Raw genomic sequence first — 70,213 nt, forward strand, 5'->3', positions numbered from 1 at the left:
CAAAAAACGCATGAAAACGCATGCGTTTTTTTTTAGTCCAAAAAAATCCCTCAAAAATACTACAAGTTGCATTTTTGAAAATGGACGCATGCAGTAAAAAACGCGACCAAACGCGTACAAAAAAAATGCACGCGTTTTCAATGTTAAATATAGGGGAAAAAAAGCATGCGTTTTTTGTGTGCAAAAAACACTGCAGACAGACGCAAGTGTGAAACCACCCTTACTGTGGGTCTATTACCTTATACTAAAAGACGTTTAGTTTGGGGAGAGACAGGGTACATATTCTAATCTTGGCTCTTATTAACTCAACCACACAAAATGTCTTCAGTGCCACCATGGTGAATCTTATTTGTGCTGTCAGGTTGTGATCCCAAAAGCATCTATTGCACCCATCTGCACACAGTCAAGTTATATTCAGCAGAACCACACCGAATAAAGGAAGACAAAGACCTAGCCACAGCTCTGATGTAGATGGAGTGGGTGGCTCTTAGAAGAGCCTTTGGGTTGTGGGTGCAGAGCACGGACCAGATCACTTGGCGCTGGTGTACTTGGTGACGGCCTTAGTGCCCTCAGACACAGCGTGCTTAGCCAGCTCTCCAGGCAGCAGCAGGCGCACAGCGGTCTGGATCTCCCGGGAGGTGATGGTGGAGCGCTTGTTGTAGTGAGCCAGGCGGGAGGCTTCCCCTGCAATGCGCTCAAAGATGTCATTGACAAAGGAGTTCATGATGCCCATGGCCTTGGAGGAGATGCCGGTGTCAGGGTGGACCTGCTTCAGCACCTTGTACACATAGATGGCATAGCTCTCCTTCCTGGTCTTCCTCCGCTTCTTACCATCCTTCTTCTGAGTCTTGGTCACAGCTTTCTTGGAGCCCTTCTTGGCTGCTGGTGCAGACTTGGCAGGATCAGGCATGATGAGAGCAGAATGTTCTCTTCACTGGAAAAGAAAATAATGATCCTGCTCCTCCCAGAGCGGCCGTATTTATACACCGGCTATGGACATGAGCAATGCTGTAAGATCGCTGTTCTATTGGGTGAGAGTCATGTGACCAATGTTCATATAATTATCTCCGCCCACTGCAGCTCATTGGTGTTTCCACAAGTCTTGTTTCCATTGGTGACTTCAGATTCAGCCAATGGCAGGAGAGTAGGCGGGGCAGCAGCAGGTTATAAAAGGCGCAGCCTGCAGCACTCACACAATAGAGTTCTCTATCTGCTGATAACTGTGAGCTCAGTGATGTCTGGACGTGGCAAACAAGGAGGGAAGGCCCGTGCTAAAGCCAAGACTCGCTCATCCCGGGCAGGACTGCAGTTCCCGGTTGGTCGTGTGCACAGACTCCTCCGCAAGGGTAACTATGCTGAGAGGGTGGGCGCTGGTGCTCCGGTCTATCTGGCCGCTGTGCTGGAGTATCTGACCGCGGAGATCCTGGAATTAGCCGGCAATGCCGCCCGGGACAACAAGAAGACCCGTATCATCCCCCGACACCTGCAGCTGGCCGTGCGCAATGACGAGGAGCTGAACAGGCTGCTTGGTGGGGTGACCATCGCCCAGGGGGGCGTCCTGCCCAACATCCAGGCCGTGCTGCTGCCCAAGAAGACCGAGAGCAGCAAGAAGAGCAAGTGAGCGACACTGACCCCGTATCACCCACACAACCCAAAGGCTCTTCTAAGAGCCACCCACACCGTCACCACAAGAGCTGACACCGCTGATCTGTTATATTGTAGAGATTCTGTATTACATCAGAGTATACAAGAGCTGTAGTTGCACCCGGCAGTGGGTATAATCCTGTCACTACTTGGTTGGTACAGTGGGACTGATGGTTTATAACCTGCTGTGACTGGCACTTACTGGTCCGGTATCAGGCCTTATACCATCCTCTCCCACAACCTCCATGTCATGTAATGCGAGGTGCTGAGTAATAAACCCACAGTAAGGAGACCACGCATTCATATTTATGACCTGTGATGGGCACTGTGCATTAGATGAGTATTGTGGGCAGATGCTGCTTCTGGTGATGGCATTAGTGCACTGCAGTATGACCCTATGTTCCTGCACCGTCCTCACATCCCATGTGGCTGCACAGTATGGTGTATATGGGGGAGATATCCAAATACATACATATCCCATATTGTGCTGTATTCTACCATGTAATGCTATGTACCTCTGTCTAGGGCCCATATGCCAAGATAGACTGAATTCCTGTATATGATGCTGTCTATGACCAAATAGTGCAATATACCCTACATAAAAAATATTTATTTTTATATAGCGCTAACATATTCCGCAGCACTTTAGTTTGCACACATTATCATCGCTGTTCCCATTAGGGCTCACAATCTAAATTCCCTACCAGTATGTCTTTGGAATGTGGGAGGAAACCGGAGAACCCGGAGGAAACCAACACAAAAACGGGAGAACCTACAAACTCCTTGCAGATGTTGTCCTTGGTTTGATTTGAACCCAGGACTCCAGCCCTGCAAGGCTGCACTAACCACTGAGACAATGTGCTGCCCTTCACATAAGCTGCTGTGTACCACCATATGGTGCAATATACCCTCCATATCCTGCTATGTACCCCCATAGAGCGCCGTGTACCTGTAAATAATTACGTAGATGCAACAGCATATAAGATGGGGACACAGCGGTAACGTAAGCATCAAAAATTTGATGAACCCAAGATTAAGTGGAGTCCAAGGCACAATATAAAGAATTAAAGGAAACGGTGGAAGGACACTGTATACAATACATCAAAACAGGAATACAGAGTAACACAATTCTAAACACACATTATTGTTCTATTATTTAAAATTATCAAAAATATTGTCAGTGATGTCTTGGTCTTACCTAACATCTTAACCTGTGGTGCGTCACTATCTGGCCCATCACTATTACTAGTAGAGGCCTATGATACCACGCTAATCGGCAGTAAATCACTTATCGAGTCACTTTGCACAAACGCCACTCTAGCCGCCTTCGTCCCCTGAAGCACGTCCCCGTTTGCCTGTATACCATATGTCTACTCTGGAAGTCACAGCTCAAACAAGCATAGCTCTTTAATGACCTGGTCGTCTGGCTCTGCTCCCTCAGTTTGGATCTCTTGCTTCCGATTCTGGTTGCTTCACTCTTCACTTGATTTGGCTCCCGTTCAGGTATAGGTGCAGGTGCCGACTCCTCCCCTTCACTGTACTCCTGGGCCTTTTATAATTATGAACTGCACCACTTCTGTCAGGTGACCTGGTGTCTCTTCCAATCTCTTCCCCTCAGGAATCAGGTACTTCGTTATGCAGTTCCTGCTGATGTAATACTTTTCACTTTTTCTTGTCCAACAATCTTTGGTCAGTAGATGACGGTGGATATACATTAACCCCTTAAGGACTGAGCCACTTTGTACATTAATGACCTAGCCTCTTTTTCCAAATCTGACCGGTGTCACTTTATGTAGAAATAACTCTGAAAATCTTTAATCTATCCCAGTGATTCTGTTTTTTTCGTGACATATTGTACTTCATGGTAGTTGTAAATCTTGGTATTATGATATTATTTGCGGTTTATTTATGAAAATATTGAAACTTTTTGAAAACATTTGAATATTTCACATTTTTCAAACTTTGAATTTGAGGTCACCTTCAGTAGCTGTTACAGACACGTGTCACATCTTGTTCAATTTCCACATTACAGTCAATATCTCTAGTATCCTTTTCTACACAATCATTCTTGTATTTTTCTGACACAAACTTGTGAAATACATCAATTAACTGTAAAATATTGTTCAATTTCTCTTATATTTTAATAAAGGACAGCAGCTTAGAATCTAACTTTAGATTTTCCATTTCACATTCTGCATTTAATATGAGACATAAAACTTCTAAGTTAGACTCATCTAAAGACATAAATCTCAGTCTATTTTTCTTAGGAAAATAAGTAATTACATTATTTTTTCTTACTTTGAAATATCTCAACTCGTAGTTCCTTTGTTAGACTACTATTGTTTCTGGTCATCACACGCCTATCTTCAGCATTGGCACTTGTAAATCCATATGGCTCCTTAGTCCTCATCAGAAAATTCTACATTTACCAAACAACGCAGAAACTTGATGCCTTATTAATAGTGTTGAGCGATACCGTCCGATACCCGATACCAATACAAGTCAATGGGACACCAAGTATCGGAAGGTATCCTGATGGTTCCCAGGGTCTGAAGGAGAGGAAACTCTCCTTCAGGCCCTGGGATCCATATTAATGTGTAAAATAAAGAATTAAAATAAAAAATATTGATATACTTACCTCTCAGCAGGCCCCTGGACATCACCGCTGGTAACCGGCAGCCTTCTTTGCTTAAAATGAGCGCGTTTAGGGCCTTTCATGACGTCACGGCTTCTGATTGGTCGCATGCCGCTCATGTGACCGCCACGCGACCAATCACAAGCCGTGACGTCATTCTCCGGTCCTAAATTCCTAGAATGAGGAGTTTAGGGCCTGAGAATGACGTCGCGGCTTGTGATTGTTCGCGTGGCGGTCACATGAGCGGAACGCGACCAATCAGAAGCCGTGACGTCATGGACGGCCCTAAACGCGCTCATTTTAAGCAAAGAAGGCTGCCGGTTACCAGCGGTGATGTCCAGGGGCCTTCGGAGAGGTGAGTATATCAATATTTTTTATTTTAATTCTTTATTTTACACATTAATATGGATCCGATACCGATTCCCGATACCACAAAAGTATAGGAACTCGGCATCGGAATTCCGATACCGCAAGTATCGGCCGATACCCGATACTTGCGGTATCGGAATGCTCAACACTACTTATTAATCTTGAGTCATTTCTCCCTCTTGAAGCTTCGAAGATGGGTTTCATAAGGCTCGCCATTGTTAAATATACTTATTTTGTACATTTATTTATTCAGCACTCTTTACCAGATGCGATACTCCAAAGAAAATGTCACAATGTTTCTTATACAAAAATGTAGTGGTTTATTGGATTGTCCACCAAAAGGAGTCATTGCAGCAAAACATAAAATAGGTGAAGTAGTTACAAGAGATTGTCCATTTGTCCATATGGCGTTACCATCGACCCTGAGCTAAATGAACAGAAATAACACGTGAAATGTCAGCTACACCTTACAGGAGGCATTGTACCCAGTACAAAATTGAAAGTAAAAATGAATACCCATGAAAATGGAGTCTGTCCATTTTATACAGATTCCACCAAAATGGACACCGACTGCACAGCCCTAATAATAATATAAATAATCATTTTATATAGCACTTCTCAATTCAATGGGGTCATATATGGAGCACCCACTAGGACCGTGGGGTACTCGGACTGGGTCTGGCGGTACATAAAGGGGTGGTCACAGAAGCAGTGACCCAGTCCGTAGCCCTGGGCATCCAATTAAAGCGGATGATGTGTAGTGGGAAATAAAGTCTATGTGGAAATGTTCGTGCTGCCACCTGTGGTACTCAGCCAGGGATGGCCGATGCTGCGTAAAGGGGACCACTGGGGCTGATGGTGTTGCAGCAAAGTTGGTAAAGCTCCCCACAGGTAGAGCTTAGTCCCCAGGGCTACCGGTACAGTTGAAAGGGATGATTAACGGTGGGGTGCAGTAAATGATTTGAGGACAAAAGGGTTGCAGTTTCCTTTACCTTTTAGTGGTGAATTGCAGGTGCAGTCTGGGTCACTGGTAACAGGTGTTGATGGGGTCCGGCCAGCCTGAAATTAACTTGGGATCCACCTAGCCAGGTGGGTTCAGAGGCCTTCCTTTTGCGCTGTATTTTCTGTCCCTTACTGCCTGAAGTTCTGCACAAGTTCATCTCAGTGTCTGTTACTTCTAAGGCCTCTTTCACACTTACGTCTTTGAGCTCCCATCGAAATCCGTTGATTCTTGAAAAAACAGGATCCAGCAAATTTTTCTGCTGGATCCTGTTTTTTCTCATAGACTTATATTAGCGACAGATTGAGGAGGATTTTTTTTCTTTTCGGGGGATGATTTTTACCTGCAGCGTCGTGGGACAGCCATGGGGTCCAATGTGGCCCCTACTTATGCTAACATCTACATGGATGTCCTAGAGGGTGAGCATGTGTACAGTTCCACCTACTGGTGCCATGTTAGGGGCTGGTGGCATTACATTGACGACATCTTCCTTTTATGGGATGGTAGCAGGGTGGAGTTGGATGCTTTCCATCAATTTCTGAATGTAATTTTTCCTGAACTTTGGTTCACCATGGATTGCTCGCAGGAGAGGATGCAATTTTTGGATACATCTGTATATAAGAAAGATGGGTCCTATATACCAGGGGTCCCCAACTCCAGTCCTCAAGGCCCACCAACAGGTCATGTTTTCAGGATTTCCTTAGTCTTGCCCAGGTAATAATTGCATCACCTGTGCAATGCAAAGGAAATCCTGAAAACATGACCTGTTGGTGGGCCTTGAGGACTGGAGTTGGGGACCCCTGCTATATACGGACCTCTTTGTTACGAGCACAGACAGGAATAATCTGATGCACTTCTCCAGCGAGCATCCAAGGAAAATGGTAGAGTCCTTACCCTGGAGTCAGATGTTGAGGTTAAAAAGGGTGGTCTCATGCGAGACCCAGGTTGACAAATGTTTGGATGAGATGTGCAAAACGTTTTTGGCTAGGGTTTTTGGCTACCCTAGAGCTGATTTGGTAGAGTTTAAGAGGAGGGCTTTGTAAACTTGTAGGGATGATCTTTTGGTACCTAAAACACCAGTTGTGTCTAGCAAAAGGATACTGTTTGTTACATCCTTCAACAGCATGAGCAGTAGGGTCTCTGGGATCATCAGGAGACACTGGTCATTGCTGGAGAAGAGTCATGCAAATATTGAAGAGTTCAAATCACCACCACTCTTTTCCTATAGAAGAAACAGAAATTTGAAGGATGTATTGGTTCCCTCGGCCATCAGCAGCTCTAAAAGAAGTATACAGACGACATTCAGCCGGCCAAGCCTTGGTAACTTTCCCTGTCTTGGTCGTGCTTGTTGTAATAACATGCTAAAAGGTGGGCATTTTTTTCACCCTAATACAGGTAGGATGTATGATATCTCTAAACGTTATACATGCTCTAGCAGTTAGGTGGTGTACATCTTGAGCTGTCCATGTGGTCTCTTCTATGTGGGAGAGACCACAATGGAGGTGAAGGCAAGAATTAGCAAGCATAAAAGCACAATCAGGACAGGGATGGTGGACCTCCCGATACCGAAACATTTTAAGGAGCTGAGACACTCTGTAAACCTGTTACGGTTCAGAGTCATTGATGATGTGCCGGTCCTAAGACGGGGAGGGGGTAGAGTTGCTCTCTTGAACGAAAAAGAACTGAAATGGATTTTTGAATTGGATACCCTGAGGCCTAGGGGTATGAATGTGGACTATAATCAGGGTTGCCTACTATAAGGAATTGATGGGCTGAAGGCTTTGGGATTCCTCACTGATTAGAATATGCACCTCCCATGTTGTGTCATCCTGTGTTTGGATAAATGATTCTGAGTGGAAGGAGCTTGCCTTGTCTGGATAGGTGCGGTGCCCAATGACTTCTGGATGCTGGGGCATGCGCAGATGGAAGGAGGACTGCTAATGTTTACACACGTTCTCTATGGGGACATGTGTCTGCAGTCATCATGTTCATGTGTTTGTATATTAGCGATCGGGGTTGATGTATTTTCTGGCGATGTGTTAGTGGGCAGTTTGGGGAAATATGGGGCTATTTTTAACTGTTGAATGTCTGTATATGTATGGAGGCATACTGTGTTCAGTTTTCATTGGTGCATGTGTACAGAAAGTGTGGGGAGGGGTTTGCACTATATAGTTTGGGTTGAAACACTCCTGTACTGTGCTTGAAAAAGATCTGTTGGATCGAAACGTTGCCACAGGAGGCAGAATAAAATGTGTTTTTTTTTTTTTCACCAACATTTGAGGCGCTGTCTTCTCTACTACTTGGTATGGACTTTCTTCCGGGATGAACTCCCTGGTTGTGACGTGCGTCTTAAATAGTGTCCTGTAGGACCCTGGCTACATGAGGTGCAGTTTAACTTATAATTTTTGATCGGTGCAGATTACTTTTGTCCTGCCCAACTGCCAATGTATAACTGCAGAATACGCTTTAACCCTCCGTCACATACAATATTCGGACTAACGAGTTCACATACAATGTGCCTGTCAGGCGCCTGCTGGAAAAATACCTATAATATCTAATGTTTGCAATTTCAGTGCTCTAAAAGTGATCAGTGACCTTCATATGGATGTAATAAAAAGAGACTACACATAATCAGTTGCAAAAAAAAACATTTACTTAACATAAAACTAATAACTATGAAATACAAACTTTTCAAAACTCCCGCCAAATAGTCCCCAGTTCGACTCTCTCAAAAAAATGTACAAAGAAAATTTTTGAACACAAACTTAATTTTAAGGTACCTTAAGTACTATTAAAAACATATTCAATCAGAAGTAGATGCTGAGGTTTCCCCAGAAAAGTCACACTTGCAGAGCAAATAGCAAGAATTACACACCATTTTTGCATGTGTCAGGCAAATTGCTTTATGACATTTGAGACATTCATAATTTGAAAGCCTTCTGGTTCCACTTTCCGTTTGGCAGGTGGTGCAGATGGTGACTTTTCACCATCATCTTCTGGGCGGAACCTTTTGAGCTGAACTTGAAGGCGAGAGGGGATACCGATTGTTTTCACGCTTCTGCTGCGTAGCTCTCCAAGTACTAGTTCATGGGCCAATTTTTTCAGATTCAATCGTCTACGGAGTGGTTCAAGCTTGTTTTCAAGATAAATTACTTGTGAATTTATACCACCCAAATTCAACATAGCAAAAAATATGACCATTGGCCAGCGTTTGATGTTTCTGCTGACGTTGAAAGTGGAGCACATCTGATCTGCTGTATCCACACCCCCTTTGGTGGCATTGTAAAATGTAATTATCTCCGTTTTTTTTTCTGCCCCAGTCCCAGGATCGATGGCAGCATCATCATGAAGTGTTGATAGAAGAAGTACGATTTTTTTGGCATGTGGTACATAGGAAACTAAAGCCTTTCCATTATGGAATGCAAACATACTGCTGTACTGTTGTCTCTCTTTCACACTTACAAACTGTGGCGGCAATTCCCTTTTGTTTTTTCTTACAGTTCCCACATATGACAGCTTCTGAATTTTCAGATAATCAATCAGATCACAACTTGTAAACCACTTTCCTTTCCTAAATCCTCATTCAGTGTGAGGTCTCTATCATCTAACAGCATGTTTGTTACTTCCTCAACATCAAGTTGTTTGGATAAATTGTACATTTTCCTCTCCATTTCAGCAGATAATCTGAAGCAAGAGAAGGAATGTGTTAGGGAACTACTGTATATGCCTGAGCAGCACACTTTCTTTTATAAAATCTCCCTTATTTCTATGAAATATCCTCACATTTTGTGCTATACATTCATAAAACAAGCTAAATAAACTATTGTGATGAATAAAAACATAAAATACCAACCTTACTGAATGTGACGTATTCACATACAATGAGCCTGAGAGATCTGTGCAGCCAGCTATATCCTCTCCCCTGAAGCTCTGAAATCCAACTGTGATATCAGGTTTCACAGACCTTCAAGAGACAGGAGACTACCTGGAGGGAGGGGGTTTCCTCACAATCTGGTGAGGAAGGAGAAATGAAAGTAAAAGAGAAGCGCCTGTCAGATCAGTTGTATGTGACGGAGGGTTAAAAGTATTGCACAGATGACCCAGCATACGTGCTATCCCTAGCCTTATCTGAATATATAAGAAGTCTCCGCGGGGGGTCTAGCACCAATTGGTCTCATTGAATAATTAAGCAATTTGCACAAGACCAGAGCAGGCATTACTACCCAAGATAAACAACCCCATGTTAAACAGTGAGACCATAAAAAACACCAATGAAAGAGATAGCAAAGAAAAAAGAAACAATTGATCAATACCAAAGAAAAATCTTGCACAATAGGATGGTGATGTTCACACATAGAACATAAAACACAAGTTGAAGGATGGATAAATAAATATGAGAAGAGAAGAAAGATGAGTATTCTTCTCATGCCATGTATAACTGTTTATACACTTTGTATAAAGATAATTTTCTCCCGCTGCATTCGGCTGCGTGCAGGTGCTGGACAGAATCATAACGCTGTTAACCTGCAGATTAACAGTGTTATTCAGTGGTGACAGGTTCCCTTCAAGGACTGGAGCAGTGTGAGAATGTTAGCTGAGAGGCCACAGAGGAGGATGAGGGCATGCAGTATTATGATTATTTATTATTATAGCGCCATTTATTCCATGGCGCTTTACATGTGAGGAGGGGTATACATGATAAAAAAACAAGTACAGTAATCTTAAACAATACAAATCTCAACAGGCAAAGAAGTGAGGAGCAGGAGCAGGAAGTCCTGTTTTTATGGGGGCTGCCTTATTCTACAGTATCTGCCTATAGGGGAGGGAGTGCTGCCTTATATACAGGATCTGCCTATAGGGGGGGAGTGCTGCCTTATATACAGGATCTGGCTATAGGGGGGGGGGAGTGCTGCCTTATATACAGGATCTGGCTATAGGGGAGGGAGTGCTGCCTCATATACAGGATCAACCTATAGGGGAGGGAGTGCTGCCTCATATACAGGATCTGCCTATAGGGGGGAGTTCTGCCTCATATACAGGATCTGCCTATAGGGGGGGAGTGCTGCCTTATATACAGGATCTGCCTATAGGGGGGGAGTGCTGCCTTATATACAGGATCTGCCTATAGGGGGGGAGTGCTGCCTTATATACAGGATCTGGCTATAGGGGAGGGAGTGCTGCCTCATATACAGGATCAACCTATAGGGGAGGGAGTGCTGCCTCATATACAGGATCTGCCTATAGGGGGGAGTTCTGCCTCATATACAGGATCTGCCTATAGGGGGGGAGTGCTGCCTTATATACAGGATCTGCTTATAGGGGGGGAGTGCTGCCTTATATACAGGATCTGCCTATAGGGGGGAGTTCTGCCTCATATACAGGATCTGCCTATAGGGGAGGGAGTGCTGCCTTATATACAGGATCTGCCTATAGGGGGGGAGTGCTGCCTTATATACAGGATCTGCCTATAGGGGGGGAGTGCTGCCTTATATACAGGATCTGGCTATAGGGGAGGGAGTGCTGCCTCATATACAGGATCAACCTATAGGGGAGGGAGTGCTGCCTCATATACAGGATCTGCCTATAGGGGGGAGTTCTGCCTCATATACAGGATCTGCCTATAGGGGAGGGAGTGCTGCCTTATATACAGGATCTGCTTATAGGGGGGAGTGCTGCCTTATTCTATAGTATCTGCCTATGGGGGGAGTGCTGCCTTATATACAGGATCTGCCTAAAGGGGGAGTGATGCCTTATTCTACAGGATCTGCCTATGGGGGGGTGCTGCCCTATACTACAGGGTCTGCCTATGAGGGGTACTGCCTTGTGCTATATTGAGGACTATCTGGCATATTATACTATTTGGTGGTTATCTATGGGGCCATCATACAGTGTGGGGATTACAGTGTTGGAGTCATCAAACAGTTTGAAGGCTACTAAGGGGTCAGTATACTGTGTGGGTAGTACTATACAGTTAGGGGGCATTATACTGTGTATAGGGGAGCTGTACGGGGACTCGGGACATTATTAAATGTAAAGTGGGCACTTATTGTAATAGGGGAACTCAGGTTACTGTGACTATCAAAGGGGCACACAGAGGGCATTATTACTTTCTAGAGGGCAAAATGTGGGATCTGTTTTCTGCGGCACTTGCACCCAGCATTACTATATTATAGAGGGGTGCTTTAGAATTTAGAGGGTACAGAGAACCACAGAGTAGGTGCAGTAATAGGGTCACATACGGCAGCAGAGGCTCAGTATCGGGGTATCAGGTGCAGTAATAGGGACACATACGGCAGCAGCGGCTCAGTATCGGGGTATCAGGTGCAGTAATAGGGACACATACGGCAGCAGCGGCTCAGTATTGGGGTATCAGGTGCAGTAATAGGGACACATACGGCAGCAGAGGCTCAGTATTGGGGTATCAGGTGTAGTAAAAGGGTCACATACGGCAGCAGCGGCTCAGTATTGGGGTATCAGGGGCAGTAATAGGGACACATACGGCAGCAGCGGCTCAGTATTGGGGAATGAGGTGCAGTAATAGGGACACATACGGCAGCAGCGGCTCAGTATTGGGGTATCAGGTGTAGTAATAGGGACACATACGGCAGCAGCGGCTCAGTATTGGGGTATCAGGTGTAGTAATAGGGACACATACGGCAACAGCGGCTCAGTATTGGGGTATCAGGTGTAGTAATAGGGACACATACGGCAGCAGCGGCTCAGTATTGGGGTATCAGGTGTAGTAATAGGGGCACATACGGCAGCAGCGGCTCAGTATTGGGGTATCAGGTGCAGTAATAGGGACACATACGGCAGCAGAGGCTCAGTATTGGGGTATCAGGTGTAGTAAAAGGGTCACATACGGCAGCAGCGGCTCAGTATTGGGGTATCAGGGGCAGTAATAGGGACACATACGGCAGTAGCGGCTCAGTATTGGGGTATCAGGTGCAGTAATAGGGACACATACGGCAGCAGCGGCTCAGTATTGGGGTATCAGGTGCAGTAATAGGGACACATACGGCAGCAGCGGCTCAGTATTGGGGTATCAGGTGTAGTAATAGGGACACATACGGCAACAGCGGCTCAGTATTGGGGTATCAGGTGTAGTAATAGGGACACATACGGCAGCAGCGGCTCAGTATTGGGGTATCAGGTGTAGTAATAGGGGCACATACGGCAGCAGCGGCTCAGTATTGGGGTATCAGGGGCAGTAATAGGGACATATACGGCAGCAGCGGCTCAGTATTGGGGTATCAGCAGGATGAGGGGTTTGTGCAGGTTGGGAATAGATGGTGATGGCTGGAATGTGAGAAGTGAAACGTGTCTTTGTTGTTTTCTCTGCAGACGAGCTGTAGCTCGAAGAAGTTGTCATGTCGGTCTGGGCCAGATGGAAAAGATGGGAAAAGTGACGATTCCATCATAAAGAACGTCAATGGTAAGTCATCTAATATATAATTGCCTAGAATACTACTTCCTGCAATTTGTGCCAACTTCCGTGGCTTTGTCCGGAGCTAATGTCCGGAGCTAATGTCCAGAGCTAATGTCCGGAGCTAATGTGCGGAGCTAATGTCCGGAGCTAATGTCCGGAGCTAATGTCCGGAGATAAGTGACGTCAACAGTGTCCAGTGTCTGATTGGTTGCCGCCTGCTGCGAGCGACCAATCAGAAACGTGCCGTACTGTGACACACTCCGCCCGCCATTTTGGTGTGATTTTTGAATTTTTACCTCACAGCAAGTTTCTACTGCGTGGAGGCGGGCCCAGTGACGTTGCTCTTCAAGCTCCTGCCGAATTTCGTCAAAAAAATGATAATACCATTTACCAAAACTATATATATTTAGTTGGGAAGTGGTTCAGTGACATTTTCACACCAATTTTGAACTTTTGTTTGGTGTTTTCTCCATATACTGCCTATTATTCACTGACTGTTATACTGAGAGACTGCCGTTTATTAACCTCTTCTTTGCCACATTGGGTATATTGCTCTATTATTTGCCACATAAGGACATTGTCCATTATTGCCCAGCAATTTCTCTGCAATATAAACTGCCTATTTATTAATATCTGCATTCCTGCAAAGAACTATTGCCTATTATTAACTGGCTATTTTCCTACTACCTGACACTGCCTCTTATTAACCTGTTGTTTGCCACCACCACACTTAAAGCTGTTTAGCTTAGCCAACATGAGCTCTAATAGTAAGGATACTAATGACACAGAGCCCAAAGCTGCTGATGGCGCACGTAAGATTAGGTCTGATATAAAGTATACTAATAATGCAGAGCAAAAAGACAAGTTGTCGTCTGATGTCTTTCATCCCTCCCCTCATAAGCATGTTCATGGATCCTGTGTAACTGTACCTTAAATAACAAGAATTGTCAAGAGCTGGTGAGTGCAGCCATTTTTTGTTCTTTCTTACTATTATTTATTAATTGTATTATTCTTACATTTGAATAAATAAAGTATATATGGATTCTAGACTCCCGATTCTTTAGAATCGGGCTGCCATCTAGTTATTTATAACTGTGCAGTGATCTCTTATATGCTCTGTAGGGCTGGTATCTACCACTGACCATATGGCGGTAATATCCATGTTGGTCGTTATATAGAGATTATCTTCAGTAACAGCGCGGTCATCTGCTGAGGTTCTCCTCCACTATTAGGTGGCGTCATCAAGTAGTAATCAAGGTTACCTGGTTAGGGGCCCACTCAGAAGCTTCGCCCCCTGGACCTAAACCCTAGCTACGCCTCTGGATAGGGGTCGAGGTGAAGAGGTGGTGTACGAGTGGGAGACACCGGTTTCTTCATAGTCATAGCCCCGATTGGGACTCCTGCACCCACCCAGTGACCTATGTCCTCCGCTTCTACCATTCTAAGGTTTGAGAAAGACCCTGTGGGTCGAAACGTTACCTACCTTGAAACACTGCGGTGCTACCTTTAAGTTTGGTGTTTGTAAATAAAGAAAACCACAATTTTTTTGAGACAAAAATCCAACCTCCGATAATCTTTATTGAGTGCGACTGTTGTTGTATGAACATAATCTGGAGCAACCCTCCATGTTCAGTCTGCACCACCCATAGCGAGAGTGCACGTCTTGTTCTACTATAACAGTCTGTTAGATATGACAAGATCCAAGATAAGGCCAAGTCTGTGATGCCAAGAGATGAGAGTGCAGCACCCCAGGTAACCGGTTGCTGCAGTGATGCTGTCGTCCCTTCGGGGAGGGTGATGTCTCGCTTGGAGGCAAGGGGGATTCTCTCTATCAGGTAAGGCAGTCATATTCAACACATCTGAATCTAGGCCAGGAGGGGGAGCTCAGGACCCGGATTCAGTGGAGCTTCCCTAGACTTGAAGTGTCCTGGTCTGGAGGAGGAGTCAGTCAATCTGGAGGAGAGAGTGAGAGAAGGAAGTCTGGAACTGAGAGCAGACGTAGAGGCCTAGCAGCCACGAGGGAGCTGTAGCAGGGCCGGCTCCAGGTTTTTGTGGGCCCCGGGCAAAAGAGTCTCAGTGGGCCCACATACCACGATTCATGATGCACAGATACGGAGGAGAAATATAGTTATACTACACAGGGCCTAGCCTTCCCCCTCATCCTTCACATAGGCAGATCTACACACAAAATACGCAGACATGCACACACACACACACACACACACACACACACACACACACACACACACACACACACACACACACACACTACGCAGACATGTACACATACAATACGTAAACATACATATACATACAGTAGGCAGACATGCACAAACATACAATAAGCAGACATGCACACACATACAGTACGCAGTCATGCGCACACACACAGTACGCAGACATGCGCACACACACAGTCTGCGTTATACAGTATGGAGCATCACATGGGGCTATTATACACTATCGAGCATTATGTGTGGCCATTATACAGTATAGAGCATCATGTGTGGCCAGCGTCAGACTGGAGCACCTTGGGCCCACCAGAGAAAATCATTCTTGGGGCCCACTATGTAGCTACATAGAAATAGATACAAGACCACCAATTGTGCTGTAAAAAGCGCTAATATCAGGGTATAATATAAGGTAGTACACGTCTTAATTACGTAGCAAGGGTTGGGGTAGCCTCCTCGCAGAATATAATTTAGCCCCCTCATAAAATATAACGCAGTCCCCTCTAATAGAATATAATGTAGCACCCTCATAGGGTATAATGCAGCCCACCTCATATAGTATAATGCAGCCACCACAGAATATAATGTAGTCAACTGAGAGAATGCAGCCCCACCACAGAATATAATGCAGCCCCCCATAGAGTATACTGTAGCCCCCTCACATAGTATGATGTAGCCCCCATAATATAATGTAGTCCCCTTAGAATAATGCAGTGCCCCCACAGAATATAATGTAGCCCCCTCATAAAGTATAATGGAGCCCCTCTCCACCCCATCATTGTCCTCATCACCACCTCCATCATTGCCTTCTCCCCCACCACCCTTATCATTCTCCCCCACCACCTCCATCACTGCCCATTCCACCACCTGCATCATTGCCTCCTCCCCCACCATCATTGTCCATTTCATCACCTCCATCATTGCCTCCCCCACCACCATCCTTGCCCATTGCCTAAATCATTGCCTCCCCCCACCACCATCATTGCCCATTTCATCACCTCCATCACTGCCTCCCACCACCACCATTGACCATCACCTCCATCATTGCCTCTCCCCTACCACCATCATTGCCCATCACCTCCATCATTGCCTTCCCACCATCATAGCCTATCACCTCCATCATTGCCTCCCATACCATCATTACCTATCACCTACATCATTGCCTCCCCCACCATCATTGCCTCCCCTCACCCTCATTTCCCATCACCTCCATCATTGTCTCCCCCACCATCACTACCCCTTACCTCCATCATTGCCTCCCCTCACCTCCATCATTGCCTCCCCACCACCACCATCATTGCCCATCACCTCCATCATTGCCTCTCCCACCATCATTGCCTCCCCTCACCCTCATTGACCATCACCTCCATCATTGCCTCTCCCACCATCATTGCCTCCCCTCACCCTCATTGACCATCACCTCCATCATTCCCTCCCTCACCATGATTGCCCATCACCTCCATCATTCCCTCCCTCACCATGATTGCCCCTCACCGCCATCATTGCCTCCCCACTACCACCATCATTGCCTATCATCTCCATCATTGTCTTCCCCCCACCATCATTACCCATCACCTCCATAATTGTCTCCCCCAACCACCATCATTGCCCATCACCTCCATCATTGTCTCCCCCCACCAATATCATTGTCCTTCACCACACACACACAGCTCACCGCAGCTCATCACACACACACACAGGCAGGCACACACGCAGCACAGCTCACCTCCCCGCATCAGCAGCTCATTCCAGCAGCCTCTTCCTCGCTAGATTCCTGGAAGCTTTCTGACTGAGACAGCAGCACGCTAGATGATGACGTCATCCAGATGGGCTGTCTCAGACAGGAAGCAGGGCGCCTGGAGGTGAGCTGCTCTGTGAGTCTGTGCCTGCGTGTGTATGTGTGCGGTGCTGTGTGTGTGTGTGTGTGTGTGTGGGGGGGGGGTTGCGGTACTTTGTGAGTGTGTGTGGTGCGGCTTTACAATCGGGTAGTGTTAGCTGCACCCTGCGGCTAACGCTGCCCGCTATTAAAGACAAATGGTATTCACGCCTCTTCCACGCCCATAGGGGCATGGGGAAGCGTGAATATTCATTTGGCTTTAGCAGCGGGGACAAGATCCTGTCTCCAGCTACTGCTACTGGCACAGGGCGGGCCGCCTTGACTCAAGGGCCCTATAGCCACAGGCAAGGGGCCCCTGGAGCAGTGGGGGCCCTAGGCAGCTGCTGGCCAGTATGCCAGCAGGTGTCAGTGTCTGGGCACACCGGAGAATCCTCCGGTTCTCCGGTGGGCCAGTCTGAGCCTGCACACAGTACGCAAACATGCACACACACACACAGTACGCAGACATGCACACACATACAGTACACAGACATGCACACACACAGTACACAGACATGCACACACACATACGTAGACATGCACACACACAGTACGCAGACATGCACACACACAGTACGCAGACATACACAGTACGCAGACATGCACACACATACAGTAGGCAGACATGCACACACATACAGTACGCAGACATGCACACACACACAGTACGCAGACATGCACAAACATACAATAAGCAGACATGCACACACATACAGTACGCAAACATGCACACACACAGTACGCAAACATGCACACAGTACGCAGACATGCACACACACACAGTACGCAGACATGCACACACACAGTACGCAGACATGCACACACACACACACAGTACGCAGACTTGCACACACACAGTACGCAGGCATGCACACACATACAGTACGCAGACATGCACAAACACACAGTATGCAGACATGCACAAACACACAGTATGCAGACATGCGCGCACACACACAGTACGCAGACATGCACACACACACAGTACGCAGACATGCACACACACAGTACACAGACATACACACACACAGTACGCAGACATGCATATATACAGTCATACACACAGATATGCACATCATACATGCATACACAGACAGACACAAGCCTAACTCACCTCCCCCTGGCTTGTCGCTCATCAGGCTGCTCTGGCATGTGGCTATGGAGGGCACGTTGTTTGATGGCAGTCAGACATGGCTGCACACAGTGCACTCTGCAGCTGTGTCTGCTACTAAATGATGCGGTCAGGCCGGCACTGTGCCTTTAAGTGTGCTTGTGTGTCTGCCCGGCTGCATCATTACTACAGCTGCAGAGTGCACTGTGCGCGACCATGTTTGTTTAAGTGATGGCTGAGCTCAAGTAGTGCCGATTCTCCGAAGCTGCTGGGGGAGCAGCCAGGGCTCCCTGGTGTCCCGGCCACCAGTGGGCCCCCGGCAGTTGCCCGGGTACCCGGGTGCTGACGCCGGCCCTGAGCTGCAGCCTCTGGAAAGAGAGATAACTTGAAGTCCTTGACTCCCTTTGACGAAGGCACATCGCCAAAATGCGCATTGGGGCTGTGGCATCACCATTTGGATGTTGGTAAGCTTTATTTGATGTAACTTTATAACCTACTGCATGTATCATCTTAGGTATTATTATTATTATTATTTATTTATATAGCACCATTAATTCCATGGTGCTGTACATGAGAAGGGGGTTACATACAAGTTACAAATATCACATACAGTAAACAAACAATGACGGACTGATACAGAGGGGCGAGGACCCTGCCCTTGCGGGCTTACATTCTACAGGATTATGGGGAAGGAGACAGTAGGTTGAGGGTTGCAGGAGCTCCGGTGTTGGTGAGGCGGTAGCTCCGGTGTTGGTGAGGCGGTAGCTCCGGTGTTGGTGAGGCGGTAGCTTCGATAGTGATGAGGCAGCAGCGGTGTCAGTGCAGGCTGTAGGCTTTCCTGAAGAGATGAGTTTTCAGGTTCCGTCTGAAGGATCCGACTGTGGGTGATAGTCGGACATGTATATACTCAGGTATATACTGAGGGTTTATGGATTTTAGCATCAGGGGCCTCCTGTGGTTTAAATGACAGCACTATTGCATGTATGCAGCCTGTAATTCACTTTTAAACCCTGTAGTTTATAATCCATACATATACTATGTTACTTATGTACTGGGGACCAAGGGATCCGAGCAGGGCTGCCACTAGAAATTTTGGGGCCCCATATTGGCAAAATTTTCGGGGCCCCCTTGAGACTCCGCCCAGGCTCCACCCCAGCCCCGCCTCCAGGCTCCACCCCTCGAACTCTCCACAGTCCCACCGCTCTCTCTTGGAAAATCTCCACTTCTCACTTATCACACATTGACAGTTCCCATCACCAGATCACACATATAGCCGGCAGCTTTTGTTTTGGCCAAAAGATTTTTTAAGCCGCCACCAGAACACGGTTGACACTTTTGGCCGGGCCCTACTGTACTGTAACCTACTAAATATTTGTTAAAATATGCAATACAATTTAGGTATATTTTTATTTATTTTTCAATTTTTAAAATTACCTATAATACTACATACAAGGAACAAATACCACAGCACTATGACCAGATGACATATTACCACCACAGTGACCGAATAATATCAAATACAAGGAACAAATACGCATATTACCACCACATAGTGACTGAATACTACACTACTGATCAGTAATAAAAAAAAAAAAAACACAATACTATCACCATCAGTGCCATTATACACAGGAGATCTGTAATTAGTAAGCAGTGTCTGTGTACAGGTAATACAGTGATCACCGGTGACATTATACACAGGAGCTCTGTATATAGTATACAGTGTATAGTGTCAGTGTATAGTTAACACTGACTCACCAGTGACGTCTCTAGGTGAAGTCCTTCATCTTTCATCCAGCACAGACCGCCATTATTTCTTCCAGCCAGGACTCGTCTCTGCAGGAAATAACACAGTTATCTCGAGTTCCACTTGCAGAACACATTACTTAATTTTCACATCCTCTACATTACACCACATGAAGAAGGCAACATAGTATCACTCTGCACAGTAACAGGACCTCCCCCCATTTAAAACAGTATACTCAAAAAATAAAATAAATACATCACTGCAATAATAATATCCCTTAATTAGCCCCTATGGTAATATTCGCCATCCTAGCCCCCGTGTATCTCATTGCAGGCTCCAGCCATATGTTCTCCCATCCTGCCCTCATGAGTATCCATTCTGCCCCATATGATCTCCCCATCCTGCCCCATCTGTCTCCATCGTATCCATCCTGCCCCATCTGTCTCCATTCTGCCCCATCTGTTTCCAATCCTGCCCCATATGTATCCCGCACTCTGCCCCATCTCTGTCCAGCACTCTGCCCCATCTCTTCCCAGCACTCTGCCCCATCTCTGTCCAGCACTCTGCCCCATCTCTGTCCAGCACTCTGCCCCATCTCTGTCCAGCACTCTGCCCCATCTCTGTCCAGCACTCTGCCCCATCTCTTCCCAGCACTCTGCCCCATCTCTGTCCAGCACTCTGCCCCATCTCTGTCCAGCACTCTGCCCCATCTAAGCCCAGCACTCTGCCCCATCTCTGCCCAGCACTCTGCCCCATCTCTGCCCAGCACTCTGCCCCATCTCTGTCCAGCACTCTGCCCCATCTCTGTCCAGCATATCTGCCCCATCTGTGTCCAGCATATCTGCCCCATCTGTTTCCAATCCTGCCCCATCTCTGTTCAGCACTCTGCCCCATCTCTGCCCAGCACTCTGCCCCATCTCTGTCCAGCACTCTGCCCCATCTCTGCCCAGCACTCTGCCCCATCTCTGCCCAGCACTCTGCCCCATCTCTGCCCAGCACGCTGCCCCATCTCTGTCCAGCACTCTGCCCCATCTCTGTCCAGCACTCTGCCCCATCTCTGTCCAGCACTCTGCCCCATCTCTGTCCAGCACTCTGCCCCATCTCTGTCCAGCACTCTGCCCCATCTCTGCCCAGCACTCTGCCCCATCTCTTCCCAGCACTCTGCCCCATCTCTGTCCAGCACTCTACCCCATCTCTTTCCAGCACTCTACCCCATCTCTGTCCAGCACTCTGCCCCATCTCTTCCCAGCACTCTGCCCCATCTCTTTCCAGCATTCTGCCCCATCTCTGTCCAGCACTCTGCCCAGCACTCTGCCCCATCTCTGTCCAGCACTCTGCCCCATCTCTGTCCAGCACTCTGCCCAGCACTCTGCCCCATCTCTGTCCAGCACTCTGCCCCATCTCTGTCCAGCACTCTGCCCCATCTCTGTCCAGCACTCTGCCCCATCTCTGCCCAGCACTCTGCCCCATCTCTGCCCAGCACTCTGCCCCATCTCTGCCCAGCACTCTGCCCCATCTCTGTCCAGCACTCTGCCCCATCTATGTCCAGCATATCTGCCCCATCTGTTTCCAATCCTGCCCCATCGCTGTCCAGCACTCTGCCCCATCTCTGTCCAGCACTCTGCCCCATCTCTGCCCAGCACTCTGCCCCATCTCTGCCCAGCACTCTGCCCCATCTCTGTCCAGCACTCTGCCCCATCTCTGTCCAGCACTCTGCCCCATCTCTGCCCAGCACTCTGCCCCATCTCTGCTTAGCACTCTGCCCCATCTCTGTCCAGCACTCTGCCCCATCTCTGTCCAGCACTCTGCCCCATCTCTTTCCAGCACTCTGCCCCATCTCTGTTCAGCACTCTGCCCCATCTCTGTTCAGCACTCTGCCCCATCTCTGTCCAGCACTCTGCCCCATCTCTGCCCAGCACTCTGCCCCATCTCTGTCCAGCACTCTGCCCCATCTCTGCCCAGCACTCTGCCCCATCTCTTCCCAGCACTCTGCCCCATCTCTGTCCAGCACTCTGCCCCATCACTGTCCAGCACTCTGAACCATCTCTGTCCAGCACTCTGCCCCATGTCTGTCCAGCACTCTGCCCCATCTCTGTCCAGCACTCTGCCCCATCTCTTCCCAGCACTCTGCCCCATCTCTGTCCAGCACTCTGCCCCATCTCTGTCCAGCACTCTGCCCCATCTCTGTCCAGCATTCTGCCCCATCTCTTCCCAGCACTCTGCCCTATCTCTGTCCAGCACTCTGCCCCATCTGTGTGCAGCACTCTGCCCCATCTGTGTCCAGCATATCTGCCCCATCTGTTTCCAATCCTGCCCCATCTCTGCCCAGCACTCTGCCCCATCTCTGTCCAGCACTCTGCCCCATCTGTTTCCAATCCTGCCCCATCTGTGTCCAGCACTCTGCCCCATCTGTGTCCAATCCTGCCCCATCTGTGTCCAGCACTCTGCCCCATCTGTTTCAATTCCTGCCCCATCTCTGTCCAGCACTCTGCCCCATCTCTGTCCAGCACTCTGTCCAGCACTCTGCCCCATCTGTCCAGTACTCTGCCCCATCTGTTTCCAATCCTGCCCCATCTCTGTCCAGCACTCTGCCCCATCTCTGTCCAGCACTCTGCCCCATCTCTGCCCAGCACTCTGCCCCATCTCTGCCCAGCACTCTGCCCCATCTCTGTCCAGCACTCTGCCCCATCTCTTCCCAGCACTCTGCCCCATCTCTGTCCAGCACTCTGCCCCATCTCTGTCCAGCACTCTGCCCCATCTCTGTCCAGCACTCTGCCCCATCTCTTCCCAGCACTCTGCCCCATCTCTGTCCAGCACTCTACCCCATCTCTGTCCAGCACTCTACCCCATCTCTGTCCAGCACTCTGCCCCATCTCTGTCCAGCACTCTGCCCCATCTTTTCCCAGCACTCTGCCCCATCTCTGTCCAGCACTCTGCCCCATCTCTGTCCAGCACTCTGCCCCATCTGTGTGCAGCACTCTGCCCCATCTGTGTCCAGCATATCTGCCCCATCTGTGTCCAGCATATCTGCCCCATCTGTTTCCAATCCTGCCCCATCTCTGCCCAGCACTCTGCCCCATCTCTGCCCAGCACGCTGCCCCATCTCTGCCCAGCACTCTGCCCCATCTCTGCCCAGCACTCTGCCCCATCTCTGTCCAGCACTCTGCCCCATCTCTGTCCAGCACTCTGCCCCATCTCTGTCCAGCACTCTGCCCCATCTCTGTCCAGCACTCTGCCCCATCTCTGCCCAGCACTCTGCCCCATCTCTGCCCAGCACTCTGCCCCATCTCTGTCCAGCACTCTGCCCCATCTATGTCCAGCATATCTGCCCCATCTGTTTCCAATCCTGCCCCATCGCTGTCCTGCACTCTGCCACATCTCTGCCCAGCACTCTGCCCCATCTCTGCCCAGCACTCTGCCCCATCTCTGCCCAGCACTCTGCCCCATCTCTGTCCAGCACTCTGCCCCATCTCTGTCCAGCACTCTGCCCCATCTCTGCCCAGCACTCTGCCCCATCTCTGCTTAGCACTCTGCCCCATCTCTGTCCAGCACTCTGCCCCATCTCTGTCCAGCACTCTGCCCCATCTCTGTCCAGCACTCTGCCCCATCTCTGTTCAGCACTCTGCCCCATCTCTGTCCAGCACTCTGCCCCATCTCTGCCCAGCACTCTGCCCCATCTCTGCCCAGCACTCTGCCCCATCTCTTCCCAGCACTCTGCCCCATCTCTGTCCAGCACTCTGCCCCATCACTGTCCAGCACTCTGCCCCATCTCTGTCCAGCACTCTGCCCCATGTCTGTCCAGCACTCTGCCCCATCTCTGTCCAGCACTCTGCCCCATCTCTTCCCAGCACTCTGCCCCATCTCTGCCCAGCACTCTGCCCCATCTCTGTCCAGCACTCTGCCCCATCTCTGTCCAGCACTCTGCCCCATCTCTTCCCAGCACTCTGCCCTATCTCTGTCCAGCACTCTGCCCCATCTGTGTGCAGCACTCTGCCCCATCTGTGTCCAGCATATCTGCCCCATCTGTGTCCAGCATATCTGCCCCATCTGTTTCCAATCCTGCCCCATCTCTGTCCAGCACTCTGCCCCATCTCTGTCCAGCACTCTGCCCCATCTCTGTCCAGCACTCTGCCCCATCTCTGCCCAGCACTCTGCCCCATCTCTGCCCATCACGCTGCCCCATCTCGGCCCCATCTCTGTCCAGCACTTTGCCCCATCTCTGTCCAGCACTCTGCCCCATCTCTGTCCAGCACTCTGCCCCATCTCTGCCCAGCACTCTGCCCCATCTCTGCCCAGCACTCTGCCCCATCTCTGCCCAGCACTCTGCCCCATCTCTGCCCAGCACTCTGCCCCATCTCTGTCCAGCACTCTGCCCCATCTCTGTCCAGCACTCTGCCCCATCTCTGTCCAGCACTCTGCCCCATCTCTGTCCAGCACTCTGCCCCATCTCTGCCCAGCACTCTGCCCCATCTCTGTCCAGCACTCTGCCCCATCTCTGTCCAGCACTCTGCCCCATCTCTGCCCAGCACTCTGCCCCATCTCTGCCCAGCACTCTGCCCCATCTCTGCCCAGCACCCTGCCCCATCTCTGCCCAATCTCTGTCCAGCACTCTGCCCCATCTCTGTCCAGCACTCTGCCCCATCTCTGTCCAGCACTCTGCCCCATCTCTGTCCAGCACTCTGCCCCATCTCTGTCCAGCACTCTGCCCCATCTCTGCCCAGCACTCTGCCCCATCTCTGCCCATCACGCTGCCCCATCTCTGCCCCATCTCTGTCCAGCACTCTGCCCCATCTCTGTCCAGCACTCTGCCCCATCTCTGTCCAGCACTCTGCCCCATCTCTGCCCAGCACTCTGCCCCATCTCTGTCCAGCACTCTGCCCCATCTCTGTCCAGCACTCTGCCCCATCTCTGTCCAGCACTCTGCCCCATCTGTGTGCAGCACTCTGCCCCATCTGTGTCCAGCATATCTGCCCCATCTGTGTCCAGCATATCTGCCCCATCTGTTTCCAATCCTGCCCCATCTCTGTCCAGCACTCTGCCCCATCTCTGTCCAGCACTCTGCCCCATCTCTGCCCAGCACTCTGCCCCATCTCTGCCCAGCACTCTGCCCCATCTCTGCCCAGCACTTTGCCCCATCTCTGTCCAGCACTCTGCCCCATCTCTGCCCAGCACTCTGTCCCATCTCTGCTTAGCACTCTGCCCCATCTCTGTCCAGCACTCTGCCCCATCTCTGTCCAGCACTCTGCCCCATCTCTGTCCAGCACTCTACCCCATCTCTGCCCAGCACTCTGCCCCATCTCTGCTTAGCACTCTGCCCCATCTCTGTCCAGCACTCTGCCCCATCTCTGTCCAGCACTCTGCCCCATCTCTGCCCAGCACTCTGCCCCATCTCTGCCCAGCACTCTGCCCCATCTCTGCCCAGCACTCTGCCCCATCTCTGTCCAGCATATCTGCCCCATCTGTGTCCAGCATATCTGCCCCATCTGTTTCCAATCCTGCCCCATCTCTGTTCAGCACTCTGCCCCATCTCTGCCCAGCACTCTGCCCCATCTCTGTCCAGCACTCTGCCCCATCTCTGCCCAGCACTCTGCCCCATCTCTGCCCAGCACGCTGCCCCATCTCTGCCCATCACTCTGCCCCATCTGTGTCCAGCATATCTGCCCCATCTCTGTCCAGCACTCTGCCCCATCTCTGCCCAGCACTCTGCCCCATCTCTTCCCAGCACTCTGCCCCATCTCTGTCCAGCACTCTACCCCATCTCTGTCCAGCACTCTACCCCATCTCTGTCCAGCACTCTGCCCCATCTCTTCCCAGCACTCTGCCCCATCTCTTTCCAGCACTCTGCCCCATCTCTGTCCAGCACTCTGCCCAGCACTCTGCCCCATCTCTGTCCAGCACTCTGCCCCATCTCTGTCCAGCACTCTGCCCAGCACTCTGCCCCATCTCTGTCCAGCACTCTGCCCCATCTGTGTCCATCTTTTTGCCCCTGTGTCCAGTGTTCTTCCCTGGGCCCCCGGATCGCCGCTCTCAAGAAAAAAAAAAAAAAAAGAAGTTCTTCTTACCTGGCCGCGCTCCTGCGGCGGGCGAAGTCTCCACGCAGCTGCAGCGTGCATGCACTCGCCGGCGACTGACAATGATGTCAGACGCCGGCGACATGCACGCACGCTGCGGCTGACGTCAGCTGCCAGCCTCAGATTGGCTGGCAGCGCCGCGGCTGTTAACTGTTGACGTGCGGGCCCGCTCCTGCACGTCAATAGCTTTAAACAGCTGCAGCGTCGGCGCTAAGGGCCCGGTTAGCCTGCGGCTGCCGGTAAGGGCCCGATGAGCAGATAAGACGGGGCCCAATGCGGGCCCCCTCTGCTCACCGGGCCCCATACGCCAGTCACGGCCGTCATGCCCTGATGGCGGCCCTGGATCCGAGTATTGGGGATTTGCAATAGTATACTACTGTTTATGCATAGTCTGATATTACATTATACCCCGTAACCCATGATCCATGTACTGAGAAATTGACCTGCAGTTTGTTACTTTTGTGACCAATTTACCCAGCTATTTGTGATGCCTGTTTGTTTCTTTGGCTCACTTTCAGCACTGTTGGCTATTTTTAAATGTCTGTTTTTATACAATTTAATAGTTTGTTACTATTGTTCATGAATACGTGTTCTTTCTATAAGTTTCATAGATATCTTTCAGGTAGTCAGCATAAAATGTCAAATTTAAAAAACTGCCTTAACGTGGCTACCAGGTACACATGAATTTGCCAATTTTTGTGCTAAACTTTCTCAATTTTTCATATTTGTAGTGCAGTAATGCAATTCATTTTTCATGTTTATAAGTTTTGGCGCTATAGTTTGCCGCCTTTTTTGTTTGTGTGTTTATGAGTTGGTGACTCTAGGTTCAGCACCTGTTCACACTTAGTCTATGTTTGTATGTGACAGTCAGTTTTTTGAAATTTGTATTCATTAGCCTTCTGACTGAGCACTCCGCCTCCTAGCCACAGGTGTTTTTAATCCCAGCAGGACCACTACCCCTCCATAGAGATATAGATTTTAGTCTAACAGAGGATTCATGTTCCCATACAGATGAAGACTTTATTCTACGTGAGGAAAGGCATTGTTAGGTCCTAGTATACGAGAAATGCCTCATCGTGGCTACAAGTATTGGCCAATTTATGTGCTAAACTTTCTCAATTTTTCATATTTCTAGTGCAGTAATGCAATTTAATTTTCATTTTTCTTGTTTGCAAGTTTTGGCACTACAGTGTGCTGCCTTTTTCGTTTGAGTCAGCAGAAAACTGACTGCACAGTCCTCCTTTATGTAGTCCGTGAGTGGACCAGAAAGAGAACTGCAGCGATGACATGTTTTCACGGCAGGGATGTAAATTAATGTGCATCAGCTCCGCCCCTTCCTCTGCTGATTGGCTGAGTGCAGAAATGTTAGTTATTTTGAATTTCCCGCCCATTGTTTTGTTTTATTTTCCCGCTTCTACAGGGATGATGCTAAAAATAGTCAGAAACCAGATTCCTCTCCCCAGTGACCTCCTGCTCAGTAGTTACAATGTGAGAGCCAGACCTGGAGATCAATCTGACAATTATAGTGCTGTATTCTCTCCATCCATATAGTAGTGTATAACCTCCATATACTGCTGTATACCTGTAATGTACTACTGTATTCCTCCATGTAGTGCTATAAACCCCCATATTGTGCAGTCAGCAGAACAAAGGAAACTGGGCACTAGGACCCAGTGCTCAGTGAAGGGCAACCAATCTATACCTACCTGCACTTGCCCTGTTGTCACACTATTCCAGATGTAGAACGGATAAGGGAACATCTCACCATGACCCTCAGCATTCTCCCCCCATTTAACCATCATCCTCTTATCCCCACCCTCTATTGCAAGATGCATTGATCTGATCTCTTCCTTTTGCTAACACATAAAGGAGCAGGACACAGACCTAGCCACAGCTCTGATGTAGACGGGGTGGGTGGCTCTTAGAAGAGCCTTTGGGTTGTGGGTGCAGAGCACAGAGCAGATCACTTGGCGCTGGTGTACTTGGTGACGGCCTTGGTGCCCTCAGACACGGCGTGCTTGGCCAGCTCTCCGGGCAGCAGCAGGCGCACAGCGGTCTGGATCTCCCGGGAGGTGATGGTGGAGCGCTTGTTGTAGTGAGCCAGGCGGGAGGCTTCCCCTGCAATGCGCTCAAAGATGTCATTGACAAAGGAGTTCATGATGCCCATGGCCTTGGAGGAGATGCCGGTGTCAGGGTGGACCTGCTTCAGCACCTTGTACACATAGATGGCATAGCTCTCCTTCCTGGTCTTCCTCCGCTTCTTACCATCCTTCTTCTGAGTCTTGGTCACAGCTTTCTTGGAGCCCTTCTTGGCTGCTGGTGCAGACTTGGCAGGATCAGGCATGATGAGAGCAGAATGTTCTCTTCACTGGAAAAGAAAATAATGATCCTGTTCCTCCCAGAGCGGCCGTATTTATAGACCGGCCATGCAAATGAGCAATGCTGTCAGATCGCTGTTCAATTGGGTGAGAAAGTCATGTGACCAATGTAAACGTCATAATCTCCACCCTCTGCAGCCGATTGGTGTTTCCTCAAGTTTTGTTTCTATTGGTGACTTCAGATTCAGCCATTGGCAGGAGAGGAGGCGGAGCAGCAGTAGGTTATAAAAGGCGCAGGAGGCGGCACACTCACCACACAATATAGTTCTCTGTCTGCTGATAACTGTGAGTGCAGTGATGTCTGGACGCGGCAAACAAGGAGGGAAGGCCCGTGCTAAAGCCAAGACCCGCTCATCCCGGGCAGGACTGCAGTTCCCGGTTGGTCGTGTGCACAGACTTCTCCGCAAGGGTAACTATGCTGAGAGGGTGGGCGCCGGTGCTCCGGTCTATCTGGCTGCTGTGCTGGAGTATCTGACCGCTGAGATCCTGGAATTAGCCGGCAATGCCGCCCGGGACAACAAGAAGACCCGCATCATCCCCCGACACCTGCAGCTGGCCGTGCGCAATGATGAGGAGCTGAACAGGCTGCTGGGTGGGGTGACCATCGCCCAGGGGGGCGTCCTGCCCAACATCCAGGCCGTGCTGCTGCCCAAGAAGACCGAGAGCAGCAAGAAGAGCAAGTGAGCGACACTGACCCCGTATCATCCACACAACCCAAAGGCTCTTCTCAGAGCCACCCACACCGTCACCACAAGAGCTGACGCCGCTGATCTGATAATAATGTATATGATGGAAAATTCATCACTGTCCCCCAGCAGCACAGCACTAGGGGGTAGGAACAATCCAAATATATATTCTGTAGTGCGCTGTAAATTCCTGATGCAAAAAAGTTTGATTTCAAAATAAAGCTGTATCCCATCCATCCAGTACTGTATATCATCCATCCATGTACCTTGTTGTATACTCCTCAGTGTTGTGTACCCACAAAACTGATCTAGTGGTAGAAAAAGAACAGATCAGCTCACACCTGTATTAGCGCTGGAAACGAGCGATCCAAAGATCAGTGCTCCATCAGAGAACTGAGAAAAAAAAATTCTTTATTCAAAAGTGGATTAAAACATTTATTTAGCACATAATGTAAATTTCTGCTTATTTAGACTTAAGGTACCGTCACACTTAGCGACGCTGCAGCGATACCGACAACGATCTGGATCGCTGCAGCGTCGCTGTTTGGTCGCTGGAGAGATGTCACACAGACCGCTCTCCAGCGACCAATGATGCCGGTAACCAGGGTAAACATCGGGTAACTAAGCGCAGGGCCGCTCATGATTAAGGGTGCTTAGTCACCGGAAACGCGTTGACCTTGGTTTTAAAATATTTTTTTGTATGCTGATGTTTTGTCCTTTCACTATATTTTAAGTGAAATAAACTATGGATTTTTCACTATTTCGTTGAGCTGGATCTCCTTCTCTTTCCAACCCGATGTTTACCCTGGTTACCATCCTAAAAGTAAAAAAAAACAAACACTACATACAGTGGGGCAAAAAAGTATTTAGTCAGTCAGCAATAGTGCAAGTTCCACCACTTAAAAAGATGAGAGGCGTCTGTAATTTACATCATAGGTAGACCTCAACTATGGGAGACAAACTGAGAAAAAAAAATCCAGAAAATCACATTGTCTGTTTTTTTTATCATTTTATTTGCATATTATGGTGGAAAATAAGTATTTGGTCAGAAACAAACAATCAAGATTTCTGGCTCTCACAGACCTGTAACTTCTTCTTTAAGAGTCTCCTCTTTCCTCCACTCATTACCTGTAGTAATGGCACCTGTTTAAACTTGTTATCAGTATAAAAAGACCCCTGTGCACACCCTCAAACAGTCTGACTCCAAACTCCACTATGGTGAAGACCAAAGAGCTGTCAAAGGACACGAGAAACAAAATTGTAGCCCTGCACCAGGCTGGGAAGACTGAATCTGCAATAGCCAACCAGCTTGGAGTGAAGAAATCAACAGTGGGAGCAATAATTAGAAAATGGAAGACATACAAGACCACTGATAATCTCCCTCGATCTGGGGCTCCACGCAAAATCCCACCCCGTGGGGTCAGAATGATCACAAGAACGGTGAGCTAAAATCCCAGAACCACGCGGGGGGACCTAGTGAATGAACTGCAGAGAGCTGGGACCAATGTAACAAGGCCTACCATAAGTAACACACTACGCCACCATGGACTCAGATCCTGCAGTGCCAGACGTGTCCCACTGCTTAAGCCAGTACATGTCCGGGCCCGTCTGAAGTTTGCTAGAGAGCATTTGGATGATCCAGAGGAGTTTTGAGAGAATGTCCTATGGTCTGATGAAACCAAACTGGAACTGTTTGGTAGAAACACAACTTGTCGTGTTTGGAGGAAAAAGAATACTGAGTTGCATCCATCAAACACCATACCTACTGTAAAGCATGGTGGTGGAAACATCATGCTCTGGGGCTGTTTCTCTGCAAAGGGGCCAGGACGACTGATCCGGGTACATGAAAGAATGAATGGGGCCATGTATCATGAGATTTTGAGTGCAAACCTCCTACCATCAGCAAGGGCATTGAAGATGAAACGTGGCTGGGTCTTTCAACATGACAATGATCCAAAGCACACCGCCAGGGCAACGAAGGAGTGGCTTCGTAAGAAGCATTTCAAGGTCCTGGAGTGGCCTAGCCAGTCTCCAGATCTCAACCCTATAGAAAACCTTTGGAGGGAGTTGAAAGTCCGTGTTGCCAAGTGAAAAGCCAAAAACATCACTGCTCTAGAGGAGATCTGCATGGAGGAATGGGCCAACATACCAACAACAGTGTGTGGCAACCTTGTGAAGACTTACAGAAAACGTTTGACCTCTGTCATTGCCAACAAAGGATATATTACAAAGTATTGAGATGAAATTTTGTTTCTGACCAAATACTTATTTTCCACCATAATATGCAAATAAAATGATAAAAAAACAGACAATGTGATTTTCTGGATTTTTTTTTCTCAATTTGTCTCCCATAGTTGAGGTCTACCTATGATGTAAATTACAGACGCCTCTCATCTTTTTAAGTGGTGGAACTTGCACTATTGCTGACTGACTAAATACTTTTTTGCCCCACTGTACTTACCTACAGCCGTCTGTCCCCGGCGCTCCGCTTCTCTGCACTCCTCCTGCACTGACTGTGAGCACAGCGGCCGGAAAGCAGAGCGGTGACGTCACCGCTCTGCTTTCCGGCTGACCGACGCTCACAGCCAGTACAGGAGGAGTGCAGAGCACAGCGCTGGAGGACAGACAGCGGTAGGTAAGTATGTAGTGGTTGTTTTTTTTACTTTAACGATGGTAACCAGGGTAAACATCGGGTTACTACGCGCGGCCCTGCGCTTAGTTACCCGATGTTTACCCTGGTTACCAGTGAAGACATCGCTGAATCGGTGTCACACACGCCGATTCAGCGATGTCTGCGGGGAGTCCAGCGACCAAATAAAGTTCTGGACTTTCTTCCCCGACCAGCGACAGCACAGCAGGGGCCTGATCGCTGCTGCCTGTCACACTGGACGATATCGCTAGCGAGGACGCTGCAACGTCACGGATCGCTAGCGATATCGTCTAGTGTGACGGTACCTTAAAGTTTATATAGACAGGTAAACATTAGAATTTCAAGTATTCAGGGTGATCCTGACAAGCACAATGGATACGGCCTGAGGTCATAGATTACAGAACTTGTTCTTCCAGGTTGGGGGATGCTTGGAGAAAAGTCCATGTACATGGGTAATTCAGGGAACAAGATGGATGACAAAATGGTTTCCTTCGCAATTTTCATTAAAAGTTGAAACATGGTGCAGGAGAAAAGAATATACCTCAGATGGAGGACATAAAGCGACAACACAGGCTTCGTCAAATCTACGTCATAAGAGCACTACTAATGACAAAGGGGAGTTGAACAAATCATGTGATCATATATAGTAATCTGGTTTACAGATAGAAATACAAACAGAATGAAGGTAGTAAAAAAAAAACAAAAAAAAAAACAATAAAATAAAATAAAAGCAAAAAACAGCCCTAACAAACTAATATTGATACATATTTTTTTTTTACGCATATTCAAACCGTAACCTATCGCATGCATCTCGCTTTGTTACACATCACCATAGACAAACTTTGTCTTTTCAAGTATATGGCATTGAGAAAGTCTCCAGATCAGACAGAAGAGGGGAACTACAGGAATCGTTTATGCCCAAAAGAAGCCTGTTGGATGTGTCACTTAGTCACCTGTATTCCGAATGGACTGAATATGCGTAAAGAAATCTGATTGGTCGAGAACAAAACGCTTAGTGATTTCGAATTTCCTGCTTCTACCACAATGCAAAAAAAGCCGCAAACCTGATTCCTCTCTGCGGTGACATCCTGCTTGTAATAATTTCATTGAAAGTCAACCTGGAAATAAATCAATCATTGCGAGGTCTATAGTGCTATATGCTCTCCATCCACATTGTGATGTATACCCCCATACAGTGCTATGTAAAATTCTATATACTGCTGTATTCCCGGAATATACTACTGTATTCCTCCTTTCAGTGCTCATAAAGTGCTTTATACCCTCCATATTGTGCTTTGTTCATTTATCTCAGCGGCAATAAACAAGTGATCGGTTTCTCCGTTAATCACAATGTGAGATTCAGACCTAGAAATGGATGTCTTTGGGACCGCACTTTTTTTTTTTTTTTTTTGCAATTTCACCGCACTTTGAATTTTGTTTCTCGTTTTCCAGTAAACGATATGGGAAAACCAATGGTGTCGGTCACAATTACATCTCGTCCTGCAAAAAAACAAGCCCTCACATGGCCATATTGACGGAAAAAGAAAAAAGTTATAGCTTCCGTAAGAAGGGGGAACAATAAAACGTAAAACCCAAGGTCGCAACGGGCTTAAAGGAAGTGCGGGAGATCATCTCTGCAGGCTGCCGATTCGTCCACTTTGCTGGCTGGATCTGCTCTCTCTTGCCGACCCTGTCTCTGTGTGGTCCGGCTGCCCTTCCACTGACACGGACGGCGACGCTAGACTCAATCCTGGGGATTTCTATGCTGCTGCTCCAAATCTGCCTCCATATTGCTAAGAGGACAGGTGAGCTAGGTAGCCCTGAGCAGAGGTGCCAGCTTACCCTTATACTGGCTTCTATGCTCTCGAAGACCCCCGGGATTTCTGTGTCACATGGCTCCTGGTGTTGTCACCTTCTCACTCCCCCGGCAGGAAGCGTCACCCGCATCACCACACACACACCAACTAATGTATTTTTCCCACGGGGCGTTTAACTGTTGCCTTATTGGCCGTGTCACTGGCTCAGCATACCGCCGACCTCCCAAAACGCGGCACTTCCGGTTTCAGCCACGGGAATCCAGGACTGGGCAGGCACAGTGCATACACTCACCACCCCTGAGCTACGCCAGAGCCGTCCATCACCAGTCAGGGCGTCCACACACAAGTGAGAGCCCCCCTTCCACCTGCCCTGGTGCTTCCAGGAATCCTGCCCAAGCCGAGGTAGAGAAGGGAACCCTGCCTAAGCCAAGTGTCCAGGTCTGAGAAGGAACTTTCTTCTTCTTCACAGGTAAGGCTACTTTCACACTAGCGTTGTGCACTGCACGTCGTAATGCGTCGTTTAGGAGAAAAAACGCATCCTGCAAAATTGCTTGCAGGATGCGTTTTTTCTCCATTGACTAACATTAGCGACGGTTGCGCAGTGTTGTGGCGGACCGTCGGCAGCAAAAAACGTTACGTGTAACGTTTTTGCTGTGTTGTGTCTGCCATTTCCGACCACGCATGCGCGGCTGGAACTCCGCCCCCACCTCCCCGCAACTCACAATGGGGCAGCGGATGCGCTGGAAAAATGCATCCACTGCCCCCGTTGTGCGGCGCTTGCACAGTATGCGTCGGTACGTCGGGCCGACGCAGTGCGACGGCCCCGTACCGACGCTAGTGTGAAAGTAGCCTAAACCTGTACCAGGACAGGAAACTGATGTGAGGGACAGGAGACGCAATTTTTAGCCTGAAGGTTTCCTGTCCTTGGTGGGCAGAGCCCCTCTCTCTGGTGTGGTTGTGTTGCAGTATTGGACTCCTGCCATAAGAGGTCACTGTTCCCTCTTTAATAGACTTTATGGCCGATCTGGTATTTTTTTAGTTTGAGCAGAGACCTGACAATGAAATCCTGAAGCTCAGAGTGTGCTCTGTGAAGGAAACTGATCAGAGTAGTGCAGAAAAGAGTAACTGTCCCTGTGCCTCCTGTTATAGAAAGATTCAGTTAGGGGGACAACTACGGTTGGATGTAGAGTTGGATTCTGCTGTGATGTGGAAGGCCTTCTGTTTTCCTATCAGGCTAAAACTACTCTCCAGGTGACAAGTCCAGGACCCACTCCTCAGCCTCCCAGCTAAACGGCCAAATGGACGAGCAGCCAGCCTCATCAGGGTCCAGGTTATGGCTGGTAGGTCCTAACCTCAGGCCCCACCACAAGGATCCCGGTGGGAGCGTGCACGCAGAATTTAGAGAGAGTTTGGCGCCAAACATAGATTCTCAGACAGAGACATTGTTTGGTAGTAGGACTGAGTGAACCAGAGCTTGATACTCACCCTATTATTGGGAGCTTATGTACAGATAGCCTTAAGGTACCTTCACACTGAACAACTTTCCAACGAGAACGACAACGATCCGTGACGTTGCAGCGTCCTGGATAGCGATCTCATTGTGTTTGACACGCAGCAGCGATCAGGATCCCGCTATGACATCGCTGGTCGGAGCTGAAAGTCCAGAACTTTATTTGGTCGTTAGGTCGGCGTGATTCCTCCTTTTTTTGACAGCAAAAGCAACAATGCCTGCAATGTTTTTTCATGGAGCAACGACCAGCGAGAACGTTAAGTACGTCACTGGATCGCTCCTGCATCGTTCTGCTTTTGCTGTGTTTGACGTCTCCTAGCGACCTAAACAGCGACGCTGCAGCGATCGGCATTGTTGTCTATATCGCTGCAGCGTCGCTAATGTAACGGTACCTTAACAGAATTGTAATCTTAGAGAATTGTTATGTTTGTGAACCTCTGCGCTGCCGCCTGTTGCACTCATCTAATTACACCCTTGCTCCTGGGTAACTCTTGGTGCGTACAGCAGGATCTAAAATTGCCACTGTGTGTAAACAGCAACTAATTTTCAGCTGCGTTTTACACCACCAGCAAAGCCTATGAGATTTCAGAAATCTCATCCACACACATTGGTCTATTTTGTCATCAGTAATTTGTGCTTTTCACGTTTTTTTCGACATAGAGTGTGTCACTTCTTTCAGCGTTTTTCACCCCTGGACTTGAATGGGTAGTGAAAAAACGCACCAAAACAACAGATACCATGTTTTCCTGCGTTTTTTGTGCCAAAACCTGATTCTAAAGAATAGGACTTTTCTTTTTCATCACTAAACTTTATCAGCATGCACAAAAGACAAAGCTAGCATGCCAAAATCGCCACAAAAAAACGTGTCAAAAACATTTTTTTTCCTGCAGCTTCTTTTTTTTTTCGCCAAGAGATCAGATTTTGCTGCAGAAAGAAAAATGCTGAAAAAACGCCTAGTGTGAACTTTCCCTTAGAGCGCTGTGATCGGTCAATCTGTCATCGCAGTTATTCAAGATTCCTCCAGAAGCGGGGAAGGTGATCTGGCCCTATAACGGCTGCCTTACCTAAGCCCCAAGACTCCATCCCTGATAAGGGCAGTCCACATCTGCCACAACACAGGAGTGTTTCTTTTTGTTTGCCCATGTGTGCTACAGGTCTCCTGAAGAAACATTTGATGAAACGCGTTGGGACGCACAGGGAGTGTGCAGGGCCTCCATTGTAAGGGTCAGATGTGGACTGCCCATGTCAGGGCGAGAGTCTTGGGGCTTAGGTTAGGACAGCAGTTATAGGGTTTTATAGGGCCAGACTACCTTCACCGCCTCTCCAAGAGGAATCGCATTCTCCTTAGTGTGACACGTGGTACACAGTGCTATGTGGAGGGTGTATAGTACATGGTGGCATACAGCACAATATGGGGTGTGTATACATTTGGATATCTCCCCCATATACACCATACTGTGCCACCACAGGGTATGTGAGGACAGTGCAGTAACATAGGGTCATACTGCAGTGCACTAGTGCTGCCACCAGGAGCGGCATCTGCCCACAATACACGGTGCCCATCAAAGGTCACAAATATAAACGTGGTCACCTTACTGTGGGTTTATTACGCACACCTCGCACTGCAGGACATGAAGGTTGGAGGAGAGGAGGGTGTAAGACCTGATTCTGGACCAGTAAGTGCCAGTCACCGCAGGTTAAATCATCAGTCCCACTGTGCCAACCCAATAGTGACAGGATTATATCCACTGCCAGGTATAACTCTTGTAAACTCTGAGTTTCTGCCAAATAACAGATCTGTACATACAGAACATCACACCAGAGATCAGCGGCGTTAGCTCTTGTGGTGACGGTGTGGGTGGCTCTTAGAAGAGCCTTTGTGTTGTGTGGATGATACAGGATCAGTGACAACTAGTGTTGAGCGATACCGTCCGATACTTGAAAGTATCGGTATCGGATAGTATCGGCCGATACCCGAAAAATATCGGATATCGCCGATACCGATATCAATACAAGTCAATGGGACATCAAGTATCGGAAGGTATTCTCATGGTTCCCAGGGTCTGAAGGAGAGGAAACTCTCCTTCAGGCCCTGGGATCCATAGGGATGTGTAAAATAAAGAATTAAAATAAAAAATATTGATATGCTCAAATCTCCGGCGGCCCCTGGACTTCACGCTGCTAACCGGGAGGCTTCTTTGTTTAAAAAGCGCGCCTTTCGGACCTGTGAATGACGTCCCGGCTCCTGATTGGTCGCGTGCCGCCCATGTGACCGGCACGCGACCAATCAGAAGCCGCGACGTCATTCGCAGGTCCTCAATTCCTAGAATTAGCAGTTTTGTGAATGAGAATGACGTCGCGGCTTCTGATTGGTCGCGTGCCGGTCACATGGGCGGCACGCGACCAATCAGAAGCCGGGACGTCATTCACAGGTCCGAAAGGCGCGCTTTTTAAACAAAGAAGCCTCCCGGGTAGCAGCGTGAAGTCCAGGGGCCGCCGGAGAGGTGAGCATATCAATATTTTTTATTTTAATTCTTTATTTTACACATCCCTATTGATCCGATACCGATACCCGATATCACAAAAATATCGGATCTCGGTATCGGAATTCCGATACCGCAAGTATCGGCCGATACCCGATACTTGCGGTATCGGAATGCTCAACACTAGTGACAACAAAACGTATGGACAGAATATAAAGTACTATATGGGGGAATATTCATCAGGATATGGATGGTATACAGCGGTATTTTGTGGTTTACAGCAATATATGGGTGGAAGGTATGAGCATTGTTGTGGCAGCCCCTTCCAAAGAGCTAATTTCAGCTGAGATATTAACCATCTCCAGATCTGCCATTGATATAAAAATAAAATGAAATAAAATAAATACGATGCAACAGAGGGAAGAAAATACACACAGCCAGTGTCTGCCCGTGTACAATTCTTGTCTGGTTCTCAGAAGCCCAGTCACAAGTCTGTATTACAACTAGAGAGATAAGAAAGTGGGAATGGCTTCTTACATTACCTAAGAAAAGACTTTAGTTGGCAAATTATTTTCAAACCAGTTCTACCGATCTTACTATAGGTTCCGAGACAAAGGATTGTTTAATACAGACCCCTCTATATGAGACAACGCCGTGTGTTATTGCTTTTATGAATAACCCTTACAAAGCCAATACTAAAATACAGAATTCACAAAGGTATATATAGGTAGAATTGTCCAAAATAATAATCAAAGCAAAGTATATTTACCATAACAGCACTATATAAAGTGTGCCTGTACTTAGGAAATCCCATCACTATATGTTGGCATTATCTATCATCAGCATTCTGTGTAAAAAAAAAATACACTAGAGATCAGCGGCGTCAGCTCTTGTGATGACGGTGTGGGTGGCTCTTAGAAGAGCCTTTGGGTTGTGTGGATGATACGGGGTCAGTGTCGCTCACTTGCTCTTCTTGCTGCTCTCGGTCTTCTTGGGCAGCAGCACGGCCTGGATGTTGGGCAGGACGCCCCCCTGGGCGATGGTCACCCCACCCAGCAGCCTGTTCAGCTCCTCGTCATTGCGCACGGCCAGCTGCAGGTGTCGGGGGATGATGCGGGTCTTCTTGTTGTCCCGGGCGGCATTGCCGGCTAATTCCAGGATCTCAGCAGTCAGATACTCCAGCACAGCAGCCAGATAGACCGGAGCACCGGCGCCCACCCTCTCAGCATAGTTACCCTTGCGGAGAAGTCTGTGCACACGACCAACCGGGAACTGCAGTCCTGCCCGGGATGAGCGGGTCTTGGCTTTAGCACGGACCTTCCCTCCTTGTTTGCCGCGTCCAGACATCACTGAGCTCACAGTTATCAGCAGATAGAGAACTCTATTGTGTGGTGACGGTGCGGTCTTCTGCGCCTTTTATAACCTGCTGCTCCCCCGCCTCCTCTCCTGCCATTGGCTGAATCTGAAGTCACCAATGCAAACAAGACTTGTGGAAACACCAATGGGCTGCAGAGGGCGGGTATTATTGCATCTACTCTACTCACTTGACTTTCTCACCCAATAGAACAGCGATCTGACAGCATTGCTCATTTGCATGGCCGGTCTATAAATACGGCCGCTCTGGGAGGAGCAGGATCATTATTTTCTTTTTCCAGTGAAGAGAACATTCTGCTCTCATCATGCCTGATCCTGCCAAGTCTGCACCAGCAGCCAAGAAGGGCTCCAAGAAAGCTGTGACCAAGACTCAGAAGAAGGATGGAAAGAAGCGGAGAAAGACCAGGAAGGAGAGCTATGCCATCTATGTGTACAAGGTGCTGAAGCAGGTCCACCCTGACACCGGCATCTCCTCCAAGGCCATGGGCATCATGAACTCCTTTGTCAATGACATCTTTGAGCGCATTGCAGGGGAAGCCTCCCGCCTGGCTCACTACAACAAGCGCTCCACCATCACCTCCCGGGAGATCCAGACCGCTGTGCGCCTGCTGCTGCCCGGAGAGCTGGCCAAGCACGCTGTGTCCGAGGGCACCAAGGCTGTCACCAAGTACACCAGCGCCAAGTGATCTGCTCCGTGCTCTGCACCCACAACCCAAAGGCTCTTCTAAGAGCCACCCACCCCGTCTACATCAGAGCTGTGGCTGCTTTTGTTCTACTCTTTTCAATGGGGAACATGTGGCTGCACTGACCGGCATCTCATTAGTTCAGAGGCTCAGATGAGGGTTTGTTTCTATCCTTAGAGCACAAGTTGGGATGGAGATTAGAGGAAGGTGATATAAAGATGAGGAGAATGATGATGTTGATAGTGATCTATAGAGCGGATGTGGAATGCTGGGAATGGTCTGGCCATAAAGGGGCAGATGCCGGCCACCATTGATGCCCTATTGCACTTCAGTCTCTGAATCCTGTTCTCCCAGAGTGCGGAGTCCTAGTTCTCTGGTTACGTTGTTCTGCTGACAATAGGTGGAGATGGGCTGTTTTAAGGGCTTTCAGTGTCAGTGATGATTTCAGCAGTTTCTATTAAATCTCATTGGAGCTGTGTTCTCGCTGATATTCCTGATATTACACACCCTCTGCTCTGCAAACAGCTGAAGGCACATGGTCAATAAGCTCCTAAAGAATGATCTATTTGTAGGTCTGAATCTCACATTAATGGAGCAGTAGTGTTGTGACACAGGCACTGCTGCTACGTGAGCAGAGCGCAATACGGAGGGTATAAAGCACTTTGAGGGTTTATAGCACTACATGGAGGAATACAGTAGTATATAATAATTTACGTAGCGCCAACATATTGGACATGGACATTTCTCCAAGCATCCCCCAACCTTGAAGAACAAGTTCTGGACTCTGTATGACGGCAGGCCGTATCCATTGTGCTTGTCAGGATCACCCTGAATACTTACAATTAATTTGCATACTTGTCTATATAATCCTGTGTGAGTCTAAATAAGAAGAAATTAACATTATGCACAAAATAGAAAAAAGCTGAATCCTCACAATAGCCTTTATTTCCATATATACAGAGGCGCTGGGAGCTGCACACTCTATTCCAAATGAAAACAAAGACAAAATATCAGTTTTTAAGCTGAAAATGAAGAAGGAATAATCAGATGCTCAAAAAATACCAGTGTGTGCAATTTCATTTACAAACTTGAATATTTACAGCATAAACTGAAATTACAGGGTCTGTGCACACGTTGCAGATTTGCCTGTGGAATGTTCTGTGCAGATTCTTCTCTCTCTTGCCAGAAAACGCTGCATTTTTGCTGTGTTTTTTTATGCGTTTTTTTTTTCATGCGGATTTGTATTCGTTTTTGAAAGCTAAATACAGATCTATTATTGAACAAAAAAAAAATGTCATTTCTGGTCCAACCCACACTCCATTACACACACAGATAGACAAGATAGATAAATAGAAGGAATGAGATAGATCTACAGATAGATATATATGTCGATCTATCGATAGAAAAAAATTTGCTTTAGGCCGGGGTCACGATTTATGAGAAACTCGCACAAGTCTCGCACCTCAATACCCGGCACTGCCGCCGGCATTTGGACAGGAGCGTCCAGCTGCATAGAAATGCATGGAGCCACACAGTCCGGTCCAGAGTGTCAGCTGCAGTGTCGGGTATTGAGGCGAGAGACTCGTGCAAGTTTCTTGCAAGTGTGACCCCGGCCTTAAACACAATATCTGTTTAATTTGTTTAAAAAATTGGCGTGGGCTCCCGTGCAATTTTCAAGTCCAGAGTGGGAAAGCCAGCGGCTGGGGTCGGTGTTTATAGCCTAGGAAGCAGGTAATACCCATGGCCCCCTCCCAGGCTATGAATATCATCCCACAGCTGTCTGCATGGCCATTACTGGCTATTGAAATAGGGGGACCCCCCAAAAAAATGATGTGGGGTCCCCCTATATTTTATAGCCAGAAAGGCTACGCAGACAGCTGCGGGCTGATATTCATAGCCTAGAGAGGAGCCATGGATATTGCCCCCCTGCTGCAAATACCAGCCCACAACCACCCCAGAAACAGCAAATCTGTAAGATGCGCCAATTTTGGCACTTAGCTCCTCTCTTCCCACTGCCCTGTAGCGGTGGGATATGGGGTAATAAGGGGTTAATGTCACCTTTGTATTGTAAGGTGACATTAAGCCCGGATAATAATGGAGAGGCATCAATAAGAAACCTATATATTACTAATCCTATAGTAGTGAAAGAGTTAAAAAAAAACCCCAGCCAGAAATTTTTTTTTGTAATATTCTTAATTTCACCATACTTACCATACTCAATTGCCTGCAACAAAATAATAAACCAACCGTATACTCCCTGTCCGACGCAGTTCAATTAATATCGAGTGTCCCACGACGATCTCCCCTATAGAACAGTGATATCGGGTGATGTCAGTGCTCTATAGGCCTCCAGTGACGCACGACAAGAGACAATGGCTCCTGCAGTGCATCACTGAAGAGGTTACTTTAGTTCATTGCTCTCACTTTATGGCAATGCTGTGTGGGAAATTTCCCACACAGCAGTGCCGCAAGTGACAGTATGAACAACACTGTACTCACAGCGGTGGAGGGATACAGTGCGGAAGGATACCTTGAGTCATTGTATCCCGGATCCCCTGGAGAGTGGTGGCATCTACCGATGTGACAGATCTCCTTGGGAGATCATCGTGGGACACTCGTTATTAAAAGGATTACTGCAGATCAGGGAGTATATTGTTGGTTTATTATTGTAATATTTTATAACAGGTAATCTATGGCTTCTGGGACAAGGTGATTGATGAGTATGTACTCTATGTTGTATGTTCTGTATGTGTTTTTTTTTTTTTTTTACACTTGAACACAGTAGCCTGATGATAGGACTATACTGTCCCATTATCCGACTAGCTGTCACTGTAGCAGGCATAGCTGGATGGGACTAGTAGTAGTAGTAGTCCCATCGGCTGCCTACTTACAGCCTCGCACACACACAGCTCTGCACACACCCACACACAGCCCCGCGATCCCCGCAGTCACACACACACAGCCCCGCGATCCCCGCACAGCCCTGCAGACCCCCGCAGTCACACACAAACACCCGCACACACACACATCTTCACCGCACAGTCTCCGCCCACACACTCTTCCCCCTCCCGATCTGCAGCGTTTCTCGCACCCAACTCCGCAGCATAAATATGTGATTCTTCAGAAATTCTTTTTGTCTTTGCCTGATGAAGAGACCTGTGTAGTCTCGAAAGCTTGCAATTTGTTACCCTCTTTTCAGTTAGCCTCTGCTCCAGTGTTCTGCTGGTTGGAGCCAGAGATTGGCTGTTAATTTTCAGCAGAGTCTGCTGGTTCGGATTGGAGCTCTCTGCAATTTCTTGCTTATATTCCCCTGATATTACGCACCCTTCACTCCCCAGACCGGTGGAGGCTCCTGATCAATGATGAATTAAAGACTGATCTATTTCTAGGTCTGAATCTCACATTGTCATTAATGGAGAAACATGAACAAAGCACAGTATGGAGGGTATATAGCACTATATGGGGGTATACAGCAGGATATGAAGGGTATATAGCACTATATGGGGGTACACAGCAGGATATGAAGGGTATAGACTTTTCCCGAATATCCCCCATCCAATGGAACTCTGTGCCCCAACACGTCCGACTATCAACCACAGTAGGATCCTTCAGACGGAACCTGAAAACTCATCTCTTCAGGAAAGCCTACAGCCTGCACTGACACCGCTGCTGCCTCACTATCGAAGCTACCGCCTCACCAACACCGGAGCTACAGCCTCACCAACACCGGAGCTACCGCCTCACCAACACCGAAGCTACCGCCTCACCAACACCGGAGCTACCGCCTCACCAACACCGGAGCTACCGCCTCACCAACACCGGAGCTCCTGCAACCCTCAACCTACTGTCTCCTTCCCCATAATCCTGTAGAATGTAAGCACGCAAGGGCAGGGTCCTCGCCCCTCTGTATCAGTCCGTCATTGTTAGTTTGTTTACTGTATGTGATATTTGTAACTTGTATGTAACCCCTTCTCATGTACAGCACCATGGAATCAATGGTGCTATATAAATAAATAATAATATCTAGCATTATATGGGGGTACACAGCAGGATATGAAGGGTATATAACACTATATGGGGGGGTATACAGCAGGATATAGAGGGTATAAAGCACTATATGGGGGAATACAGCAGGCTATGGTGTATAGCACTATATGGGAGTACACAGCAGGATATGAAGGGTATATAATACTATATGGGGGTACACAGCAGGATATAGAGGGTATATAGCACTATATGGGGGTATAGAGCAGGATATGGAGGGTACATAACACTATATGGGGGTATACAGCAGGATATGGAGGGTATATAACTCTATATGGGGGGTATACAGCAGGATATAGAGGGTATATAGCATTATATGGGGGTACACAGCAGGATATGAAGGGTATATAGCACTATATGGGGGTACACAGCAGGATATGAAGGGTATATAGCACTATATGGGGATATTCAGCAGGATATAGAGGGTATATAGCATTATATGGGGGTATACAGCAGGATATGAAGGGTATATAGCACTATATGGGGGTACACAGCAGGATATGAAGGGTATATAGCACTATATGGGGGTATACAGCAGGCTATGGAAGGTATATAGCACTATATGGGGGTATAGAGCATTATATGGGGGTATACAGCAGGATATGAAGGGTATATAACACTATATGGGGGTATACAGCAGGATATGAAGGGTATATAGCACTATATGGGGGTATACAGCAGGCTATGGAAGGTATATAGCACTATATGGGGGTATAGAGCATTATATGGGGGTATACAGCAGGATATGAAGGGTATATAACACTATATGGGGTATACAGCAGGATATAGAGAGTATATAGCACTATATGGGGGTACACAGCAGGATATGGAGAGTATATAGCACTATATGAATGAGGGTGTACAGCAGGATATGGAGGATATATAATGGCACTATATGGGGGTATACAGCATATACCCTTTGCTCCCCTGACCAATGATGATCTCAGTGATTTCTCAGTCTCACGTCGCCATTGTTCCGAGCAGGAGGACTCGGGTCTGTGACTAGATGTAACGTCCTCGCGATAAAAGCGGGAAAATGACAGGAAAAAGTGCGGGAAATTCAAAATCCCCAACAGTTCTGTGCTCCGCCCACATGTGAGGAGAAGCCGCGGCTCCTTCTGCTGGGGGAGGGGCTGGTGATCGCCCGGTGCCCGGATGGCTGCAGTCTGCTCTGCGGGAGATGGAAACATCGGATAACAAAGGGTTAACAGCAAGCGTCTGCGGGAAGCGACTCTGTGGGCGGAGCCATAGCCCTACTGAGTGCTGATTGGCTGAGCGCTGAATATGAAATTCCCGCCCAACGGCTGATAGTTTCTCCCGCTCTTTGTTCTCCTCAGTAACACGTGGTGCAGAGCGCTGTATGGAGGGAGGGAAATGATATATGGCCGTATACAGCGCTATATGGAGGGTGTATGGTACTATTTGGGCATAGACCGCATCACAGGGAGGAATACAGCACGATATACAGTGTATGAGGCATTATATCCTGTCACACAGCACTATATGGGGTGTGACACTATCTGGTGATATATAGCACCATAGATGGGGTATTCAGCACTATATGGCCATATATAGCACAATATTAATGCTGAGGGCGGACACAGCGCTATTTCCAGGGTATATAGTGATATTCTTCACTATATGTGGACATAGTCACAGATAAGGGGGAATGGGAAAGAGTCCGCTCACCCCAGTGGCAGCACGGAGAAGCCTGGAACCAGCAGAGGCAAAACAGAGGAACGAAAATCCAGCGAGGCCGGAGGTGTGTACGATAAAATCCACATGTATTATAGAAAGATGAATGAGAAGTGCCCGACAGATCCAGTGTGACCGAGTCCTGCGCCTTCCAGCTCTTCGGGGCCTCAGTCAGGTCACTTATCTTGGGTCTCAGTCACACTGGATCTGTCGGGCACTTTTAATACAATTTTCTACAATAAATTTGGATGTTATTGTACATGGCTGCCGCCTCAATGGTTTTTTGTTCCTCTATATGTGGAAAAAACACTATTTTGATGTACACATCAGTATATAGCGCTATATGGAGGGTTTCAGCTCTATATGTATCTATGCGGCACAATTTGGAGAATATAAAACATTACACGGACGTATACAGAACTATATGTTGATATATAGCCCAATACTGAGGTTCAGAGCACTATATGGAGATATGTGATAAAGACAAGGAGCCTCACCTTAAAAATGAGCAGTAGCTGCCCCGTCCTTTTACTGTAAACAATATCTATAACTCTGTACGTAACCCCCTTCTCATGTACAGCACCATGGAATTAATGGTGCTATATAAATAAATAATATATTAGGGCAGAGCATTCGTGTTACTGACAGGTGAGCATTTCCCTCACATCCTGTGTCTAGATGTGAGGATTGGGGGGATCTAGGGTGATGATGAGGGGGCTCCACTATACAGCGCAGTGTACGGGGATATGGAAGTACAGCGCCATCAGAGGCCGCTGCTGCAGAAGCCTCGTGTAGACATGATGTGACCCTTCCTGCATTATCGCAGCCCGTAACCAGTGTGAACAGTGGAGACCCAGCAGCACTTCATGCAGGGGGGACCAGCAAGATTACTGGGAGTTGTGCTGAGCTTCCCCTGCATAATGATTGGACGCAGACAACCAATGGAGTGTAGGGGGTGTGTTTGACATAAACCAATGAGAAAGATCACATGAGTATAAATACCCTGCTTTTTGGCTCCTCTCATCTCATCTGTGTTCATCTCTACAGAGCTATGGCCAGAACTAAGCAGACCGCCCGTAAATCCACCGGAGGGAAAGCTCCCCGCAAGCAGTTGGCTACTAAGGCCGCCAGGAAGAGCGCTCCTGCCACTGGTGGAGTGAAGAAACCACACCGCTACCGGCCAGGAACAGTCGCTCTCCGGGAGATCCGCCGTTACCAGAAGTCCACCGAGCTGCTGATCCGTAAGCTTCCCTTCCAGCGCCTGGTGAGGGAGATCGCCCAGGACTTCAAGACCGATCTGCGCTTCCAGAGCTCGGCAGTCATGGCCCTGCAGGAGGCCAGCGAGGCTTATCTGGTGGGACTGTTCGAGGACACCAACCTGTGCGCCATCCATGCCAAGAGGGTCACTATCATGCCCAAAGACATCCAGCTGGCCCGCAGGATTCGTGGGGAGAGAGCTTAGATCTATCCCGGGCACCGAAGACAACACAACGGCTCTTCTCAGAGCCACCAAATCCTCCCACTAAGGAGCCAATTACTAAACTCTCCAGATCCTGCACTGGATCCTTTAATAGGTTTAGATGGGTTAAGTGAGTGTCCTTTCTGGAAACAAATCACATTTTAGTCAGTAAGTGATAAGCAAATGTGCTTGGATAAGGCATCATCTGAGCATGATCATGTGCTAGCGGTGTATTCAGCATGCTCGAAAAATATGTTGCAATCTCCGCGGCTGCATGTCTCGCTCCTGTTAGACAGCCGCAACACGTATCCGCTAGGACTCACCTATTTTTTTTGAGTACGCCCTAAACACTGCTAGCAGCCTAGCACATGAGCATGCTCTCATCACTATGTAACATATGCGCCTCCATCAGTCTCAAGAGCGAAAAGGGTAATGTAATATCAGTGCTAAAAAGTTCAATTCTTTTCCAAAAGGGAGCCCCGATTCCTGACTCCATTGCCACACACATTTAAAACATTGATTCCCAAAACAGGTAAGGATAGACCGATTGCCCTTCTCAATTCAAATGTTAAAACATTTTCAAAAATTTTAGCAATGTGTCAATCTGTGGTTACCTTGTATGATCCACAAAGACCAAGTGGGATTTGTGCCTTTTAGACAAGGGGGAGACAACACCCGAAGGGCAGTCGATCTCATAGAAATACAAAAAAAAATCTTGGGAATCTACTCTAAGTTTGGATGCTGAGAAGGTGTTTGATCTCCTTAGTTGACCCTTTATGCTTAAGGCCCTTGGGACATATGGCATAGTGGGCCCTTTTATGGATTATACTCTAGTCCCTCATGGCTCCTCTAAACCAATTAAGATTAAAAACTGCACCAGACAGGGGTGCCCACATTCCCCCTTACTTTTCATCCTTTGCATTGAGCCTATGGCTGCTGCTATCAGAGCATCACCAATTAGAGGTGTTTGGGTTAAAGATAAAAAATTCAAATGATCCTTTTTGCAGACCATATCCTCCTAACACTCACAAAGCCTCACACATAGCTCCCCAACCAAGCAGTAATTTCAAATTTCATTATTGTGAGGCATCGCACCTCTGCACGATCCCATCCTGGTCTTCTAAACCTGCCTATATGAAATGGATGGAGACTGAAAAGTTCTGGTTAGCCCCAGCTCACCCCAACCCCCTGATCTGGAATGGGGCTTACAATCCTCCTTCAATAGACCTTTTAGGTCCAATAATGCACACTAGAAATATGAGGATCTGGTCAAAACAAATTTAAATCTGGCATCACTGAACTCCGCTCTTCCTTCCTTTTCCATTCAGATTTCCCTGGAAGTCTAAGCCACTCAATGACAGGGGTATGGACTCAGTCTGGTTTAACTTCGCCAACAAAGTTCTCTTTTAATTCAAAGGTCTACAGAGTCAGACCTCCATTTCTACCTCCTTCAAGAGACCATGGAAGAATACTTCAATAACAAAAGGTTTAACCACCCCCGGGTTAGCCCCCCTTTTTGAGAAATCGGGTAAAAAATGATTCCATTCGTTAGATCTGGTTTCATCAACCAAAACTAAAGTTAGATCTCTCCTACAAAATATAATATTTATGATCTATTTCTGAGTCTGTTGGTTTGTGAGCTTTTACACTATATTTACAAGAATGTTTAACCGAATGTCAATTTACAGAATAATATTGGTTAGCCAGCTATAAATAAGTGGAAAATTTAAAATTGCTAAATTGTTCTCTCTTCCTGGAAAACTTAAAATTAAAATCAAAATTCCAATTTTTGTTACAAAAATTTCACACCAGAGATCAGCGGCGTCAGCTCTTGTGATGACAGTGTGGGTGGCTCTTAGAAGAGCCTTTGGGTTGTGTAGATAGAAGGGATCAGTGTCGCTCACTTGCTCTTGCCTGACTTGCTGCTCACCTTGCTGCTTTCGGTCTTCTTGGGCAGCAGCACGGCCTGGATGTTGGGCAGGACACCCCCCTGGGCGATGGTCACCCCACCCAGCAGCCTGTTCAGCTCTTCGTCATTGCGCACGGCCAGCTGCAGGTGTCGGGGGATGATGCGGGTCTTCTTGTTGTCCCGGGCGGCATTGCCGGCTAATTCCAGGATCTCAGCAGTCAGATACTCCAGCACAGCAGCCAGATAGACCGGAGCACACCCTCTCAGCATAGTTACCCTTGCGGAGAAGTCTGTGCACACGACCAACCGGGAACTGCAGTCCTGCACGGGATGAGCGGGTCTTGGCTTTAGCACGGACTTTCCCTCCTTGTTTGCCGCGTCCAGACATCACTGAGCTCACAGTTATCAGCAGATAAAGAACTCTATTGTGTGGTGAGTGTGCCGCCTCCTGCGCCTTTTATAACCTACTGCTGCCCTGCCTCCTCTCCTGCCATTGGCTGAATCTGAAGTCACCAATAAAAACAAGACTTGTGGAAACACCAATGAGCTGCATCGGGTAGAGATAATGGGCATTTACATTGGTCACATGACTTTGTCACCCAATAGAATATTGAGCTGACAGCATTGCTCATTTGCATGGCCGGTCTATAAATACAGCCGCTCTGGGAGGAGCAGGATCATTATTTTCTTTTCCAGTGAAGAGAACATTCTGCTATCATCATGCCTGATCCTGCCAAGTCTGCACCAGCAGCCAAGAAGGGCTCCAAGAAAGCTGTGACCAAGACTCAGAAGAAGGATGGTAAGAAGCGGAGGAAGACCAGGAAGGAGAGCTATGCCATCTATGTGTACAAGGTGCTGAAGCAGGTCCACTCTGACACAGGCATCTCCTCCAAGGCCATGGGCATCATGAACTCCTTTGTCAATGACATTTTTGAGCGCATTGCAGGGGAAGCCTCCCGCCTGGCTCACTACAACAAGCGCTCCACCATCACCTCCCGGGAGATCCAGACCGCTGTGCGCCTGCTGCTGCCTGGAGAGCTGGCCAAGCACGCCGTGTCTGAGGGCACCAAGGCCGTCACCAAGTACACCAGCGCCAAGTGCTCTGCACCCACAACCCAAAGGCTCTTCTAAGAGCCACCCACCCCGTCTACATCAGAGCTGTGTCTGTGTCCAGCTGCCTTTACCGGCTGTATAGGAGATGACCTGCAAAATGTATTTTAGAAAGTAATTTAATGACTGACCATCAGTAAGGATTCCTGAACAATGACTGTCTTAACCCGAATGTTGGGTGTCTAGAAGGTAAGTGCCAATCTGGATATTTGTAATGCAGCCAATGTGATATCTGGTCTGATAATACTGAACCACACAACAGATGCAGATTGGAGAACTGGCTAAGAAAGGAAACTGGTGTAAATAGTACATGAAATGCAATATGGAGTGGGGACTGCAAGGATCTGTAGTGGGAGCAGTGGGGACCCCAAGTTATTGTTTTTTTTTATAACTAATAATGGCATTGTGAGTGGGACTGAGTAGTGTCAGCCTTTGCTATTGACACCACTATGCAGGATAATAAACTGACCTCGATATTACAATGCCATTATACATTTTTATAGCACCATTTATTCCATGGCACTTTATATATGAAAGGGGCGAATATAGACAAGTACAATAGACCTGAGTAACACAAGGCGCACAGGAGCACAGAGGGAGGGAGGACCCGGCCCTATTTATAGAAAGGAAACATCTAGAATACGGAATCCAGTTTGTGGCACATAATAAAAATCAAATATTAAAAAAAAAGCGGCAACACCTCCCGCTGTCACCTTCCACTGATCCCAGTGCGCTGGGTCCTAGTGCCGCCAGACTCCAGTGTTCTGGTAATAGGCGCAGATGAGCTGTGAACTTTCAGTGCTTAGCTACGTTCAGAGTAGCGTTGTGCTAGTGTGCGTCGGGTTAGCGTCGGGCGACGCAGCGGCGACGCACGCGTCATGTGCCCCTGTGTTTAACATGGGGGACGCATGCGTTTTTGTTTGTTGCGTTTTGCGACGCATGCATCTTTTTTGCCGCAAGCGTCGGACCAAGAAAACGCAACAAGTAGCATTTTTCTTGCGTCCGATTTTCGGCAAAAAACGACGCACGCGTCACAAAACGCAGCGTTTTTGCGTGCGTTTTGCCACGTTTTTGCGTGCGTTGCGTCGCCGACGCAGCGGCGCACAACGCTAGTCTATTTTCAGCAGTTTCTCATTGTTCTGTTCCAAATGTTCTGATATAACGCACCGGTCACTCCCCAGACCAGAGGCTCCTGATCAATGATGAACTCACAATCACTGATCTGTCTGGGTCTGAATCCCACTGGTTTATCGCAGCCGGAGCTACAAGAGCAAAGCACAGCACGGAGGGTGTATAGCGCTATACAGGGGTATAAGGCACAATATGGATGTATATGGGGGGTATAAAGGGGGATATAGATGGTATATAGCACTATATGGGAGTATTCAGCAGGATATGGAGGAGATACAGCACACTATAGCGGTATACAGCAAGATATGGAGGTTATACGGCAATATATTGGAGTATACAGTAGGATATGGGGGTGTACAGAACTATGTGCATCTGTGATTTCTCTCGGTCTCCCGCCGCCATTGTTCCGAGCAGGAGGTCACCAGGGAGGACTCGGGTCTGTGACTAGATGTAACGTCCTCGCGAAAAAATGCGGGAAAATGACAGGAAAAAGTGCGGGAAATTCAAAATCCCCAACAGTTCTGTGCTCCGCCCACATGTGAGGAGAAGCCGCGGCTCCTGCTGCTGGGGGAGGGGCTGGTGATCGCCCGGTGCCCGGATGGCTGCAGTCTGCTCTGCGGGAGCTGGACACGTAGGACACTAAAGGGTTAACACCAGGTGTCTGCGGGAAGCGACTCTGTGGGCGGAGCCATAGCCCTACTGAGTGCTGATTGGCTGAGCGCTGAATATGAAATTCCCGCCCAACGGCTGATAGTTTCTCCCGCTCTTTGTTCTCCTCAGTAACACGTGGTGCAGAGCGTTATATGGAGGGAGGGAAATGATATATGGCCGTATACAGCGCTATATGGAGGGTGTATGGTACTATATGCACATGCTAGCCACCTTAGGGAGAGACCCAAGTTGGGCTAAATGTAGCGGGACGAAAGAGACCGAAAAGCCCTCTACTTAAAGGAAATACATAGTGGATGCTTTCCTGAAACGGAAAGTACTTGCAAGCAGCATAATACAAAGAATAGCTGGTTTACCCAGAATCCTTTGCAGTAGGCGGAGCTATGCAAATCATCTCTTTCCACCCCAGTCTAATCCACAGCGCTTGGAACCGCCAAGCGTGCAATGCTGCGGATTAGTTTCTAAATTTACACAGCCAACCAATTCCTACCTGTGGACACGTGTTTCGGGCTTTAGGCCCTCATCAGCACAGGGCTGGAATTGGTTGGCTGTATGGAGTGGGGCTCGGTGAGCAAGCGATACACACATGCTAGCCACCTTAGGGAGAGACCCAAGTTGGGCTAAATGTAGCGGGACGAAAGAGACCGAAAAGCCCTCTACTTAAAGGAAATACATAGTGGATGCTTTCCTGAAACGGAAAGTACTTGCAAGCAGCATAATACAAAGAATAGCTGGTTTACCCAGAATCCTTTGCAGTAGGCGGAGCTATGCAAATCATCTCTTTCCACCCCAGTCTAATCCACAGCGCTTGGAACCACCAAGCGTGCAATGCTGCGGATTAGTTTCTAAATTTACACAGCCAACCAATTCCTACCTGTGGACACGTGTTTCGGGCTTTAGGCCCTCATCAGCACAGGGCTGGAATTGGTTGGCTGTATGGAGTGGGGCTCGGTGAGCAAGCGATACACACATGCTAGCCACCTTAGGGAGAGACCCAAGTTGGGCTAAATGTAGCGGGACGAAAGAGACCGAAAAGCCCTCTACTTAAAGGAAATACATAGTGGATGCTTTCCTGAAACGGAAAGTACTTGCAAGCAGCATAATACAAAGAATAGCTGGTTTACCCAGAATCCTTTGCAGTAGGCGGAGCTATGCAAATCATCTCTTTCCACCCCAGTCTAATCCACAGCGCTTGGAACCGCCAAGCGTGCAATGCTGCGGATTAGTTTCTAAATTTACACAGCCAACCAATTCCTACCTGTGGACACGTGTTTCGGGCTTTAGGCCCTCATCAGCACAGGGCTGGAATTGGTTGGCTGTATGGAGTGGGGCTCGGTGAGCAAGCGATACACACATGCTAGCCACCTTAGGGAGAGACCCAAGTTGGGCTAAATGTAGCGGGACGAAAGAGACCGAAAAGCCCTCTACTTAAAGGAAATACATAGTGGATGCTTTCCTGAAACGGAAAGTACTTGCAAGCAGCATAATACAAAGAATAGCTGGTTTACCCAGAATCCTTTGCAGTAGGCGGAGCTATGCAAATCATCTCTTTCCACCCCAGTCTAATCCACAGCGCTTGGAACCGCCAAGCGTGCAATGCTGCGGATTAGTTTCTAAATTTACACAGCCAACCAATTCCTACCTGTGGACACGTGTTTCGGGCTTTAGGCCCTCATCAGCACAGGGCTGGAATTGGTTGGCTGTATGGAGTGGGGCTCGGTGAGCAAGCGATACACACATGCTAGCCACCTTAGGGAGAGACCCAAGTTGGGCTAAATGTAGCGGGACGAAAGAGACCGAAAAGCCCTCTACTTAAAGGAAATACATAGTGGATGCTTTCCTGAAACGGAAAGTACTTGCAAGCAGCATAATACAAAGAATAGCTGGTTTACCCAGAATCCTTTGCAGTAGGCGGAGCTATGCAAATCATCTCTTTCCACCCCAGTCTAATCCACAGCGCTTGGAACCGCCAAGCGTGCAATGCTGCGGATTAGTTTCTAAATTTACACAGCCAACCAATTCCTACCTGTGGACACGTGTTTCGGGCTTTAGGCCCTCATCAGCACAGGGCTGGAATTGGTTGGCTGTATGGAGTGGGGCTCGGTGAGCAAGCGATACACACATGCTAGCCACCTTAGGGAGAGACCCAAGTTGGGCTAAATGTAGCGGGACGAAAGAGACCGAAAAGCCCTCTACTTAAAGGAAATACATAGTGGATGCTTTCCTGAAACGGAAAGTACTTGCAAGCAGCATAATACCTGGTACTATATGGGCATAGACCGCATCACAGGGAGGAATACAGCACGATATGCAGTGTATGAGGCATTATATCCTGTCACACAGCACTATATGGGGTGTGACACTATCTGGCGATATATAGCACCATAGATGAGGTATTCAGCACTATATGGCCATATATAGCACAATATTAATGCTGAGGGCGGACACAGCGCTATTTCCAGGGTATATAGGGATATTCTTCACTATCTGTGGACATAGTCATAGAGAAGGGGGAATGGGAGAGAGTCCGCTCACCCGAGTGGCAGAAGCCTGGAACCAGCAGAGGCAAAACAGAGGAACGAAAATCCAGCGAGGCCGGAGGTGTGTACGATAAAATCCACATGTATTATAGAAAGATGAATGAGAAGTGCGCGACAGATCCAGTGTGACCGAGTCCTGCGCCTTCCAGCTCTTCGGGGCCTCGGTCAGGTCACTTATCTTGGGTCTCAGTCACACTGGAACTGTCGGGCACTTTTAATACATTTTTCTAGAATAAATTTGGATGTTATTGTACATGGCTGCCGCCTCGATGGTTTTTTGTTCCTCTATATGTGGAAAAAACACTATTTTGATATACACATCAGTATATAGCACTATATGGAGGGTGTTGTGAATTCTGTGGCTGAGTTCACTTCTGTGGTCACAAGTGGTATTGCAGTCTCTGGGCTTCCTCCCTCAGGTGTTTTGGTGAGCTCGTTGGCTGCCTTGCTATTTAGCTCCACCTGAGTCTGTCTTCCTTGCTCCTTGTCATTGTTCCAGTGTTGGATCTGAGCTACTGCATCTTTCCTTGGGCCTGCTGCTCTGCTAGATAAGTGCTTCTAGTTTGTTTTCTGTTTTTTCTGTCCAGCTTGCTATTATCTTTTGCTGGAAGCCCTGAGAAGCAAAGGGGTGCACCGCCGTGCTGTTAGTTCGGCACGGTGGGTCTTTTTGCCCCTTTGCGTGGTTTTCGTTTTAGGGTTTTTTGTAGACTGCATAGTTCTCTTTGCTATCCTCGCTCTGTCTAGAATATCGGGCCTCACTTTGCTGAATCTATTTCATTCCTACGTTTGTCTTTTCATCTTGCTAACAGTCATTATATGTGGGGGGCTGCCTATTCCTTTGGGGTATTTCTCTGAGGTAAGTCAGGCTTGTATTTCTATCTTCAGGCTAGTCAGCTCCTCAGGCAGTGCCGAGTTGCATAGGTAGTTATAGGCGCAATCCACTGCTGCTTATAGTTGTGTGAGGATAGATCAGGTACTGCAGTCTACAGAGATTCCACGTCTCAGAGCTCGTCCTATTGTTTTTGGTTATTGCCAGATCTCTGTATGTGCGCTGATTACTGCACGCTGTGTTGCCTGATTGCCGGCCATAACAGTACAAGGAGCCACACCAATGATTCCCAATAGAGGGAAAAAAGAAATCCTGACATCATTTTTTTTTCTTAGCTCTGTCTTCAGTCTTTTTTTTCCCCTAGACATTAGAGTGCTTCAGGACACAGCTGTGGACATGGATATTCAGGCTCTGTGCTCCTCAATGGATAATCTCGTTGTAAATGTACAAAAGATTCAAGATACTATTGATCAGAAATCGATGCTAGAACCAAGAATTCCGATTCCTGATTTGTTTTTTGGTGACAGAACTAAGTTCCTGAGCTTCAGAAATAATTGTAAGCTATTTTTGGCCTTGAAACCTCATTCTTCTGGTAATCCTATTCAACAGGTTTTGATTATTATTTCTTTTTTGCGCGGCGACCCACAGGACTGGGCGTTTTCTCTTGCACCAGGAGATTCTGCTTTGAGTAATGTTGATGCATTTTTCCAGGCGCTGGGATTGCTTTACGATGAGCCTAATTCAGTGGATCAGGCTGAGAAAAATCTGCTGGCTTTATGCCAGGGTCAGGATGATATAGAAGTATATTGTCAGAAATTTAGAAAGTGGTCAGTACTCACTCTGTGGAATGAATCTGCACTAGCGGCTTTGTTCAGAAAGGGTCTCTCTGAAGCTCTTAAGGATGTAATGGTGGGATTTCCTATGCCTGCTGGTTTGAATGAGTCCATGTCCTTGGCCATTCAGATCGGTCGTCGCTTGCGCGAGCGTAAATCTGTGCACCATCTGGCGGTATTGTCTGAGAGTAAACCTGAGCCTATGCAGTGCGACAGGACTATGACTAAAGTAGAACGGCAAGAACACAGACGTCTGAACAGACTGTGTTTCTATTGTGGTGATTCTACTCATGCTATTTCTAATTGTCCTAAACGCACTAGGTGGTTCGATAGCTCTGCCGTTATTGGTACTGTACAGTCCAAATTCCTTTTGTCCATTACCTTAATGTGCTCTTTGTCATCGTATTCTGTCATGGCGTTTGTGGATTCAGGCGCTGCCCTGAATCTGATGGATTTGGATTATGCTAAACGTTGTGGGTTTTTCTTGGAGCCTTTGCGGTGTCCTATTCCGTTGAGAGGAATTGATGCTACACCTTTGGCCAAGAATAAGCCTCAGTACTGGGCCCAGCTGACCATGTGCATGGCTCCTGCACATCAGGAAGTTATTCGCTTTCTGGTACTGCATAATTTGCATGATGTGGTCGTGTTGGGGTTGCCATGGCTACAAACCCATAGTCCAGTATTGGATTGGAACTCTATGTCGGTAACCAGCTGGGGTTGTCAGGGAGTACATGGTGATGTTCCATTTTTGTCTATTTCGTCATCCATTCCTTCTGACATCCCAGAGTTCTTGTCGGACTTTCAGGATGTATTTGAAGAGTCCAAGTCTGATGCCCTACCTCCGCATAGGAATTGTGATTGTGCTATCGATTTGATTCCTGGTAGTAAATTCCCTAAGGGTCGTTTATTTAATTTGTCCGTACCTGAACACACCGCTATGCGCAGTTATGTGAAGGAGTCCCTGGAGAAGGGACATATTCGCCCATCGTCGTCACCATTGGGAGCAGGGTTCTTTTTTGTAGCCAAGAAGGATGGTTCGCTAAGACCGTGTATTGATTACCGCCTTCTTAATAAGATCACTGTTAAGTTTCAGTATCCCTTGCCATTGATTTCTGACTTGTTTGCTCGGATTAAGGGGGCTAGTTGGTTCACCAAGATAGATCTTCGTGGTGCGTATAATCTGGTGAGAATCAGGCAAGGAGATGAATGGAAAACGGCATTTAATACGCCCGAGGGTCATTTTGAGTATCTGGTGATGCCGTTCGGACTTGCCAATGCTCCATCTGTTTTTCAGTCTTTTATGCATGACATTTTCCGTGAGTATCTGGATAAATTCTTGATTGTTTACTTGGATGACATTTTGATCTTCTCAGATGATTGGGAGTCTCATGTGAAGCAAGTCAGAATGGTTTTCCAGGTACTGCGTGCTAATTCCTTGTTCGTGAAGGGATCAAAGTGTCTCTTCGGTGTGCAGAAAGTTTCATTTTTGGGGTTCATCTTTTCCCCTTCTACTATCGAGATGGATCCGGTTAAGGTTCAGGCCATCCAGGATTGGACTCAGCCGACATCTCTAAAAAGTCTGCAGAAATTCCTGGGCTTTGCTAATTTTTATCGTCGCTTCATCTGTAATTTTTCTAGCATTGCCAGACCATTGACCGATTTGACCAAGAAGGGTGCTGATTTGGTTAATTGGTCTTCTGCTGCCGTGGAAGCTTTTCAGGAGTTGAAGCGTCGTTTTTGCTGTGCCCCTGTGTTGTGTCAACCTGATGTTTCTCTTCCGTTCCAGGTCGAGGTTGATGCTTCTGAGATTGGTGCAGGGGCGGTTTTGTCACAGAGAGGTTCTGGTTGCTCAGTGTTCAAACCATGTGCTTTCTTTTCCAGGAAATTTTCTGCTGCTGAGCGTAATTATGATGTGGGCAACCGAGAGTTGCTGGCCATGAAGTGGGCATTCGAGGAGTGGCGTCATTGGCTTGAGGGTGCTAAGCATCGCGTGGTGGTTTTGACTGATCATAAGAACCTTACTTATCTTGAGTCTGCCAAGCGCTTGAATCCTAGACAGGCCCGTTGGTCGTTATTTTTTGCTCGTTTTGATTTTGTGGTTTCATACCTTCCGGGCTCTAAAAATGTGAAGGCGGATGCTCTGTCTAGGAGTTTTGTGCCCGACTCTCCGGGGTTATCTGAGCCGGCGAGTATCCTCAAGGAAGGAGTCATTGTGTCTGCCATCTCCCCTGATTTGCGGAGAGTGTTGCAGAAATTTCAGGCTAATAAACCTGATCGTTGTCCGGCCGAGAAACTGTTCGTCCCTGATAGGTGGACTAGTAAAGTTATCTCTGAACTTCATTGTTCGGTGCTGGCCGGTCATCCAGGAATCTTTGGTACCAGGGAGTTGGTTGCTAGATCCTTCTGGTGGCCATCTCTGTCACGGGATGTGCGTGCTTTTGTGCAGTCCTGTGGAATTTGTGCTAGGGCTAAGCCCTGCTGTTCACGTGCCAGTGGGTTGCTTTTGCCCTTGCCGGTCCCGAAGAGGCCTTGGACACATATTTCGATGGATTTCATTTCTGACCTTCCCGTTTCTCAAAAAATGTCGGTCATTTGGGTGGTCTGTGATCGCTTTTCTAAAATGGTCCATCTGGTGCCCTTGGTTAAATTGCCTTCCTCCTCTGATTTGGTGCCTTTGTTCTTCCAGCATGTGGTTCGTTTACATGGCATTCCTGAGAATATTGTTTCTGACAGAGGTTCCCAGTTTGTCTCGAGGTTCTGGCGAGCCTTTTGTGGTAGGATGGGCATTGACCTATCTTTCTCCTCGGCCTTCCATCCTCAGACTAATGGCCAGACCGAACGAACCAATCAGACCTTGGAAACATATCTGAGATGTTTTGTTTCCGCTGACCAGGATGATTGGGTGTCATTTTTGCCGTTGGCTGAGTTCGCCCTTAATAATCGGGCCAGCTCGGCTACCTTGGTCTCTCCATTTTTCTGCAATTCTGGGTTCCATCCTCGTTTCTCTTCAGGACAGGTTGAGTCTTCGGACTGTCCTGGTGTGGATTCTGTGGTGGACAGGTTGCAGCAGATCTGGACTCAGGTGGTGGACAATTTGACCTTGTCCCAGGAGAAGGCTCAGCTTTTCGCTAATCGCAGACGCCGTGTGGGACCCCGACTTCGTGTTGGGGATCTGGTTTGGTTATCTTCTCGTCATATTCCTATGAAGGTTTCCTCTCCTAAATTTAAACCTCGTTTTATTGGTCCGTATAGGATTTCTGAGATTCTCAATCCGGTGTCTTTTCGTCTGACCCTCCCAGACTCCTTTTCCATACATAATGTATTCCATAGGTCGTTGTTGAGGAGATACGTGGCACCTATGGTTCCATCTGTGGAGCCTCCTGCCCCTGTTTTGGTGGAGGGGGAATTGGAGTATATTGTGGAGAAGATTTTGGATTCTCGTGTCTCTAGACGGAAACTCCAGTATCTGGTCAAATGGAAGGGTTATGCTCAGGAAGATAATTCCTGGGTTTTTGCCTCTGATGTCCATGCCCCAGATCTTGTTCGTGCCTTTCATGTGGCTCATCCTGGTCGGCCTGGGGGTTCTGGTGAGGGTTCGGTGACCCCTCCTCAAGGGGGGGGCACTGTTGTGAATTCTGTGGCTGAGTTCACTTCTGTGGTCACAAGTGGTATTGCAGTCTCTGGGCTTCCTCCCTCAGGTGTTTTGGTGAGCTCGTTGGCTGCCTTGCTATTTAGCGCCACCTGAGTCTGTCTTCCTTGCTCCTTGTCATTGTTCCAGTGTTGGATCTGAGCTACTGCATCTTTCCTTGGGCCTGCTGCTCTGCTAGATAAGTGCTTCTAGTTTGTTTTCTGTTTTTTCTGTCCAGCTTGCTATTATCTTTTGCTGGAAGCCCTGAGAAGCAAAGGGGTGCACCGCCGTGCTGTTAGTTCGGCACGGTGGGTCTTTTTGCCCCTTTGCGTGGTTTTCGTTTTAGGGTTTTTTGTAGACTGCATAGTTCTCTTTGCTATCCTCGCTCTGTCTAGAATATCGGGCCTCACTTTGCTGAATCTATTTCATTCCTACGTTTGTCTTTTCATCTTGCTAACAGTCATTATATGTGGGGGGCTGCCTATTCCTTTGGGGTATTTCTCTGAGGTAAGTCAGGCTTGTATTTCTATCTTCAGGCTAGTCAGCTCCTCAGGCAGTGCCGAGTTGCATAGGTAGTTATAGGCGCAATCCACTGCTGCTTATAGTTGTGTGAGGATAGATCAGGTACTGCAGTCTACAGAGATTCCACGTCTCAGAGCTCGTCCTATTGTTTTTGGTTATTGCCAGATCTCTGTATGTGCGCTGATTACTGCACGCTGTGTTGCCTGATTGCCGGCCATAACAGGAGGGTTTCAGCAGTATATGTATCTATACGGCACAATTTGAAGGGCATAAAACACTACACGGACGTATACAGAACTATATGTTGATATATAGCCCATTACTGACGTTCAGAGCACTATATGGAGATATGTGATAAAGACAAGGAGCCTCACCTTAAAAATGAGCAGTAGCTGCCCCGTCCTTTTACTGTAAACAATAGCTATAACTCTGTACGTAACCCCCTTCTCATGTACAGCACCATGGAATTAATGGTGCTATATAAATAAATAATATAGGGGCAGAGCATTCATGTTACTGATGTCTGGATGTGGGGCGCTATGTGAGGATTGGGGGGATCTAGGGTGATGATGAGGGGGCTCCACTATACAGCGCAGTGTACGGGGATATGGAAGTACAGCGCCATCAGAGGCCGCTGCTGCAGAAGCCTCGTGTAGACATGATGTGACCCTTCCTGCATTATCGCAGCCTGTAACCAGTGGGAACCGTGGAGACTCAGCAGCACTTCATGGAGGGGGGACCAGCAAGATTACTGTGAGTTGTGCTGAGCTTCCCCTGCATAATGATTGGACGCAGACAACCAATGGAGTGTGGGGTGTGTTTGACATAAACCAATGAGAAAGATCACATGAGTATAAATACCCTGCTTTTTGGCTCCTCTCATCTCATCTGTGTTCCTTCATCTCTACAGAGCTATGGCCAGAACTAAGCAGACCGCCCGTAAATCCACCGGAGGGAAAGCTCCCCGCAAGCAGTTGGCCACTAAGGCCGCCAGGAAGAGCGCTCCTGCCACTGGTGGAGTGAAGAAGCCGCACCGCTACCGTCCAGGAACAGTCGCTCTCCGGGAGATCCGCCGTTACCAGAAGTCCACCGAGCTGCTGATCCGTAAGCTTCCGTTCCAGCGCCTGGTGAGGGAGATCGCCCAGGACTTCAAGACTGATCTGCGCTTCCAGAGCTCGGCAGTCATGGCCCTGCAGGAGGCCAGCGAGGCTTATCTGGTGGGACTGTTCGAGGACACCAACCTGTGCGCCATCCATGCCAAGAGGGTCACTATCATGCCCAAAGACATCCAGCTGGCCCGCAGGATTCGTGGGGAGAGAGCTTAGATCTATCCCGGGCACCAAAGACAACACAACGGCTCTTCTCAGAGCCACCAAATCCTCCCACTAAGGAGCCAATTCCTAAACTCTCCAGATCCTGCACTGGATCCTTTAATAGGTTTAGATGGGTTAAGTGAGTGTCCTTTCTGGAAACAAATCACATTTTAGTCAGTAAGTGATAAGCAAATGTGCTTGGATAAGGCATCATCTGAGCATGATCATGTGCTAGCGGTGTATTCAGCATGCTCGAAAAATATGTTGCAATCTCCGTGGCTGCATGTCTCGCTCCTGTTAGCCGCAACACGTATCCGCTAAGACTCACCTATTTTTTTGAGTACGCCCTAAACACTGCTAGCAAATGAGCATGCTCTCATAACGTCTTATTTCGGCACGTTCGCTCATCACTATGTAACATATGCGCCTCCATCAGTCTCAAGAGCGAAAAGGGTAATGTAATATCAGTGCTAAAAAGTTCAATTCTTTTCGAAAGGGAACCCAGATTCCTGACTCCATGCCACACTCATTTAAAACATTGATTCCCAAAACAGGTAAGGATAGACCGATTGCCGTTCTCAATTCAAATGTTAAAACATTTTCAAAAATTTTAGCAATGTGTCAATCTGTGGTTACCTTGTATGATCCACAAAGACCAAGTGGGATTTGTGCCTTTTAGACAAGGGGGAGACAACACCCGAAGGGCAGTCGATCTCATAGAAATACAAAAAAAAATCTAGAGAATCTACTCTCCTAAGTTTGGATGCTGAGAAGGTGTTTGATCTCCTTAGTTGACCCTTTATGCTTAAGGGTACCGTTACACTATACGATTTACCAGCGATACGACCTGGCGGTGATCGTTGGTAAGTCGTTGTGTGGTCGCTGGAGAGCTGTCACACAGACAGCTCTCCAGTGACCAACGATGCCGAGGTCCCCGGGTAAACATCGGGTTACTAAGCGCAGGGCCGCGCTTAGTAACCCGATGTTTACCCTGGTTACCAGCGTAAAAAAAACCAAAACACTACATACTTACATTCCGGTGTCCGTCAGGTCCCTTGCCGTCTGCTTCCTGCACTGACTGACTGCTGGCCGTAAAGTGAAAGCACAGCACAGCGGTGACGTCACCGATGTGCTCTGCTTTCACTTTACGGCAGTCAGTGAGTGCGGGAAGCAGACGGCAAGGGACCTGACGGACACCGGAATGTAAGTATGTAGTGTTTTTTTTTTTTTTTTTTACATTTACAATGGTAACCAGGATAAACATCGGGTTACTTAGTGAGGCCCTGCGCTTAGTAACCCGATGTTTACCCTGGTTACAAGCGAACGCATCGCTGGATCGGTGTCACACACACTGATCCAGCAATGACAGCGGGAGATCCAGCGACGAAAGAAAGTTCCAAACGATCTGCTACGACGTACGATTCTCAGCAGGGTCCCTGATCACTGCTGCGTGTCAGACACAGCGATATCGTATGGATATCGCTGGATCGTACCGTCGTAGCGACAAAAGTGCCACTGTGAGACGGTACCCTTAGGCCCTTGGGACATATGGCATAGAGGGCCCTTTTATAAAAGCTGTTGATGGATTATACTCTAGTCCCTCATGGCTCCTCTAAACCAATTAAGATTAAAAACGGCACCAGACAGGGGTGCCCACTTTCCCCCTTACTTTTCATCCTTTGCATTGAGCCTATGGCTGCTGCTATCAGAGCATCATCAATTATTAGAGGTGTTCGGGTTAAACATTCAAATGATCCTTTTTGCAGACCATATCCTCCTAACACTCACACAGCCTCACACATAGCTCCCCAACCAAGCAGTCATTTCAAATTTCATTATTGTGAGGCATCGCACCTCTGCACGATCCCATCGTGGTCTTCTAAACCTGCCTATATGAAATGGATGGAGACTGAAAAGTTCTGGTTAGCCCCAGCCCACCCCAACCCCCTGATCTGGAATGGGGTTTACAATCCTCCTTCAATAGACCTTTTAGGTCCAATAATGCACACTAGAAATATGAGGATCTGGTCCAAAAAAATTTCAATGTGGCATAACTGAACTCCGCTCTTCCTTCCTTTTCCATTCGAATTTCACTGCAGTTAATACAAGAGAAGATAGTATTCTGCTACAGATGGATCTGGATAAGTTGGAAACTTGGGCTGAAAGGTGGCAGATGAGGTTTAACAATGATAAATGTAAGGTTATACACATGGGAAGAAGGAATCAATATCACCATTACACACTGAATGGGAAACCACTGGGTAAATCTGACAGGGAGAAGGACTTGGGGATCCTAGTTAATGATAAACTTACCTGGAGCAGCCAGTGCCAGGCAGCAGCTGCCAAGGCAAACAGGATCATGGGGTGCATTAAAAGAGGTCTGGATACACATGATGAGAGCATTATACTGCCTCTGTACAAATCCCTAGTTAGACCGCACATGGAGTACTGTGTCCAGTTTTGGGCACCGGTGCTCAGGAAGGATATAATGGAACTAGAGAGAGTACAAAGGAGGGCAACAAAATTAATAAAGGGGATGGGAGAACTACAATACCCAGATAGATTAGCGAAATTAGGATTATTTAGTCAAGAAAAAAGACGACTGAGGGGCGATCTAATAACCATGTATAAGTATATAAGGGGACAATACAAATATCTCGCTGAGGATCTGTTTATACCAAGGAAGGTGACGGGCACAAGGGGGCATTCTTTGCGTCTGGAGGAGAGAAGGTTTTTCCACCAACATAGAAGAGGATTCTTTACTGTTAGGGCAGTGAGAATCTGGAATTGCTTGCCTGAGGAGGTGGTGATGGCGAACTCAGTCGAGGGGTTCAAGAGAGGCCTGGATGTCTTCCTGGAGCAGAACAATATTGTATCATACAATTATTAGGTTCTGTAGAAGGACGTAGATCTGGGTATTTATTATGATGGAATATAGGCTGAACTGGATGGACAAATGTCTTTTTTCGGCCTTACTATGTTACTGGAAGTCTAAGCCACTCAATGACAGGGGTATGGATTCAGTCTGGTTTAACTTCGCCAACAAAGTTCTCTTTTAATTGAAAGGTCTACAGACCTCCATTTCTACCTCCTTCAAGGGACCATGGAAGAATACTTCAATAACAAAAGGTTTAACCACCCCCGGGTTAGCCCCCCTTTTTGAGAAATCGGGTAAAAAATGATTCCATTCGTTAGATCTGGTTTGATCAACCAAAACTAATGTTAGATCTCCCCTACAGAATATAATATTTATGATCTATTTCAGGGGAAGGGGGGGGCTATCCCGTATATAAACCCCCCTACTTTGAAATTTGCCGGTTTTTGGATGGATTCTGATAGATATTTGTTAGGTTTAATATCTAATGTTTACAATGTTACATAATCCATAACTAAACACTCCTATGCTCAAATGGGAGGAATATCTGGGTAAAAAAGTGGAGAAATGTTTGGACCAGAGCAACTAAGACTGCATCTTTTATTTCACACAAAGAAAATAAGTACAAAATCCTTCATCTCTGGTACGCCTGAATTTTTACATAAACTTGACCTATTCCTCCACTTTTGCTGGCGGTGCCCCTACCTTAAGGTTTTATTTTTCAGATCTGCCCTTTGATTAAACCATTTTGAGTGAAAGTCCAACACCTCACTAAGCAAGTTTTTGAAGTAGATTGTCCTTCTAGATGTTTAGCTCTTTCTATTACATTTTTCCCGAGTCCATATCGAACATCCATCAGATTGCTTTTACATATGCTGACGACAGCACACAGATTGCTTACCATTGGATGCAAACCTCTCCACCATCCCAAGTAGATGTAGATTCTCGCCTCAATATCAGGAATCCGGATTACCAGGGAGCAACTAATGACAATACTGTAGATGTAACCTAATTAGTAGTGTTGAGCGATACCGTCCGATACTTGAAAGTATCGGTATCGGATAGTATCGTCCGATACCCGAAAAATATCGGATATCGCCGATACCGATATCCGATACCAATACAAGTCAATGGGACATCAAGTATCGGACGGTATTCTCATGGTTCCCAGGGTCTGAAGGAGAGGAAACTCTCCTTCAGGCCCTGGGATCCATAGGGATGTGTAAAATAAAGAATAAAAATAAAAAATATTGATATATTTACCTCTCCGGCGGCCCCTGAACTCAGCGCGGGTAACCGGCAGGCTTCTTTGTTCAAAATCAGCGCTTTTAGGACCTGAGAATCACGTCCCGGCTTCTGATTGGTCGCGGGCCGCCCATGTGACCGCCACGCGACCAATCACAAGCCGTGACGTCATTCGCAGGTCCTTAACGCGCTCATTTTTTAAAAATGAGCGCGGTAATGACTTTCAAAGACGTAGCGGCTTGTGATTGGTCGCGGCCACGCGACCAATCACAAGCCGCGACGTCACCGCAAGCTATTAACGCGCTCATTTTTAAAAATGAGCGCGTTAATGACTTTCAAAGACGTAGCGACCAATCAGAAGCCGGGACGTGATTCTCAGGTCCTAAAAGCGCTGATTTTGAACAACGAAGCTTGCCGGTTACCCGCGCTGAGTCCAGGGGCCGCCGGAGAGGTAAATATATCAATATTTTTTATTTTAATTCTTTATTTTACACATCTCTATGTATCCGATACCGATACCCGATACCACAAAAGTATCGGATCTCGGTATCGGAATTCCGATACCGCAAGTATCGGCCGATACCCGATACTTGCGGTATCGGAATGCTCAACACTACTAATTAGGTCTCCTTGGGATTTTTGAGCTATGTGAATTATATGGATACAACTAGGTCTCAACATTCTATATCATATCCCCTCCCCCATTTCTATTTATCCGAGTCTGTTGGTTTGTGAGCTTTTACACTATATTTACAAGAATGTTTAACCGAAAGTCAATTTACAGAATAATATTGGTTAGCCAGCTATAAATAAGTGGAAAATTTAAAATGGCTAAATTGTTCTCTCTTCCTGGAAAAATCTTCATTTCAATAAAAATTCCAATTTTTGTTACAAAAATTTCACACCAGATATCAGCGGCGTCAGCTCTTGTGGTGACAGTGTGGGTGGCTCTTAGAAGAGCCTTTGGGTTGTGTAGATAGATGGGATCAGTGTCGCTCACTTGCTCTTGCCTGACTTGCTGCTCACCTTGCTGCTCTCGGTCTTCTTGGGCAGCAGCACGGCCTGGATGTTGGGCAGGACGCCCCCCTGGGCGATGGTCACCCCACCCAGCAGCCTGTTCAGCTCTTCGTCATTGCGCACGGCCAGCTGCAGGTGTCGGGGGATGATGCGGGTCTTCTTGTTGTCCCGGGCGGCATTGCCGGCTAATTCCAGGATCTCAGCGGTCAGATACTCCAGCACAGCAGCCAGATAGACCGGAGCACCGGCGCCCACCCTCTCAGCATAGTTACCCTTGCGGAGAAGTCTGTGCACACGACCAACCGGGAACTGCAGTCCTGCCCGGGATGAGCGGGTCTTGGCTTTAGCACGGACCTTTCCTCCTTGTTTGCCGCGTCCAGACATCACTGCACTCACAGTTATCAGCAGACAGAGAACTGTATTGTGTGGTGAGTATGCCGCCTCCTGCGCCTTTCATAACCTGCTACTGCCCCGCCTCCTCTCCTGCCATTGGCTGAATCTAAAGTCACCAATAGAAACAAGACTTGTGGAAACACCAATGAGCTGCATCGGGTAGAGATAATGGGCATTTACATTGGTCACATGACTTTCTCACCCAATAGAATATTGAGCTGACAGCATTGCTCATTTGCATGGCCGGTGTATAAATACGGCCGCTCTGGGAGGAGCAGGATCATTATTTTCTTTTCCAGTGAAGAGAACATTCTGCTATCATCATGCCTGATCCTGCCAAGTCTGCACCAGCAGCCAAGAAGGGCTCCAAGAAAGCTGTGACCAAGACTCAGAAGAAGGATGGTAAGAAGCGGAGGAAGACCAGGAAGGAGAGCTATGCCATCTATGTGTACAAGGTGCTGAAGCAGGTCCACCCTGACACCGGCATCTCCTCCAAGGCCATGGGCATCATGAACTCCTTTGTCAATGACATCTTTGAGCGCATCGCAGGGGAAGCCTCCCGCCTGGCTCACTACAACAAGCGCTCCACCATCACCTCCCGGGAGATCCAGACCGCTGTGCGCCTGCTGCTGCCCGGAGAGCTGGCCAAGCACGCCGTGTCTGAGGGCACCAAGGCTGTCACCAAGTACACCAGCGCCAAGTGATCTGCTCCGTGCTCTGCACCCACAACCCAAAGGCTCTTCTAAGAGCCACCCACCCCGTCTACATCAGAGCTGTGTCTGTGTCCTGCTGCCTTTACCGGCTCTATAGGAGATGACCTGCAAAATATATTTTAGAAAGTAATTTAATGACCGACCATCAGTAAGGATTCCTGAACAATGTCTGTCTTAACCCGAATGTTGGGTGTCTAGAAGGTAAGTGCCAATCTGGATATTTGTAATGCGGCCAATGTGATATCTGGTCTGATAATACTGAACCACACAACAGCCTTATACCGGCGCTCCAGAACCTGGGAATATAGAATATATACACTATATGCAGATGGAAGAACTGGCTAAGAAAGGAAACTGGTGTAAATAGTACATTAAATGCAATATGGAGTGGGGACTGCAAGGATCTGTAGTGGGAGCAGTGGGGACCCCAAGTTATTGTTGGGACCAATTTTTTTTTATTTTTTATAACCAATAATGGCATTGTGAGTGGGACTGAGTAGTGTCAGCCTTTGCTATTGACACCACTATGCAGGATAATAAACTGACCTCGATATTACAATGCCATTATTATTATTATACATTTTTATAGCACCATTTATTCCATGGCACTTTATATATGAAAGGGGCGAATATAGACAAGTACAATAGACCTGAGTAACACAAGGAGCACAGAGGGAGGGAGGACCCGGCCCTATTTATAGAGGGGAAACATCTACAATACGGAATCCAGTTTGCGGCACATTATAAAAATCAAATAAAAAAAAAAAAGCGGCAACACCTCCCGCTGTCACCTTCCACTGATCCCAGAGCGCTGGGCCCTAGTGCCGCCAGACTCCAGTGGTCTCCTGGTAATAGGCGCAGATGGGCTGTGAACTCTTTCAGCGCTTAGGCTACGTTCACATTAGCGTTGCGCCGCCGTGCGTCGGCGACGCACGCTAAAACGCGCGCAAAAACGCTTTCCGACGAAAATCGGACGCACAGAAAATGCTACATGTAGCGTTTTCTTGCGTCCGACGCTAGCGTCGGAAACGACGCACGTGGCGAAAAACATAGGGGCGCGTCGCCGGCGCAACAGCGACGCACATTGGCGGAACGCCAATGTGAACGTAGCCTTAGCGATATTTTCAGCAGTTTCTCATTGTTATGTTCAAAATATTCTAACGATATAACGCAGCGGTCACTCCCCGGACCAGAGGCTCCTGATCATTGGTGAACTCACAATCACTGATCTATGTCTGGGTCTGAATCCCACTGGTTTATCGCAGCCGGAGCTACAAGAGCAAAGCACAGGAGGGTGTATAGCGCTATACAGGGGTATAATATGGATTTATACAGCACTATATGGGGTATAAAGGAGGATATGGAGGGTATATAGCACTATATGGGGGTATGAAGGATATATAGCACTATATGTAGTATATAGCAGGATATGGAGAAGTTACAGCAAAATATAGCGTTATACAGCAATATATGGGGGTACACAGTAGGATATAGGGGGCAAATAGCAATGTATGGGGGTATACAGAACTATGTGTATCTGTGATTTCTCTCGGTCTCCCGCCGCCATTGTTCTGAGCAGGAGGTCACCGGGGAGGACTCAGGGCTGTGATTAGATGTAACGTCCTCGCGATAAAAGCGGGAAAATGACAGAAAAAAGTGCGGGAAATTCAAAATCCCCAACAGTTCTGTGCTCCGCCCACATGTGAGGAGAAGCCGCGGCTCCTGCTGCTGGGGGAGGGGCTGGTGATCGCCCGGTGCCCGGATGGCTGCAGTCAGCTCTGCGGGAGCTGGAAACATCGGATACTAAAGGGTTAACACCACGTGTCTGCGGGGAAGTGACCCAGTGGGCGGAGCCATAGCCCTACTGAGTGCTGATTGGCTGAGCGCTGAATATGAAATTCCCGCCCAACGGCTGATAGTTTCTCCCGGTCTTTGTTCTCCTCAGTAACACGTGGTGCAGAGCGTTATATGGAGGGAAGGAAATGATATATGACCGTATACAGCACTATATGGAGGGTGTATGGTACTATATGGGCATAGACCGCATCACAGGGAGAAATACAGCACGATATGCAGTGTATGAGGCATTATATCCTGGCACACAGCACTATATGGGGTGTATAAGGTATTATATGGGGTGTGACACTATCTGGCGATATATAGCACCATAGATGAGGTATTCAGCACTATATGGCCATATATAGCACACTATTAATGCTGAGGGCGGACACAGCGCTATTTCCAGGGTATATAGGGATATTCTTCACTATATGTGGACACAGTCATAGAGAAGGGGGAATGGGAGAGAGTCCGCTCACCCCAGTGGCAGCACGGAGAAGCCTGGAACCAGCAGAGGCAAAACAGAGGAACGAAAATCCAGCGAGGCCGGAGGTGTGTACGATAAAATCCACATGTATTATAGAAAGATGAATGAGAAGTGCGCGACAGATCCAGTGTGACCGAGTCCTGCGCCTTCCAGCTCTTCGGGGCCTCAGTCAGGTCACTTATCTTGGGTCTCAGTCACACTGGAACTGTCGGGCACTTTTAATACATTTTTCTAGAATAAATTTGGATGTTATCGTACATAGCTGCCG

General features: G+C 47.8%; 11 protein-coding genes and 1 pseudogene across 11 annotated transcripts; 7 read left to right on the forward strand and 5 right to left on the reverse strand.

The window, feature by feature from the left end:
* Positions 1–529: 529 nt before the first annotated feature.
* On the reverse strand, positions 530–973 carry LOC138675096 (histone H2B). The gene has a single exon (XM_069763078.1). It carries the CDS (start codon positions 908–910, stop codon positions 530–532), a length of 381 nt encoding a protein of 126 aa, XP_069619179.1. The 5' UTR covers positions 911–973.
* Positions 923–4,023, forward strand: LOC138675095 (histone H2A-like). The gene has a single exon (XM_069763076.1). The coding sequence runs from the start codon at positions 923–925 to the stop codon at positions 1,619–1,621; it is 699 nt and encodes a 232-aa protein (XP_069619177.1). The 3' UTR covers positions 1,622–4,023.
* A 24,036-nt stretch (positions 4,024–28,059) lies between these two features.
* On the reverse strand, positions 28,060–28,500 carry LOC138673873 (histone H2B). The gene has a single exon (XM_069761906.1). The coding sequence runs from the start codon at positions 28,455–28,457 to the stop codon at positions 28,077–28,079; it is 381 nt and encodes a 126-aa protein (XP_069618007.1). The 5' UTR covers positions 28,458–28,500; the 3' UTR covers positions 28,060–28,076.
* A 251-nt stretch (positions 28,501–28,751) lies between these two features.
* Positions 28,752–29,523, forward strand: LOC138673874 (histone H2A type 1-like). The gene has a single exon (XM_069761907.1). The coding sequence runs from the start codon at positions 28,789–28,791 to the stop codon at positions 29,173–29,175; it is 387 nt and encodes a 128-aa protein (XP_069618008.1). The 5' UTR covers positions 28,752–28,788; the 3' UTR covers positions 29,176–29,523.
* Positions 29,524–38,258: 8,735 nt separating this feature from the next.
* Positions 38,259–39,022, reverse strand: LOC138673875 (histone H2A type 1-like). The gene has a single exon (XM_069761908.1). The coding sequence runs from the start codon at positions 38,982–38,984 to the stop codon at positions 38,598–38,600; it is 387 nt and encodes a 128-aa protein (XP_069618009.1). The 5' UTR covers positions 38,985–39,022; the 3' UTR covers positions 38,259–38,597.
* A 253-nt stretch (positions 39,023–39,275) lies between these two features.
* On the forward strand, positions 39,276–39,741 carry LOC138673876 (histone H2B). The gene has a single exon (XM_069761909.1). It carries the CDS (start codon positions 39,317–39,319, stop codon positions 39,695–39,697), a length of 381 nt encoding a protein of 126 aa, XP_069618010.1. The 5' UTR covers positions 39,276–39,316; the 3' UTR covers positions 39,698–39,741.
* A 6,629-nt stretch (positions 39,742–46,370) lies between these two features.
* LOC138673877 (histone H3-like) lies at positions 46,371–46,959 on the forward strand. Its single transcript, XM_069761910.1, has one exon. The coding sequence runs from the start codon at positions 46,422–46,424 to the stop codon at positions 46,893–46,895; it is 474 nt and encodes a 157-aa protein (XP_069618011.1). The 5' UTR covers positions 46,371–46,421; the 3' UTR covers positions 46,896–46,959.
* Positions 46,960–48,776: 1,817 nt separating this feature from the next.
* Positions 48,777–49,227, reverse strand: LOC138673878 (histone H2A.J-like; annotated as a pseudogene).
* Positions 49,228–49,481: 254 nt separating this feature from the next.
* LOC138674420 (histone H2B-like) lies at positions 49,482–49,932 on the forward strand. The gene has a single exon (XM_069762265.1). The coding sequence runs from the start codon at positions 49,522–49,524 to the stop codon at positions 49,930–49,932; it is 411 nt and encodes a 136-aa protein (XP_069618366.1). The 5' UTR covers positions 49,482–49,521.
* An 11,027-nt stretch (positions 49,933–60,959) lies between these two features.
* Positions 60,960–61,474, forward strand: LOC138673880 (histone H3). Its single transcript, XM_069761911.1, has one exon. It carries the CDS (start codon positions 60,978–60,980, stop codon positions 61,386–61,388), a length of 411 nt encoding a protein of 136 aa, XP_069618012.1. The 5' UTR covers positions 60,960–60,977; the 3' UTR covers positions 61,389–61,474.
* Positions 61,475–66,026: 4,552 nt separating this feature from the next.
* Positions 66,027–66,934, reverse strand: LOC138673881 (histone H2A.J). The gene has a single exon (XM_069761912.1). It carries the CDS (start codon positions 66,895–66,897, stop codon positions 66,493–66,495), a length of 405 nt encoding a protein of 134 aa, XP_069618013.1. The 5' UTR covers positions 66,898–66,934; the 3' UTR covers positions 66,027–66,492.
* A 255-nt stretch (positions 66,935–67,189) lies between these two features.
* On the forward strand, positions 67,190–68,481 carry LOC138673882 (histone H2B). Its single transcript, XM_069761913.1, has one exon. It carries the CDS (start codon positions 67,230–67,232, stop codon positions 67,608–67,610), a length of 381 nt encoding a protein of 126 aa, XP_069618014.1. The 5' UTR covers positions 67,190–67,229; the 3' UTR covers positions 67,611–68,481.
* Positions 68,482–70,213: the final 1,732 nt, after the last annotated feature.

The sequence above is a fragment of the Ranitomeya imitator genome, chromosome 4, assembly GCF_032444005.1.
Source record: "Ranitomeya imitator isolate aRanImi1 chromosome 4, aRanImi1.pri, whole genome shotgun sequence".
Taxonomy (NCBI): Eukaryota; Metazoa; Chordata; class Amphibia; order Anura; family Dendrobatidae; genus Ranitomeya; species Ranitomeya imitator.

Excerpts from the sequence above, each read along its gene's own strand:
- LOC138673881 (XM_069761912.1), bottom strand. The coding sequence starts at position 66,897 with ATGTCTGGACGCGGCAAACAAGGAGGAAAGGTCCGTGCTAAAGCCAAG.
- LOC138674420 (XM_069762265.1), top strand. The coding sequence starts at position 49,522 with ATGCCTGATCCTGCCAAGTCTGCACCAGCAGCCAAGAAGGGCTCCAAG.
- LOC138673873 (XM_069761906.1), bottom strand. The coding sequence starts at position 28,457 with ATGCCTGATCCTGCCAAGTCTGCACCAGCAGCCAAGAAGGGCTCCAAG.
- LOC138673875 (XM_069761908.1), bottom strand. The coding sequence starts at position 38,984 with ATGTCTGGACGCGGCAAACAAGGAGGGAAGGTCCGTGCTAAAGCCAAG.
- LOC138675096 (XM_069763078.1), bottom strand. The coding sequence starts at position 910 with ATGCCTGATCCTGCCAAGTCTGCACCAGCAGCCAAGAAGGGCTCCAAG.
- LOC138675095 (XM_069763076.1), top strand. The coding sequence starts at position 923 with ATGTTCTCTTCACTGGAAAAGAAAATAATGATCCTGCTCCTCCCAGAG.
- LOC138673877 (XM_069761910.1), top strand. The coding sequence starts at position 46,422 with ATGAGTATAAATACCCTGCTTTTTGGCTCCTCTCATCTCATCTGTGTT.
- LOC138673882 (XM_069761913.1), top strand. The coding sequence starts at position 67,230 with ATGCCTGATCCTGCCAAGTCTGCACCAGCAGCCAAGAAGGGCTCCAAG.
- LOC138673880 (XM_069761911.1), top strand. The coding sequence starts at position 60,978 with ATGGCCAGAACTAAGCAGACCGCCCGTAAATCCACCGGAGGGAAAGCT.
- LOC138673876 (XM_069761909.1), top strand. The coding sequence starts at position 39,317 with ATGCCTGATCCTGCCAAGTCTGCACCAGCAGCCAAGAAGGGCTCCAAG.
- LOC138673874 (XM_069761907.1), top strand. The coding sequence starts at position 28,789 with ATGTCTGGACGCGGCAAACAAGGAGGGAAGGCCCGTGCTAAAGCCAAG.